This window comes from Bos indicus, chromosome 11, assembly GCF_029378745.1.
Source record: "Bos indicus isolate NIAB-ARS_2022 breed Sahiwal x Tharparkar chromosome 11, NIAB-ARS_B.indTharparkar_mat_pri_1.0, whole genome shotgun sequence".
NCBI lineage: Eukaryota > Metazoa > Chordata > Mammalia > Artiodactyla > Bovidae > Bos > Bos indicus.
Genome location: NC_091770.1, coordinates 85,585,585 through 85,657,673, shown reverse-complemented (window position 1 = coordinate 85,657,673; position 72,089 = coordinate 85,585,585). Strand labels below are relative to the sequence as shown.

General features: G+C 43.4%; 1 long non-coding RNA gene across 1 annotated transcript; it reads left to right on the top strand.

The window, feature by feature from the left end:
* Window positions 1-22,647: 22,647 nt before the first annotated feature.
* Window positions 22,648-66,418, top strand: LOC139185828 (uncharacterized). Its single transcript, XR_011569395.1, has 4 exons — window positions 22,648-22,949; window positions 26,049-26,219; window positions 56,565-56,942; window positions 57,256-66,418. It is a non-coding gene; the product is annotated as an uncharacterized lncRNA (long non-coding RNA).
* The last annotated feature ends 5,671 nt before the right edge of the window (window positions 66,419-72,089 follow it).

Here is a 72,089-nt window from a genome sequence, read left to right as displayed (position 1 = left end):
GTCTCTCTGGGGGGGATGTTTATAGATGGAAGAAAAACAACACAGGGTTTCGTGAGGAGATCTTTTTGGGAAACACTGTTGAACATAATGAAATGATTTTATTTACTGTGGGATCTTTAGTGCCTTCAACATGTTAATTTGCATTATGGCCCTCAGGAAAGACATGTAATATGTCCCTTCTTTTTTATTTTGTGCCTTTTTAGATCATGGGGCTATTTGTCTAAGAAATTTTGAAGAACATTCTTAGGAAAACACTTAGGGAAATGCTGTCTCAAAGTGTTAGGCTCTTTGGGTTTGAACAGAGAATCTGGAAACCAACAGTTTCCAAGGCCAGAATGAAGGGTTTCTAATGGTGGGAGTTCTGGCATCCGTGCGGGATGGTGAGGGTGGTATTTGAGACAGGAAAGCATTCAAAGCAGATGCCTTGGCAGCTACCTACTGGGAAGAACAGTTCCGAGAACCTACTTTTCTGTTTCTTTTGTCAACCATGGAAAGAAGCCATGGTGGAGAAGTGAAAAAAAGTGTGCCTCTACCCCAGGTGTCTGTTCCTCCTGTCGGAGTGGACAGTTGAGTGGATGTCGAGGGAGCCGCCCCCCAAGCAGGAACCCAAGATGCTTGTTTTCTAGAGTCTTGGCAGAAGCTCTCTGAGAGTTTTCTAGGCCTTGTCCATCTTTTGTTGTTCAGTCACTAAGTCATATCTGACTCTTTACAGCCACATGGACTGCAGCACATCAGGCTTTCCTGTTCTCCACTATCTCCTAGAGTTTGCTCAAACTCATGTCCATTGAGTCAGTGGTGATGTCAACACTGGATGATGTCATCCAACCATCTCGTACTCTGTTATCCCCTTCTTCCCCTACCCTCAATCTTTCCCAGCATCAGGATCTTTTCCAATGAGTTGACTCTTCACATCAGGTGGCTAAAGGAGCTTCAGGAGCTTCAACGTCAGCGTCAGTCCTTCCAATGAATATTCAGGATCGATTTCCTTTAGAATTGACTGGTTTGATCTCCTTGCTGTCCAAGGGACTCTTAAGAGTCTTCTCCAGCACCACAATTACGAAAGCATCAATTCTTCAGTGATCATTCCATCTTTTAAGATATTCAAATAACCCTGGGGGATCTAAGCCAGAGGTGGGGAGATTTCCAAAGGTAGTATGGAAGCGGAGAAGAATTGCATAGAAGATGCCAAGCACAGGATTGAACTCCAGAGAGAAACATAACATTGTGATTAAGGCATGGAGGCCAATTCAGCCTGCTTGTCTGCACCCAGAGTTCCGGCTGACATCAGAGGAGCTCGTGTGTGTGAGCTCAGGCAGGGACCCCCTTGCTTAGGCTGTTTTCAAGCTGCTGATGGTTCTGGAGAGGTTGCGAGCTGGAGTTCCAGCTCAGGTCTCTCGTCCTGAGTTCTGCACACAGTTCATTTGGTCCCCAGTGCTTTGCATGCGGCTATCATTCGGACCAGCTTTGTGAGGACGGTGGGGACAATCCCTGTGGTCCTATGTGAGATGATGATACCCCAGGAAAGTCTTGGTGACTGAGAGTAAGAAAAAGGAAAAGGAAGTGAATCTCTGGAGGAATGGTTCTCAAAGTACTGATGTTTTGTCAGGATCTTCTCAGGAAGGAAGAGAAGAATTTAAAGAGGAAAGGACTCCAGCTTCTAGGATGAATTCTTGACTAAATTCCAGAAAATATTATTCTTTTTTTTAAAGTTTTTTTTTTTTTTTTAATGTGGACCATTTAAAAGTCTTGTTGAATGAAGGAAACTATAAGCAAAGTGAAAAGACAGCCTTCAGAATGGGAGAAAATAATAGCAAAGGAAGCTACTGACAAAGAGTTAATCTCAAAAATATACAAGCAACTCCTGAAGCTCCATTCCAGAAAAATAAATGACCCAATCAAAAAACGGGCCAAAGAACTAAACAGACAGTTCTCCAAAGAAGACATACAGATGGCTAACAAACACATAAAAAGATGCTCAATGTCACTCATTATCAGAGAAATGCAAATCAAAACCACAATGAAGTACCATCTTACGCCCGGTCAGAATGGCTGCTATCCAAAAATCTACAAACAATAAATGCTGGAGAGGGTGTGGAGAAAAGGGAACCCTCTTATACTATTGGTGGGAATGCAAACTAGTACAGCCACTATGGAGAACAGTGTGGAGATTCCTTAAAAAACTGGAAATAGAACTGCCTTATGACCCAGCAATCCCACTGCTGGGCATACACACTGAGGAAACCAGAAGGGAAAGAGACACATGTACCCCAATGTTCATTGCAGCACTGTTTATAATAGCCAGGACATGGAAGCAACCTAGATGTCCATCAGCAGATGAATGGATAAGAAAGCTGTGGTACATATACACAATGGAATATTACTCAGCCATTGAAAAGAATACATTTGAATCAGTTCAAATGAGGTGGATGAAACTGGAGCCTATTATACAGAGTGAAGTAAGCCAGAAAGGAAAACACCAATACAGTATACTAACGCAATGGCACCCCACTCCAGTACTCTTGCCGGGAAAATCCATGGACGGAGGAGCCTGATGGGCTGCAGTCCTTGGGGTCACTAAGAGTCGGACATGACTGAGCGACTTCACTTTTACTTTTTACTTCATGCATTGAAGAAGGAAATGGCAACCCACTCCAGTGTTCTTGCCTGGAGAATCCCAGGAATGGGGAAGCCTGGTGGGCTGCCATCTATGGGGTCGCACAGAGTTGGACACGACTGAAGTGACTTAGTAGCAGCAGCAGCAGCAACGCATATATATGGAATTTAGACAGATGGTAACGATAACCCTGTATGCGAGACAGCAAAAGAGACACAGATGTATAGAACAGTCTTTTGTACTCTGTGGGAGAAGGCAAGGGTGGGATGATCTGAGAGAATAGCATTGAAACATGTGTATTATCACATGTGAAACAGATCGCCAGTTCAGGTTCAATGCATGAGACAGGGTGCACAGGGCTGGTGCACTGGGATGACCCAGAGGGATGGGATGGGGAGGGAGGGAGGAGGGGGGTTCAGGATGAGGAACACATGTAAACCCATGTGTTTATATCAATGTATGGCAAAAACCACTACAACATTGTAAAGTAATCCAGCCATGAAATTAAAAGATGCTTACTCCTTGGAAGGAAAGTTATGACCAACCTAGATAGCATATTCAAAAGCAGAGACATTACTTTGCCAACAAAGGTCCGTCTAGTCAAGGCTATGGTTTTTCCTGTGGTCATGTATGGATGTGAGAGTTGGACTGTGAAGAAGGCTGAGTGCCGAAGAATTGATGCCTTTGAACTGTGGTGTTGGAGAAGACTCTTGAGAGTCCCTTGGACTGCAAGGAGATCCAACCAGTCCATTCTGAAGGAGATCAGCCCTGGGCTTTCTTTGGAAGGAATGATGCTAAAGCTGAAACTCCAGTACTTTGGCCACCTCATGTGAAGAGTTGACTCATTGGAAAAGACTCTGATGCTGGGAGGGATTGGGGGCAGGAGGAGAAGGGGATAACAGAGGATGAGATAGCTGGATGGCATCACTGACTCGATGGATGTGAGTCTGAGTGAACTCCGGGAGTTGATGATGGACAGGGAGGCCTGGCGTGCTGCGATTCATGGGGTCACAAAGAGTCGGACACGACTGAGTGACTGAACTGAACTGAAAATAAATAAATTAAAAAGAAAAAAAAGTCTTGTTGAGTTTGTTACAATATTGTTTATGTTTTATGTCTTGGTTTTCTGGCCTTGAGGCATATGCCGTCTTAGCTCCCTGACCAGGAATTGAACCCATACCTGACCTCCCCTACATACGCACACATCAGAAGGCAAAGTCTTAACCATTGGACCACCAGGGGAGTCCAAGGAAACATCATTCTTACTACGAATTGTATATGTATTTTGGTAGGGCCCATGGGGGATACCCTCACCTCAGTAAATCTCAGAGTTGAGAGCAGGTCCAGGTGGACCTGTGGTGGCTCCACAGACTCCTCCTCGGCCTGGGAATCTAAACCTGAACTCCAGACTCTTCCCCAAGCTCATTTCTCAGCTCTGTGGGTCCATCTGCCCCTCTTCACCCATTGGCAGATCACCAGTTTTCACTTAATTGACAACTCCACATATGGAATTTTCCCTGCTCCACTTTCTGGCATGACCTCTCGCTTCTGTATGAACCCTGACTGATACAGGGCATTGCAGACTCAAGAGTTTCTATATTTTATTCTGTATACCCTCTTCATCCTTATTTCTGGGTATTTTTTCCCCTTTCTAGCCAAAGATACATTGTTTTACAATTGTTAGTGAGTGATCTTTCTTTTCGTCAGTGTTAGCATGGTGTAGCATGCCCTTGAGTTTTGCTCATTCTTGTCCTGGGGTTCCACTAGGAAGCCTGGGTGTTAGTAGGCCTTTTCTGCTCAGAACTGTTGATATCTCTGCAGCTTTTCTCATTACTGGCTTTCTGATCAAGAACAAAAACATGTCAAATGTGGGAATCACCTCTCTTGGTTTCTCTTCTTTTCAGGCTTATTAGCCCCTGAAATCCTTGGTCCCTTTGGTCTTCCAATATCTTCAGATATATACAAAATTTTTTTTTTTGTCTAGCTTTTTTTCTTGTCTTGGAAAGAGGATTGTTTTGCTGGAAGTGGAAATCTGGAAATGTTCAAGTAGGAAAAAAGTATCAGTCCCTTTAAGAAACTGGTTGACTTAAGCATCTAGTCCAAACAATAGACAGCAAGAAAGAAACATACATTATACAGACACAGCTCTCAAAGACCAAGGGAGGAGCACAGAGCTCAGGGAATGAAGAGATGTCGTGGTTATTAAGAGCTGACAAAGGATGAGAGAGTCAGATTCATTGAGTGGTCAATGCTATGGCGTTGGCTTGTTTGAACTGAGGTGAGGACATGGGAACTGGTCTTATTTCATGGGAAGGACACTAGGCTAATTGTCTTGCCACCACTGTGTCAAGGCCTGGAAAAACTTATGGGACACACAAGAATCAAGACACCAAGGCAAATATGAGAGAATCCCTGGTAAGGGAAACCTAATTAAATTTAGTCAATATTTAATTTAAAAAGTTTGTTTTTTTTTTTTTTTAACAAGATGGTTACTTGTATCTGTGTGGTTGTATCTCTTTGCATACTGTTCTTACTATGTTTTAAGTTTGTCATAATTTTAAGTTATTTTATTGCAGGGCCTGAAACATAGAAAACCTTGGGGGTGCTGAGGGAAGGGACCCCAGTGAACTTAACTGGTGGTTGGTGAGCTGTCTCCCCAGTTCAGTGCTTTAGGTATGAGAAAACTAGTCTGCTGGGTCTTTCGCCCTTTAGGAAGCATTCTATTTTATGGAAAGTGCTGGAAATGTGACATAACACTTCAGGATAGGTTAATCAGTTCTCTTGCCTTCCCTGGTGGCTCAGTGGTAAAGAGTCCACCTGCCAATGCAGGAGATGCAGGTTTGATCCCTGGGTCGGGAAGATCCCCTAGAGAAGGAAATGGCAATCCACTCCAGTATTCTTGCCTGGGAAATCCCATTGACAGAGGAGCCTGGCGGGCTACAGTCCATGGGGTTGCAAAAAACGGGCACAACTTAGGGACTAACCAGCAACAACAACAGTTAGCTCTCTGGATCTCGCCTTGTCCCTGATGACAAACCGCAAGGAGTGATGGACTCAGGGAACCTGGGTTAGAGCCCTGATTGGCCACCAGCCGGCTCTGAGACTTGGAAGGGTTATTGAATCCCTGCGTGCCTCAGTTTCCTTACCTTACTGCCTACCTTACAGGTCCACTACGAAGAATAGATGAGCCGATGTGTACAAAGCGCTCTTCACAGTCAACTCACACTCTGTATTTGGGCTGCACTGGGTCACTGCTGTAGTGCGTGGGCTTCTCTTGTCATAGTGCACAGTCTCAGTTGCCCCATGGCATGTGGGATCTTAGTTCCCTGATCAGGGATCAAACCCAAGTGCCCTACATTCGAAGTTGGATTCTTAACCACTGGACTACTAGGGAAGCCCCTGTAAACTCGTAATAAACTTAATTCTCCACCTTTGCCCCTTTCCCATGGAGAATGTAAGTCAGCAAAATCTGGTTGTTCAGGAGGTTCTGTTTTCCCAGTGATGAAGGCAGGGCTGACGCAGTCACATCTACAAAGTCTCTGAAAGGAGTCAGACCCAACTTCAAGTATAGCATGGTCACCCACCTGGGCAGAGCCAGCAAAAAACAAAGAACCACCCCCCCAAGCAGAGTCAGCTAAGAACAAAGGATGAGCGTAGAGGCCGTTCTGCTCCTGTGGCCTGATTAGGAATGGGACTGACCTTAGGAACAACCCGGAAGGGACCCCTTCTGTGTAGGTTCTTCTCTAATGCCTTCTGGCTCCTCTGCTGTCCCCAGCACCTCAAGGGGGCACCTAAGACATGGTACAGGGATGGGGGAAAAGGAGAAAGCGGTGATTCCCAAGGAACTTTCTGCCTCTCCTGTTTTTTATTTCATATGGTTGTATGATCATACTAATAGCTAAAGCTCCCCACTTTCTATGTGTCAGGCAGTGTTTTACATATATTAGCTGACTTTTGTCTTCAGTCACATGGCTTTTAAGTGTCAGAATGAAGATTCATCACCAGGCAGTCTGGTTCCAGCCTCCTCCTGTGCTCAGTTGCCTCTTTGTATGCAAATTTGCTTTGCTTTCCCCATTGTTCCACTTGAACTGCAGTGAATGCGCCCCACACGGAATTCATGCTCTAGCCTCCCAGACTGGCTTCTGTGACATTTAGGGGTGCAGGCTCTTTGCATTCATCCATGAGGGCTGGAAACCCAAGAGTTGTTCTTGGTCCCTGCTGGTCACCTCTGGCCTCACATTTAAACAGATGCTGATGTGTATCAATCCGATCTCTCCCGTCTGTCCCCAGTCCTCCACCCTGAAAACAGCGTCTTTCCTTTCTTTTTCACCCTCTGCCTGTGCCATTGGATTAGCTGGCAGCCTCCCAGGGGGCTTCCAGGCTCCAAATCTCCCAGCTTTGACATGTTCTCAGTTTACAGAAAAAACAGAGAAAATGCTGGTCTCTTCTTGTCCAGCCTCTGACGGCTCCCTGTGGCCCTAGGAAGGCCGGATAACCTGAAGAATGTTGGCTCCAGAGTTACCTGTCTGGGATGTGAATCTCAATGTCACCATGTAAGACATTTCTCAGGCTCTTGACTTTTTAGCTTTCCCATGATTTCCCATGGGTTTGAGGAGAACCAGAAAATCTGTTTCGTGGGTGTCATGAAGTTTAGTTCAGATAATGTGTGTGAGGCAGTTGGCACCAGGCAGGGTAAGAACTTGGCAATTGTTGCCCATTTTTATTATTATACTATGGGCTTCCCTTGTGGTTCAGCTGGTAAAGAATCTGCCTGCAATGAGGGGAACCTGGGTTCTATCCCTGGGTTGGGAAGATCCCCTGGAGAAGGGAAAGGCTACCCACTCCAGTGTTCTGGCCTGGAGAATTCCATGGACAGTGTAGTCCATGGGGTTACAAAGAGTCAGACAGGACTGAGCAGCTTTCACTTTCATAAAGTTCAAAGCCCTTAGCTTGCCTTATAGATTCCTCTAAATAGATGATATTTCAATCTAATCTCTAGCACGTACCTTATACATTTTCCATGCTTTAGTGACCCTAAACATCATTATTCTAGGATCATCAATATTTGGACTGTCTACTTTTTTTCAAATATTTATATATATATTTATTTAAGTATAGTTGATTTATAATATTGTGTTCATTTCATGTGTACAGTGCAGTGATTCAGTGATATACGTATGTGTGCATGTGTGTGTATATATATATATATATATGTGTGTATATGTATGCCCCTTTTCAGATTCCCTTGTAGGTTATTACAGTCTTTTAAAATGATTTTTCTTTTTTCCCATTTCATACTCTGGCAATAAACTGTATTGAAGGAAGCAAGGATGATAGATGAAGGATCCAGGTGTCCTGAGGGACTCTGAGGTGATTCAGCACTTTTTGAAAGTAGGGTAAGACTGGGGTTCATGGATGTATGTCCCTTTCCTTCATTCCTTTGTCTTTCCCCCTGAAAAATGGCCTGGAGGTGAGGAAGGGCTCAATATGGGTGTGGACTGATGGGAAATGGACACAGCTAGAAGTAGATGTATTTAATCAGAGACAAGAAGCTCTTCAGCTGTTCAGGAAAATACAGATGGCCAATGTTTATTGCTTATTATATGCCAGGCCCTGTGCTAAACACTTTACATATATTATTTGTCTTAATCTTCAAAACAAACTGGTGGCATATTACTATTATTATCTCTATTTTACACATGAGGAGAGTGAGATGCAGGGAGATGAAGTTACTTGCCAAGGTTTGAATGCACGCTATCCATTGCTGAAGCCTGTTATTTATTATCTTTGAAATATCAGCTCTTCAAAACTCTCCTGTACAAAGGGGATCCACCAGATGAGTTGTTTTTGAACTTCTTGACCTTAATCTGCAGTAAGAAGTACATTTTTATGTCATGGCAATGACACAGACCGTCACTCCTACCCTGCGCAGACACACACAGATGCACGCACAGATACACAGCACAACACGCACACACACAGATGTGCTCACACATATTTCTATACCCCATAGAAAAATTTAAAACAGACACAAAAGTTTCACAAAACTATAGTTGCTCTTTCTAATGTTTTTATTCAACTTATATTTTATTGTAAAACATATATGCTAATATAAAAGATATAAAAATGCTAATTTGTAACCCACCAGTTTTGTAGGTGGTGCCTTTCTCTTTGAAAAACCAGTGAATTATGACTTTTAGCTCTTTTGCAAGACATTGGATCCTTTTGTTTCTGCATTTCTTAGAAATTTTGTCTGATTAATAATCATTCCAAGAGATGCCTGCTAATCATGTGAGATTTAAACATTCAACATTACTTGGTTATAATATCTTAGGATTTTGTGTTGTAGATATTGTTAAAAATGTATTTTGTAAAGTTTTTTGTGTTTTGTAACAGGAGAATATGCTTTTATTTCTCTTATTTAGCAGAAGAAATTGCATTACAGCACAGTGATTATTTCCATATGTATTTTTAAAGTTGCTTGGCTGGGTTAAAAATTTATTCTTTAAGTTACAAGGGCATTGTATTCAAATGAAAGGAACAATCATAATAGTATTAACTGGAAGAGAAATAACGCTTTGGTTTCCATGCAAATGAGCATAATTGAAATAGAGTTGCATTTTTTGCAAATGGATTTTGAAACTTTGGTGGAGAAACTTGGAAGATAAACATTCTCAAAGCTAAAGCAAAATGCAATCTGTGTGTGTAAATGAGATCAATTAATTTTAGCAGGCAAATAAGAAAATCAATGATTTTCAAAATCTAGTAATTTGGTAACCATTAGTTTCATTAGTCTTTCTGTTTTAAACTTAATTATTCAAATATAGAACCAGATTGAGGTATAATTTATGGAGAACTCATCCTTAAGTTAATTACATGCAAGCCTTCCCTCCTACAACTGGAAGAACTGAGGATAAAATTGTAAATAATTAGCGCAGGGCATGGAATCCTTCAGTGGCAGCTTGTTTGGGTTCAGCTTGGGAGACCACGTGGCATAAGGGCACAACAGCTTTGACTCAGACCAGGGTTTGAATCTCAACTTTAACTCTGCCTAACTACAGGCTCTTAGGCAACTTAGCATCTGAAGAGCCTCAATTTTTTCATCTATTAAATTAGGAAACTATACCTACACTGCAGAGCAGTGCTGTGCTTAGTCGCTCAGTTGTGTCCTACTCTTTGTGACCCCATGGGCTGCAGCCCACGAGGCTCCTCTGTCCATGGGGATTCTCCAAGCAAGAATACTGGAGTGGGTTGCTATGCCCTCCTGCAAATGATCTTCCCAACCCAGGGATCGAACCCAGGACTCACGCATTACAGGCAGCTTCTTTACCAACTGAGCTACCAGGGAAGCCCAAGAATACTGGAGTGGGTTGCTGTGCCCTCTTCCAGGGGATCTTCCTGACCCAGGGATCAAAACAGGGTCTCCTGCATTGCAGATGGATTTTTTACCAGCTGAGCTAGGTGGTAAAGAATAAATGGGGAAATGTGTGTGTAAGTCTTTAGCACAGCTCCAGGCACAGGGAAAATGCTTATTGCAAGCAGCATCCCATCTCCCTTCCCTCCTCCCCTCCCTCTGGCATCCCCTCCCTCATCTTAAGTTTTTGGGCTTATGTTGAGAAAATGCTGTTTCTGGAATCGCTTTTAAAGAAGAGTGTGTGATCTGGCTGGTGTTTCCTCTTTAGTTGGTTGTCATTTAATTTGATCATGTTCTGTGGATCTCTTGCTGTATCACTTTGATCCAGAACCCAAGATGGGTTTTAGAAGCTCACACATTGGAAGTATTGAAAAAAACCAGAACAGCAGATGAAATAGGGAAGAGTTCATGCAGTTGGTTTTCTGTTTTTATTTCCTCATTGTGGTGACTGGTGCTTCTGATCCCTTGCATATCCTGCTCTTAGCAAAGGTTCTCATTACATACAGGAAAGTTCTCTCCTGCCTCCTTACTTGATGGCTCTGTGGAACAACTGGAGCATGTATTTTTGTCGACATTACCTTTGTTGCTGTTTAGTCACTAAGTCATGTCCGACTCTTTTCTGACCCCATGGACTGTAGTCCGCCAGGGTCCTCTGACCATGGGATTTCCCAAGCAAGAACACTGGAGTGGGTTGCCATTTCTTTCTCCAGGGGATCTTCCCAACCCAGGGACTGAACCCACATCTCCTGCATTGCAGGCGGATTCTTTACCACTCAGCCACCTGGGAAGCTCCTGTCGACATTACAGAGATGAGAGAATTTGAGGCTCAAAAAGACTGAGTGGACTGTGCAGTGTCACAGAACTAGAAAGAAATGGAGGTCCAAACCAAAGTTGGTCAGCTTCCAAGTTTTGAATTAAGGCTTCTTCTACCATGTGGGTGCAGCCCATGGTCCACAGGTGAACCTTGATGAAAAGTGTACATTTCACTGCAGACCCTACTTAACTGTGGGCAAGAGGCAAATGGGAATTGGTCTGATATGGATTGGAATTTGTTTCTCAAAATCTATCAGGCAGGTCAGCAAATGGAAGATCATGAAGCTGCAGAGAATCATCTGACCCAAAGGGGGAAAAATCACTGGGAGTGAGAGGAGTTAGGAATTGACGTATATTTCCCTACTTTCTACAGGAGGTCTTTCCTGGGATGCCCACCCTGACCTTTGCCTGTGTGTTTCCTGACAGTGAACTCTCTAGGCTCTCTTCCTTTCCTTCCCTGGCTCCTGCAACCTCTCCTTGGCTTGTGTTTCTCCACCTCCATTCTCCTTCCATCCTCCCATCATCTGGGCTGGACCTCTCTTAGGGTCATCTTTGACTTCTCCATCTTTTTGACAGACAACTGTCCCTGTCTCTCAACAATGCTCTTCCTGCCTCCATTGCCATGTGCACGTCAACATCCCCTGTTTCTCCATCCTGATTTCACTGTCCTGGTTCAGGCTGGGCTCTTACTCCAGTGTCTATAGACTTCTGCTTCCTGTCCCTGGCCTCTGCCTGCTGCAAGGCATTCAGCATATTTTGCCCCATTAGATATCCCAAGAAAAGACTCTGATCCTGGCACCCTTTTTGCAAAACTCTGAGCTGCCTCTTTTCTTATTGGTTACAGGATATTGCAATGATGCTAAGCTGTCTTTCTAAACCATTTTCTGTGGCTTCACAAACTCTGTATCTTATTCTGCCCTCTGAGGTTACACTCATGTAGGTATCAGTCTCTTCTAGGAACTCTGAGGACAAACCTATTCATCTCTATGTCTCTAGTGTACAACACAATGCCTGGAATGGAGCTGGTGATGAGAGAATGCTTGTTGTTAAGTCAATCACCAGTAGACCTGACCTTGCCATAACTACACCTCAGGATTTTCAGAGTTTAAAATCATTTTTCATTTTTTTGTGGAGCATTTTATTTTTGGATGAAATACATAATTTATAATAAAGAAAATAAAAAGTGTGTGTGAAGATTAGTTAGTGATAATAAATTGGAAACCATGTACCAGCTACCCAGATTAAGAGACAAGACATGACCCGGAGCTTAGAAATCCTCTGTCTGCCCTTCTGAGTTCTTCTGTTTACTTTCAGCTCTGCCACCTTGAAAGGAAATAGCAATCCTGAACCTTGTGTTAATCAGGCTCTTGTTTTTCTTAGATAAGAAATGGTTTTCCTGTTTTGCTGTTTTTGAACTTTAAATGATTTGATTGATTTTGTTTGCATTAGTCTGTGGCCTCCCTTTTTCATGCAACATTATTATTTAGATTTATAGCATGAATACAGATTAATTCATGTTGGTGTATGAGGCTATGGTTCATTCATTTTTCTCCTCTGTAATATCCCATTGCATTTTGTTTACTTATCCATGCTAATGTTCTAGTATTGATTTATACAATTCTAGTATAGCATTTGAGTTATTTCCAGTTTCTTGACAGAATGAGTAATGTTTCTATAAATATTTTTACAGAAACAAATGGGCAAGAGGTTCTCTAGAGTATATAACTTGGAATGAATTTCTGAGTTGCAGTTTATATCCGTGATTAACTGATTTAGGTTAGACCAAACTCTTTTCTAAAGTGGGAGGACCAACTTCGGCTTCTATCACTCGTGATGAGAATTTCCATGTCCCACTATGCCTATACTAGAAAAGTTTAAAATTAATGACATAGATTTATATATTAAGAACATAGTTAAAGGTACAGATTAAAACAAAAGTAAGTTGGAGGAAAGAAGTAATAAAGATTAGAGAAGAAATAAATAAAATAGATATCAGGAAACCCTAGAGAAAATTAATTCAGTCAAAAGTTGGTTATTTGAAAAGATGAACAAAATTGATAAACCCTGAGTAAGGCTAGTCGAGAAAAAAAGAACATGCATTATAAACATTAGGACTGAAAGAGAAGAAATCACTGCACATTTTAGGGAATACTAAAAAGAACTGTATGCCAATAAAGTGAATAACTTAGATTCTTTAGAAAATACAACTTACCAAATGAATTGAAGAAGAAACAAAATGAATAGTCATATCTATCTCCCGATCTATCTATCTCACAGGGAAAATCTTCCTACAGATACCAAAACCAAAAACATTGTAAGAAAAGAATCTACACACCAATCTCTCTCATCAATATAGCTGTAAAAATCTTCAACAAAATATCAGCAAACCACAAGCAGCCATGCGGTAAAAGGATTATACAACCAAGACCCTCATAAATATAGCCAACTGATCTTTGACAAAAGAGCAAGGGCAATACAATGGAGCCATGGTATATTTTTAATGAATGGTGCTGGAAAAGCTGGACGTCCACATATAAAAAAAGAATCTAGACACAGATCTCACACTTTTCACAAACATTAACTCAAAATGGGTCACAGACTTAAATGTAAAATGCGAAACAATCAAACTGCTAGAAGATGGCATAGAAATTTTATATGATCTAGGGTTTGGCAGTGACTTGTGTATAACACAAAAGCATGATCTGTGAAAGAATTGATAATCTGGTCTTCATTAAAATGAAAAGTGTCTTCTCTGTGAAAGACCCCATCAACAGAATAAAAGCACAAACCACAGACGGAGAGAAAATACTTGAGAAAGACATATCTGGTAAAGGACTATTACCTACGATATACAAAGAACTCAAAACTCAACAATAAGAAAACACACAACCTGGGCCAAAGATCTTAACAAAGATCTCCCCAGAGATGACACACAGGTGGCAAATTAGCCTATGAAGAATGTTCCACATCCTATATCTAGGGAAATGCAAATGAAAGCAACCACGATCTCACACTACACAAAATCAAACACCGATGACACCGCAGCTGATGAGGATGTGGAGAGACAGGAACTTTCGTTTGTTGCTGGTGGGATGCAAAATGGTACAGCTATTTTGGAAGACTGGTTGGCAGTTTCTCACAAAACTAAACACATTTTTATCACACAATCCAGCAACTATGCTCCTCAGTATTTACCAAAAGGAATTAAAAACTTATGTCAATACAAAGTCAAGCACTTGGATGTTTTTAGTAATGTTTTTTATAATTGCCAAAACCTGGAAGCAACCAAGATGGCCTTCTTTGGTGAATGGGTAAACTATGGTACACTCAGACAATGGAAGATTATTCAGAGCTGAAAAGAAATGAGCTATCAAGCTATGAAAATAACGTGAAGAGATCTTAAATGCATATTACTAAGAGAAAGAAGCCAATGTGAAAAGTTTACACATCGATACTATATGATTGACTGTATGACATTCCAGGAAAGGCAAAATCATGGAGACAGTAACAAGATCATTTGTGAATAAGGATTGAGTGCAGGGAAGCATGAGTAGGCAGAGCACAGAGGATGTTTAGGGCAGTGAGAATAATCTGTATGGTACTCTAATGGTTTATATCTGTCATTAGACCTCTGTTCAAACATAAGAATGTACAACACAGAGAGTGAACCTAATGTAAACCATGTACTTTCGGTGATTGCTTACTGTGAAATGCTTGTCAAAACTCTTCAAACTATGCACGTAAATTTGTGGAATTTGTTGTATGTAAATTATACTTTAAGAAGAGGATATTGTTTCCAATTAAAAATGGAAACAACATCTCAGGGAACACCATAATCAATAATGGTTTAATATCTAAAGATCAAAATGAGAAAGACAAACCAAACAGGGGAAAAAAAAATTGGACAAGAGACGGAGCAAGCATTTCAGAGAAAAGGAAATAGGAAATGACCCATAAACATATGCAAAGATGTTCTTTCTTGTGTGAAATCAGAGAAATGCAGATTAAAATGACAGATACCATTTCATCCCTACAAGATTGGCAGAATTTATATACTGAAGAAGGGTAGAGAAAACAGAACTTGACAGAGTGCTGGAGCGAGTGTGAGATGTGTGTGAACATGTTAGACAAATGGACATTATCTCTTTTCAGGTGAAGCGAGGCAATGCATCTGACTCAGTATTCCTCTAAGGTATAGAGACTGAATGCATTCCTGTTTGTGTACACCAGGAGAGTTGCAAAGATGTGTTCTAAGTGGTATTGCTTGGAACAGCAAAAAGCTGGAAACATCCTAGATATTTATCAAGAGGAGAATGCATGAATAAATTGTGGTCATTCCTCTGTTGGAACACTATACTTTGGCAAAATGAATTAACCATGGCGTCATGCATTAACCACAGTGAATCTTCAAAGAACTTGAAGTCGAATGATAAGTCAGTTTCTAAAGAACTTGAAGAGTGTGATACTATTCGTACAGAGTCCTCGAGAATACAAAACCTTACCAAGTTTAGAGAGTTATTATTTAGTTACACTTTTGTGAAAGCTACTTCCTTATGGCTCAGATAGTAAAGAATGCCTGCAGTGCGGGAGACCTGGGTTCGATCCCTGGGTCAGATAGATCCTCTGGAGAAGGGAATGGTTACCCAGTCCAGTATTCTTGCCTGGGAAATCCCACGGACAGAGGAGCCTGGGAGGTTACAGTTCATGGGATCACAAAGAGTTGAACATGACTGAGAAAATAAAACTTGTGAAAGCAAGGCACTAATAAACTCAAAATTCAATATTATGGGGCTTCCTTGGTGGCTCAGAAGGTAAAGAATCCACCTGCAATGCAGGAGACCTGGGTTTGATTCCTGGGTTGGGAAGATCCCCTGGAGAAGGGAACGACTATCCATTCCAGTATTCTTGCCTGGAGAAATCCATGTATAGAGGAGCCAGGCAGATGGCAGTCCATGGGGTCGCAAAGAGTTGGACACGACTGAGCAACCTTCACTTTCACTTAGGGAAAGGGAGAGAGGATCTAAAGGCAATTTTAAGGATCTATTTCTTCACTTGGATCCTGTATATATTTATTTTATAATCCTGTGTACTGTGTCAATGCATTTCCTGTGTTTTTGTGTATATGATATTTTCATGAGAAATAATTTAAAAGGACTTTTTAAAAGTCTTAGAAATATATACAGAGCACTTGACCTAGTATCCTTTGTGTGGCAGTGCAAACACATCACACGTTAAAGCCTGTGCTGAGCCAAGGTGGAGCCTCAACCACAGGCTAGAGCCCTTCATTTGTGATGCAGGCAGCCACGGGGGGTTTGGGCAGCAAGTGCTGGATCCAGGCAGCTGTAGTTGTGGCCTCTGGGTGGGCCCAGCAGAGGGTAAGGCTCTGCCAGGGGAATCTAGAAACCTAGGAGGGTCATAGAGCAACAGCCCTGGTTAGCAACCTGAACCAAGCCCAGGGCCTGCCTTTCTTTTCCCAGTTCTGGCACCACCCAGGGCAGAGGGACCACAGAAGATGACTACAGATGGCTTTCTGGCCAGCCTCAGCAAATGAGGGGCTTACATGGGACTGCAACTGATATTGAGAAAATGATGCTGTATTTCTTGCACCTTGGGGGTGCATGTGTGCATGCTTGCTCACTCAGTCCTGTCTGACCCCATGCACTGTAGCCCTCCAGGCTCCCCTTTCTATGGAATTTTCCAGGCAAGAGTACTGGAGTGAGTTGCCCTTTCCTACTCTAGGGACCTTGAGACCAATGGATTATTAATCCCTATCCAACACCAGGGAAGTGAATCCTCAGCAAGACAATGATTTTGTAATAAGACATGCATGACAGTATTATTTATAATGTCAAAAGTGAGGATGTTTATATCTAAACTTAGAAATCTAAGTATATGTAATATACTTACATGAGATATATATACCTGTATATCTTATATGGGCTTTCCTGGTGGCTCAGATCAGAGAAGGCAATGGCACCTGCCTGCAGTGCTGGAGACCTGGGTTCAATCCCTGGGTCAGGAAGATCCCCTGGAGAAGGGAATGGCTACCCACTACAGTATTCTTGCCTGGAGAATTCCATGGACAGAGGAGCCTGGCATGTTACATATAGTCCATGGGGTCGCAAAGAGTCAGACATGACTGAGTGACTAACACATGCATATACTTTATATATCATACATACTTGTACATTATAGAAAAAAACATTATCATGTATATAATATATAAATACAAAATGTATAATATACAAATATATGCTTATATATTTAATATAATATAATAAAATTATATAACTATTATACTAGAATATATATAAATATATTCATAAATATTTAAATTCCAATCCACTTTTTGATATTATAAATATTTTTCTTATGAATGTCCTCTTAAATGTTTTGATAATTTATAAATAAAATTACACACATATAAAATTTATATATATAATTAAATATATATAATTATATATAAAATTATATATAAAAATTTTATAAATATAAAAATTTTTATATAAAAATGCTTACTGATGCTATATATTAAAAAAATGCTTACTGATGTTACTGGTGGTTGTGAGATTATAGGTTTTTTTTTTTACCTTGTATGGTCTGACTTTTCCACAGGGTTTACAAAAATGCATATTGCTTATTAAAAATTAAATTTAGTACCTGGTGATTGATTTCAGGAAAGATTCATAATTCATAATGAGATAGACACCTGCTTCTCTGTGCATCTGAGAGCTTCTGGTCTGCAGGGCTTTGCTGGGTGGGGACCTGCTGTGGTCTGGTCTGCGGTTTCCACTGAGGGAGGCTTGCTCCAAGGCTATGTAGTTTCTGGTCCTGGATTGTTTTCCCAGCTTTCAGAGCCCTTTCCCCAAGCTTCAGTGACTAATCTTATAAATGACTCCCCCATAGTTCTTGTCATTTAGACAGAAACAGCATAAATCAAAAGTTGTGGGTAAGAAAGATTTCAGACCGAGTTTCCAAGGATCCGTATCTGAAGGCTGAGTGGTGGGAGCTCACACATGGTGAATAGCAGTGGTGACCACACATTGAAAGTGCCGTGTTGCCAGGAGGTGCCAGTCTGTGGGATGGAGGGAACCTTTGGTGAAAGACTGTCGGACTTTCTTTCCTTTTGATCTGGTGGCTGGAAAGTGAAAGTGAAGTCGCTCAGTTGTGTCCAACTCTTTGGGACCCCGTGGGCTGTAGACTGCCAGGCTTCTCCGCCCATGGGATTTTCCAGGCAAGAATACTGGAGTGGTTTGCCATTTCCTTCTCCAGGGGACCTTCCCAACCCAGGAATCGAACCTGTGTTTCCCACACTGCAGGCAGACTCTTTACCATCTGAGCCACCAGGGAAGCTGGTGGCTGGGGTCACTCTGAAGTGCAAAAGAAGAAGAGGTTGTTTTTCAGGGATGTCTTCTTCTCCCATTTCACTAGTTAGGTCTTTGTTCCCCAAGAGTGAGTCTTAGCTCATGAAAGATACATGGCCTGACTGTGGACTGACGCCATGGAGGGAAATGAAAGAGAGGGGAGAAGAGGACTGCCTGTGGGAGGGATACAGACGGGTGGGAGCAGAGCACAGAAGCAAAGCCATTGAAGATAAGAAGGCCAGAGAAAGGTCTGGTGGACAAATATGAATGACACTGGCTGTGGGATTTCTCAATAAAGAAAACAATTCAAGGTCTCTGTGTTATTGAATACTTACTTTATACTAGGCAGTTGCTAGGGTGCTTCCTATAAGGACTTCATTTAGTCCTTTCCCCTGAGTTATTTGAGATAGGTGCTGGTGTCACCCTTAACAGCAGGATAGGTGACTTTCTACCCCTTCTCAAGGGTGGCACTTAGGTGAGATTTGAGCTCAGGTCATCTGATTCTCCCACCAAGGCACATCCTCTGTCGTCATCCATTCCCTGTGCTCTCTACCAACAGCGAGCATCCTTCTTGCTACACGGTAGGTTTTTGCTAAAACTGCTTAACACCTGGACAGAAGCAGATGCAAATATGATTTATTTAGAGCTTCTAATTTCCAACGGGACAGACTATTTTTTCATCAGTATCTCAATCACTGGAAAAAAAAAACCCAAAATATTTTACACCAAGGATGTGAAAAGGGGAAGTGAAACTGCACAATACCACCCACCAGCAGGACCAGTGTACTTCTGGGGTTGCTGTTTCTGTTGGCCCGTGTGCGCAGCAGGGTATGTATTGAATACATACAGCTGAAATCCCACTACTGATGGAATTTTCTAATGAACTTGAATACTGACCCAATCAAAAGCCACAAGATTAAAAAAAAAAAAAAAAAAGACATGACAACTGTCTTGTAAATCGAGCAAACCAATAGCAAAGTTAATACTGATGGAGAAGTTTAAGTTTAGAAGGGCCAAGAACGACACAATTCTTTATCATAAGCTAAAATCATGTCAGTAAATAAATAACATCATTTTCTAGCATGTAATTAAAATTCCATTTCCCTCTAGGTAATTTTCACCTAAATGAGATTGGAAGTGAAACTCTTGACCACATGCCACATATTTCTTTGCTGGGGGAAGAGGTGAACCCAGGTCATATGACACTGCTCACCAGCTGTGGGACCCTATTGGGTATTGAATTCCTCTGAGCCTGAATTTTCTCATTGATAGAATGAGGATTGTCATCTTTATCTCACGGGACTGTTAGGACTGTTAAGGAGAAAGCACACACACCAATGGCTGGGAACTGCAGAGACGCACCCTTGTGAGCTGGGTAAGAAAGACAGTCTCCCCCCATGGGTGGGACCTCTCTGAGCACTTGGTTTATTTGATCACGTGGGCCAACTTCCATCTAAGGCCTGAGTGGGCTGGTCTCAGGACAGCTGTCTTTTGACTTATAAAGAGATCTAGGGTTGGAATTCTGAGCAAAGATACTTGTCAAGTTTTTTGCAAAGAGGAAGCCAGCCACTTGGATAAAGATATTAAGAATAGCACTAGCTCATGAGTTTGACAGCCCTGGTTTCAAATTCTTATGATCTTGAGTTAGTTACTTAACCTTTCTGAGCATCAATTTCAACATCCTTAATATGATCATTTAACCAAAATTGATTAAGCACTTGTGTGTGTATCAGCCCTGGAGATAGAGCTGTGAGCAAGACAGACAAGGTCCCCAGCTCCTTGGGGAAGATGAACAAGTAACTGTGATGCTGTGATGATGTAAAAGCCAGGACAAAGATCCTGATTTGGGGTCAATGCCAGGTCATTCAATCGCACAATATGACATACCATTATGTGACTTCCCTGGTGGCTCAGACGGTAAAAGCATCTGCCTACAATGTGGGAGACCCGGGTTTGATCCCCGGGTCAGTAAGATCCCCTGGAGAAGGAAATGGCAACCCACTCCAGTACTCTTGCCTGGAAAATCCTACGGACGGAGAAGCCTGGTAGGCTACCATCCATGGGGTCACAGAGTTGGACACGACTGAGCGACTTCACTTTTACTTACGTGTAAATATACAGTGTCAGCTGGTAACTGATAGTGATCCAGGTGCATTACGAAGATCAGAAGAACAGCTTGACAAGCTGCAGAACTAAAACAACCCTTTCTAGATCATCTGGTCCTCTCTAGCTTTCTAATCGGATGACTGGTACAAGGCTGGTTGCCTCAGGTGCTGGAGAACTTGTTAAAAGCACACATTCCTGGGTTTCATACTCTGAGGAAGCCAATTCAATAGGGGAAATGAATCTACATTTTAAAAGCATTTTCTAGGTGATTCTAATCTGGCCTAATCCCATTCAGAAATGAAGAGACTGAGATTCAGGAAAAGTGAGTTGCCAGGCCAGGCAGCAAGTAGATCTCCTGAAGGGATTAGGAGAATGAGGTTGGGGGAGAGGGCAGACAGAGGGTGTCCTGGGGGCACAACTCTTTAGGGGTGTTCAGCATATGCACTCCATCATTTCCAGCTTCTGCATTTCTTCTAAGCCTCTTAAATGTTGGCAGCCAAGGAACTAATGGGGAACCATATCCTGCTTTTTTTTTTTTTTTTTTTTTTTGAGGCAGGAACCTGGACTTGGGTGGGGTGTGGGAGGCTGGGCTGCCAGAATGACTGTGGGGCTTGCTCTGCCTTGGCTAACAGAAATTGAAAAGCCAGAATGGGAAATTACTATGAGAGCTCTTCCTCTAATTCAATTCTGCACTGATATCCGGGATGTCAAATCACCGTGAAGATGGGATGACAACATGGCCATTGAGCCTGTGTCACAGTCTGTTATTTTCAAATGTGTGTGAAGATCCTTAATTGTGTTGACACCCATTAGGTCTCCCTCCCCAGGCAGCTCCATGAGCTGCTTGGACATGCTGTAATGAAGTTTCCTCATTCTGTCCTTGTGCCTGTAGTCCCAAGGTTGTAAGCGTCAGGCACTGCGCAGAACTTGACTGTGATGGTCGCATTTCTGCAGTGTCCACTCAACAGGACAGGCATTCCTTTTCCCTTTTTCTGCTTCTGCTCATATTTGGCCCTGATAGTGTGAGGGGAGAATGGGCTGATTAATTTACAGTGACAAAATCTTTTGGACCCGAGCCATGATTGACTGAGAGGATACCAGCACTGTCTCCAGGATTCCTTGCACAGATTGTACAAATAACACCCATTGGACCGTGGGTAGCTTATGCAGCCGGTTCCGTCTTGCATGTTGAAGTAGTCGAGTGGTACAGGGCAAGCTGGGAAGAGTTTCAACTGCTCCTTGTCCACCAGCTTGGGAATAAAGGATTTAATGATGAAAATTATTATTATTAAATTTAATATATGCAACACAGTTATATCCTTCATTCTGATGCTTAGCCACATTAAACACAGCATCCAGTTCCATTGTGTTCATTTCTAATGGATCATCTATACATTTTCCTTACAAAAGTGAATTTGAAATTTCTATAATTACTTGAAATGAAGGTGATAGGCTAGGGTACAGATTTTCTTTTAAAGTAGGAATTTTAAAAATATATTTTCATGTTATAAACAGCCAGAATTTTGTTGATGTTTCAGTCAACTATATATATTTATTTTTCTACAGTTGCCACACCTAATATCAATGGAGGAAAAAACAGAGATGTGATATTTAGGATATATTTTTGTGATGGGAGGGAAAAGTGATTCTGGTGATATCCATTCTCATTGTAGTGCTGTATTTATTAACTCTTTGCTTTATGACTGTCCTGAGTGTGTAACTCAGCTTATATAGGTTCATCTTTTGATGAAGGTGTATGGTAGATAGTCTATCCAATTTACAAAGGAGGAGAATGAAGGTCAGTAGGTTAAATACCTTTCCCAAGATCAGAGGTCCAAAAAGTATCAGAATTGGTGCAAAATTCAGGCTCATCTGTCTTCAAGTTCATGTTCTTTAAGGAAAATGATAATAAAGCTATTGTGGGGATGTTTTAGTTTTCAAAATATTCTCCCTTTTCCCCAATAGTTGAAGCAAATTTTTTCCTATTTATTTTTCCTTCATACCTCATTTCCTTGATTCTAAAATACACTGTCAATTCAATAATGCCATTTTTTTTTCCAGGGAAAAATAAACTTGTACTCCATTGTTGGTACATATTAAGTATTAGAAAGTCTAATTTCAAAAATACTAGATTGCTGTTGTAATATAATGCTTGTTATTTTGTTATTTATGGTGCATTTTCAGATTAAAGAAGTGTGGTAAGTGGGGCGTATGTCAAGGGTGAACGACCTTGTTTCTCGTTGTCCCCAAGGGTGATGCAAAACAGTAAAGGTTTTTGCTGAGAGACCGAATCGCTCCGATTTGTGATGTAGAGCATTACTCTGGCAGTACAAGATGGCTCAGTTAGGGGATGGAGGCCAGAGAGAGGGAGGCCGAGGGAGGCCTGTTAGGAGATGTCCACAGCCTAGGTGGCGCTGCCCAGGTGGCACTAGTGGTAAAGAATCCACCTGCCAATGCAGGAGAGGCAAGAGATGCAGGTTCTATCCCTCGGTCAGGAAGATCCCCTGGAGTAGGAAGTGGCACCCCATCTGGTATCCTTGCCTGGAGAATTGCATGCAAGAGGAGCCTGGCAGGCTACAGTCCATGGGGCTGCAAAGAGTCAGACACAACTAAGCATCACACACAGCTCAGTTGAGAGGTAAGCCCTGGCCATGGTCCTGAGCTGGAGAGGAGGTGATGGATTGGCTGTGATAAGGAGGTGGACTGGGCTGGATGGGGTGATGAGTGGAGTATTCTGGTACAGGAGAGGGAGTGTTGGGGTGATTGTTCTGTCTCTTGCTGGAAGACTGTGAATGGGGTGCCCTGGGAGGACTGATGTGGGACAGGAGAAGGAAGAGAAAGAGGAAGCCTGGGGACTTCTTCAAGGTGAAGTCAGACTTCTAGCCACACCTCTGGCCCACTGTTCATTCTGCCACCCGCAAAGGAGGAATGAGGTCTCAGGGGCCTTCAGATTCATTTAGATTTGACGAGATATGCAATAGGGAGCAAGCTTCGAGGAGCAATTTTGTGCAGGCGAACCTTGATTTGATAAGGAATAGGAGATGGTCAATTGCATTTTCTTTGCTATCCCTTTCTCTCCCCAGTTCATTCTGATTTTATGATCCTGTAATTAATCAGATAATTAAACAAATGTAAATAGCCATTTCATAATGCAGCACCATGCTTCGGTGCTACCTTTATGTTGAATTCTCATTAACAGCCTGAGTTATTTCTCATTTACATGCAAGAAAGTACAGGAACCTGGTGCTCACAGAGAGCTGCAAAAAGTAGTTTAATTTTTTACAGAGGTAGAGGGATGAAACCATACCTTAAAACTGTGTGTGTGTGTGTGGCAATATTCTTTTGTTAAAAACACCTTCCTGTGCTTAAGACTGACCCTTTTGCATCCATTTTATGAGTTTTTGTTAAGGATCATGGCCTGCTATTTTATTAAAATTATCTTATTCCTGGGTTTTCCTGGTGACTCAGATGGTAAAGAATCTGCCTGCAATGCAGGAGGCCTAAGTTCAATCCCTGGGTCAGGAAGATCCCCAAGGAGAAGGAAATGGCAACTCACTCCAGTATTCTTGCCTGGAGAATTCCATGGACAGAGGAGCCTGGCGGGCCACAGGTTGCAAAGAGTTATACTAACGTCATTTTCCTTTTCACCATTATTTTTCTATGGGATGAGGCAAGGGAAAGAAAAAGGGAAAACCCATCATACCCAAGGTGTTGGATCCAAAAATTTTGAAAGTAACGTTCCCCACTCTCCCATTTTGAGGTTGAAATGACTCCTTAGGGGCCAACTGTGGTGGAAGTGGAAATACACCTTAAGTGTTAAGTACCCTGGAGAGAGCTGAGACTTGGCAATTCTTGGTAGCAGCACAGCCCCCTGGAAAACACATCCACTTGAGAGCTGAAAGCTGTGGGGCTAGGTCTCAACTTTGGCTCTCCGATCTCAGCCAGCTTCTTATTTCTTTATTGGCTTATCTGGAAATCAAAGGAGAATTTTACCTTCTTTATTGGGGGATGTGAATACAAATGAGATGCTTCCTGCAAAAGTATCTTGTAAAATGCAGAGTACTCTAAAATGTTCATTCCTTTTGCACTTGTTACATTTTTATCAAACGATTTTCTGACACTCACCTCTCACTTTAGTCTGCGTTCATTTTCCCTCCTCTGTGATCCACACCACCCCAGTGGCACCTCCAGCCTTCCTTTGCTCACTCCATCAAGTATGAGCATCCATTGGGCACCAGACACCATGTTAAACACTGCCCCCTGCACTGAACTTACCCAAACATTTTTGGAGAGATTATTTGCTTCTTGAAGGCAAGTTGTGTTTTTCTCATTCTTGAAGGAAAGGAGCAGCTATTTGTTTCTTGAAGCTAAGGAAATTGATACTCTTTCTCTTCACAAAGTACCTAACATACAGTAAATGTTTTTTTTAAAAAATTATGATTATTGTTGTTCAGTTGCTCAGTCGTGTCAGACTCTTTATGACCTCATGGACTGCAGCATGCCAGGCTTCCCTGTCCTTCACCATCTCCCGGAGCTTGCTCAAACTCATCTCCGTTGAGTCAGTGATGCCATCCAACTATTTCATCCTCTGTCCTCCCCTTCTCCTCCTGCCTTCAATCTTTCCCAGCATCAGAGTGTTTTCCAACCAGTTGGCTCTTCTCATTAGGTGGCCAAAATACTGAAGCTTCAGCCTCAGCATTAGTCCCTCCAATGAATATTTAGAATTGATATCCTTTAGGATTGACTGGTTTGATCTCCTTGTAGTCCAAGGGACTGTCATGTTATTTCACATTTTTTATTAATATAAAAATTTAAAGGTTACACTCCATTTACATTTATCACACAATATTGGCTATATTCCCTGTGTTCAATATGTCCCTGTACAATACACCCAACAGTTTGTATCTCTGATTTGCCCACTCCTTTTTTGCTGCTCCCCCCCCATTGGTAACCACTAGTTTGTTCTCTATATCTGTGAGTTTGCTTACTTTTTGTTATATTGTATTTATTGTATTTTTAAGATTTCTCAATAACTGATATCATACAGTAGTTATCTTCCTCTGTCTGACTTATTTCACTTAGCATAATGCTTTTCAAGACCATCCATGTTGCTGAAAATGGCAAAATTTCACACTTTTTATGGCTGAGTAATATTCCACTGTATATATGTACCAAATCTTTTTCCATTCATCTGTTGATGGATTACTTTCAGGATGCTTCCATATCTTGGCAATTGTGAATGATGCTGCAATGAACATTGGGGTGCATATATCTCTTCGAATTGGTGGTTTTGGGGTTTTTTTTTGGATATCTACTCAGGAGTGGAAATGCCGGGTCATATGGTAGTTCTATTTTTGGGTTTTTGAGAAACCTCTATACTGTTTTCCACAGTGGCTGTACCACTTTACATTCCTGCAATCAGTATACCTTTTCTCCACATCATCCTCACCAACATTTATATACAGTAGTGTTGACTGAACTGAGCCCTGTGTGTCTCACGGGCCTCCATCTGGTCTAATCACCTTATACGGCAGGAAAGCAAGAGGACAGGAAGTTAAGAATCCAAATGGTCATTCTCTTCCTAGATATGCTTATATAATTAATAGTAATAACAATATTTGAATACTTCAATTTTTAATGAACAAATTCCTCAATCTTAGCAGAATTAGCATCATGACCTACTTGGACCTCTTGGCTCTCTAATCCTTGCTCATCCTCCAATTTTGTGTTTTCCCAGCTTCAGACACAAGCAATTTATTTTCCTTCATCTTGAAGCTTGCCTACCTACTCTGGGGCAGTGCCCTCATGGACACACCACTTGGAATAAACTTGTTGGAGAGGACTGTAGGACCTCACAGCCTGTGTGCTTACCTGTACCTGTGGTTGTTCAGGACACACTTCGAAAGAGGTAGGTTACCCAGACAGAGGCATAAAATGCCCCCTCACCAATGCAACTTCTTTATAAGCTTTAAAGTTGGTCTGCATATATATGCATGACTGAAAAATTCCCCAGACTTTGTCTACAGATACATATTGAGTCTTGGTGTGTGTCAGTCCCTGTCTACATGGAATGAAGGATAAAAAGAAGGATGTGAGACTTGAAATATGCCTTTAAGACTTGTGATCCTTTTGGAGGGATGAGACATGAATTCAAGAATGTCTATCAGGCTTTTTCCATAAAGAGATGATTGTGAGTTGATGGGAAGAGCATGGACTAAGAAAGAGACCCAAGCTCTTGCCTGGGTTTATCATCAACTCTCTTGTTTAGGAAACTCAAGTCCTTTCAGATCTTAGTTCAGTTTTTATCTGATTTTGTATAGTGAGTTTTCTGATAATTTCATTTGAACAAAGGTTTCTTTTTTTAAATATAAATTTATTTATTTTAATTGGAGGCTAATTCCTTTACAATATTTTATTGGTTTTGCTATACATTGACATGAATCTGCCATGAGTGTACATGTGTTCCCCATCCTGAACCCCCCTCCCACCTCCCTCCCCATCCCATCCCTCTGGGTCATCCCAGTGCACCAGCCCTGAGCACCCTGTATCATGCATCAAACCTGGACTGGCGATTCATTTCATATATGATAATATACATGTTTCAATGCCATTCTCCCAAATCATCCCACCCTCGCCATTTCTGCTTCTGCTGAAAAACAAGGTTAAAATCACTCCATTGTTAAGGTCCCTTTAGTTTGAATGACCCCTCTCTTCTAAGAGAAGTCAGAAGAGAACAGGATGCAGTCAGTGTTGTTTTGACCACGACAGTGAGATGTCGTAAAGTCCTTAGGACATGGGCAAGCACTTACTAAGCGTTAACGATCAGTAGCTTTTTCCTTTCCTCTCTTTTTTCTTCCTGTTACATTTTGCTTTTTCTCCTTGTTTCTTCATGGCTAGTGTGGCAAAGCTTGTCCAGCTCTTTTGTTCTCAACTTAAAATTCAATAACTTCCACCCTTGAACTGTAGTTAGTTGCTTTAGGCAAAGACAAATAAGATTAACCGTGACACCTTAAGTTTGGTCAAGTCACATTCTTTGGCTCTCCCAGAATTTAGGACGCTTCTGTCTTTACTTGTAGCTGAAGGTTTCAGGGCAGGGCATCTTGGGATAAACTCTCTCTTGGGTATTTTGGCTTTTGTGGTGGGTGGTCCTGAGTCCCCTGCCCCACCTCCCCCCTGCAACTTCCCCACCACCACACCCTTCTCCACTCCCAGCCAGGAACAGCATCCTTATTCTGCTGTTTAAGAACTCTCTTCCGGACTGTCTGGGCTCTTTGGACTGGAGTGACTGCTCCAATTTCTCCCCATAGATGTGGCTTGCTGTTATGAGCTGGTTATTCAGCCCTTGGAATACTGAACAAATGTTTTCCATCAGTTATTGCAGTGAAATCCTGGCCATTGGGAAGGTAATAAAATCTCTGACCCAAGGAAAGAATGTTTCACACATACCTAGCAACCAGAGAGAACTCATAAAAAGTTCATTACAAAGCAGCCCTGTCCATTCTTGTGCATCTCCCCATGACCATTGCTACAAAACTTCGCTCTAGAGCACATGTCCCTACAGCTTCATAGGGACAAAAGTTCCCAAACTGTGTGATTAAAATACATTTGGGTTAAAGATTCTCTCCTCTTTTAAACTATCATTTGTCCTTCCATTTTCCTACCTCTCACTTAACCCTCTATTGAACTTTCTTCCTCCCCTTTTATTTCCTCTTCATTCTAATCAAGTTGCAAAGAAGAAAAGTTAAAAAGAAACCAGTTAGGTCAAGCAGAGCCCAAAGCAGAAGGAGCTGAACTAGCCAGTGGACCGAGATCACGTGATATTTGAGAAGCTGTGAGTTGAATAACTCGAATATTTAAGGAGTATTTGAAGCTTTGAAATGTGATGTGCTGGACATGGTAAAAATAAACTGAGGTCAGAAATGAGGGAAGAAAAAAATCATTTATGAGGTGCATACCCCCCTTTTAAGTCTTCTCTTACAACTTGGAAGAAAACACAGCAAAGTGTACATCTTTTCCCAATTTACTGTGAAACTTAAAGGAGACTGCTTCCCCTTAGCAGGAATGATATCAAGGATGTTCATCATGTATAACATTCATCCTGAATGAGAGATAGCCTGTTGACCAGGTTTAGAAAAGTCTCTTCAAAGGAAATGCCTTGACAGAGAAATACTGTGGCGGTATTTTAAATTGATGTCCAACAGGAGGAGTTTCAGAGAGGAAGGTTTCCAGGAGGAAATAATACTTGAAAATGTCATTATAAAAATGTAATGATTAATTTTGTTTCTCCTCTACATGGCTTTCTAATTTTTGCCTTTTTTTGAGAAAATGGGTGAGTTGCTGCAGACCGCACAAGAGAAAGGGTCGCATCTGATGATGGTTCTAGAATGAGTGTATAGTTCTAGTCATTATTCAACCCAAGGTAAATATCTGGCTGTCTGTATCAAGAGTATATAACCAAGGAATATATGACAATGAGCAGAAAGGCACTGGCATCTACTCATTTAAATCTCTGTAAACATCCCTTTTCTTTAATAAAATGATGCCAAAGAAAACTCTTTAGAGCAAAAGTTTTCATTTTGGTGACTCTAATTGTCAAGTTTTTCTTTTACAGACTGTGTTCTTGGTGTATGGTGTTTATTCCAAAGGCTTTATAATTTTTGTTTTTTATATTTAAGTTAATATGTTTTAAGCTATGGTTTTTCTGGTAGTCATGTATGGATGTGAGAGTTGGACCATAAAGAAAGCTGAGTGCCAAAGAACTGATGCTTTTGAACTGTGAAGTTGGAGAATACTCTTGAGAGTCCCTTGGACTACAAGATCAAACCTGTCAATCCTAAAAGAAATCAGTCCTGAATATTCATTGGAAGAACTGATGCCGAAGCTGAAGCTCTAATACTTGGGCCACCTGATATGAAGAACTGACTCACTGGATAAGACCCTGATGCTGGGAAAGATTGAAGGCAGGAGGAGAAGGGGACAACAGAGGATGAGGTGGTTGCACGGCATTACCGACTCGATGGACATCCGGGAGTTGGTGATGGACAGGGAATCCTGGTGTGCTGCAGTCCGTGGGGTCGCAAAGAGTTGGTCAGAACTCAGTGACTGAACTAATATGTTTCAGTTAACTTTTGCATAAGGCATGCATAAATTTTTTTTGCATATGGATTATCCAATTGTTCTAAAACTATCTGTTGAAAAGACTACTCTTTCTCCATTGAGTTGTTTTCATACCTCTATCTAAAATTCAATGGACATATTTATGGGTCGCTCTATCCCAAGATCTCTGTGTCTATTCCTTCACCAATATACATCACACTACTCTGATTATTATAGCTTTGTAATGTCTTAATATTAATTAGTATAATTTTTCTAACTTAATTTTTTTTTCCCAAAATGATTTTGGCTTTTATAGCTTCTTAGCCTTTCTGTATGAACTTTAGAATTAGCTTGTCCATATCTACCAAGAAAGTCCTGGGATTTTGATTGATGTTACATTAAGTTTATAGATCAATTGGTCATCTTTACTATATTGAGTCTTTTAATCTATGAATAGGACTTCCCTAGTAGCTCATTTGGTAAAGAATCTGCCTGCAGTGCAGGAGACCCAGGTTCAATCCTTGGGTTGGGAAGATCCCTTGGAAAAAGAAATGATAACTCACTCCAGTATTCTTGCCTGGAAAATTCCATGGACAGAGGAACCTGGTGGGCTACAGTTCATGGGATTGTAAAGAGTTGGACACGATTGTGCGACTAACTTTCACTTTCACTTTTCAATCTATGAATTCACTGTGTCTCCCCATTTTTTTTTTTTTTTTAGTTTTTTATGTCTTTCATTAGGATTTTGTAGGGATCTGTAAAGTATGACCTGTGAGCCAAATCTGGCTTATGGCTTATTTTGTAAGACTAGTGAGCTAAGAAGGGTTTTTACATTTTTGTTGTTCAGTCGCTCAGTTGTGTCTGACTTGTTGCAACCGCATGGACTGCAGTGCTCCAGGCCTCCTTGTCCTTCACCATCTCCCCAAGTTTGCTCAAACTCATGTCCATTGAGTCAATGATGCCATCCAATAATCTCATCCTCTGTCACCCCCTTCTCCTTTTGCCCTCAATGTTTTCTAGCATCAAGGTCTTTCACAGTGAGTTGGCTCTTTGTATCAGGTGGCCAAAGTATTGGAGCTTCAGTTTCAGCATCAGTTCTTCCAATGAATATTCAGGGTTGATTTCCTTTAGGGTTGACTAGTTTGATCTCCTTGCCGTCCAAGAGATTCTCAAGAGTCTTCTCTAGCACCACAGTTCAAAGACATCAATTCTTCAGCCATCAGCCTTCTTTACAATCCAACTCTAATATCTGTACACGACTACTGGGAAAACCATACCTTTGACTATATGGACCTTTATTGGCAAAGTGATGTCTCTGCTTTTTAATATGCTGTCTATAATGGGTTATAAAACAAAAAATAAAAGCAAAGCAAGACAAGAAAAAACAAAGAGGAATATGTAGCCAACACTCTAATAGCTCTTAAAGCCTAAAATCTCTCTGGCCCTTTGTATCAAATTTTCTGGCTTCTGATGGAGATGACTTGTTAGCTTATACCTCCCCGTGCTTCATTTTGTGGGGAGCTATTGCAAATTTTTGTTTGTCTCTAGTTGTTCACTGGTAGTATGTAGAAATCTGATTGGTTTTTGTGCACTGACTTTAGCTTACATGGAACTGAAAACACATTTATTTTTTATTTAAAAATTCTTTTAAAAAGATGTTTTTGATGTGGAGCATTTTTTAGAAAAAATATTTACTTTTATTTCTTACTGCACTGGGTCTTTGTTGCTTTATGTGGGCTTTCTCTAGTTGAGTTGACTGGGGACTACTCTTTGTTGCATTATGCAGGCTTCTCATTGCAGTGACTTCTCTTGTTGCAGGCAAGTGGACTTAGTACTTGCAGTTTTCAGGCTCTGGAGCCTGGTAGTTTTGACACATGGGCTAAGTTCCTCTGTGGCATATGGGAGTTTAGTGGACCAGGGATTGAACTGGTGTCCCCTGCATTGCAAGGTGGATTCTTAACCACTGGACCACCAAAATCGTTTAGTTTTTAAATCATTCACAGTGCTAACCTTCTGTGGCTATGAAATCAATGAAATCCTTTCCCTCTACTTACTGTCTGATGGTGATGGAAGCAGTGCTGGGAGACAATGGATACAATTCACTGTGAGTTATAGAGTGATGCAGATGGCATAGGATGTTTATGGTTGTTACGGAGCACAGACAGGGGCTTCCTAGGTGGTGCTAGTGCAGGAAACTTAAGAGATCATCTGCCAATGCGGGAGACTTAAATGACTCAGGTTTGATTCCTGGGTCAGGAAGATCCCCTGAAGGAGGACACGGCAAGCCCCTCCAGTATTCTTGCATGGAGAATCCCAAGGACAGAAGAGCCTGCTGGGCTACAGTCCATAGGGTTGCAAAGAGTCAGACATGACTGAAGCGACTCAGCATGAATGCATGCAGAGGGAAGAATGACATTATACCATGCAGGCAAAGAAGGGAAGCTGGCCTGGGGAGGCCCATGGGTAGCTGACCTGAGTATTGAATAAATAAGATTTAAGGAAAAGAGCAGGAAGACTTTAAAGGCAGAAATAGAAAGTCATGAAACAGCAGGTTTGTTTCTAGAACTACAGGCAACTCAGTGTTTCTGGGACCAAGTGTGTATATGTAGAAGGAATGAGAGATGCTGCCACAGGGGCCAGACATGTGGGTTGTGTGTGTCAAATTAAGACATTTCAAACTTTATGTTGAAAGCTTTTGGAAGATACTAAAATTTTGTGAGCAGACAATACCAAATTCTCTGTACTGAGTATGACTTTGGCACACAATGTGTGACGTTTTGTCCCAGAAGAGTAACTGCCTCTATTTAGAGGGATGTGACCAAAAAAAAAGTCTTTGTAGAACTTCTGCCTCTCCCAAAATAGTTACTCTCATGTGAAAAATCTAGCTGGCCATCTGGACTCAAATTGTACCTTCAGACATTTCTGCTCATCACCTCTCTATCCAACTTTTAGCAGCTTCCAATGTCCTGCCAAGGACTTTTCTGCATATTTCTCTCTTGCTCTGCTTTTCTCATTCCATCTCTGAAAAAATTCCAGTTCAAGATTCTTATGGGCATGAGTGTGCAAAGCAACAAAGCAAACATTTGACAAGAAATATACTTGGAAGTCAGTGGAGGGACTTCCGGGAAGCCTGACGCCCATTGCACTTGGGTGAGGATGACTCAGCACTCCTGGTGGATCCCAGGACAATACAGCCTGGTGATCCTCTGTAGCAAATCCTTTTCATGTAGTGTGTCATTAAGTGGCTGTATACACTGAAAACAACCTTAGAAAACATGTATAAAGTATGATTTACTAGTTAAGACTAGAGTTGATTTGCCGTTATTTAACCTTTCTAAGTTTGTTTCCTCATCCTTAAATGAGGCCAACAATGGTACCTACCTCTTTGGGTCCTTGTGGAGATACAGTGAGAAGAGGTCTGTAAAGATCTTAGCAGGTACCTACCCAGGATAACAGCTGCCCTTAGTGCTGCTGTTCCCTGTATGGTTGTGTTAGCTTCATAAGCCTATGTTTGTGCTCTTTAGAGCATTTTGGAGGAACTAAAAGTGAGTTGGGAAGGAAAATGGGAGTCATCCTTTGCTCTTCATTATCAGATATAAGGATCTGCACATTTTCCCCCTTGAGATGAACTAAAAATACATCTCGGTAGAATTTCTACTCATTGGTTCTAATTCTCCTCCTTTTGACCCCTTAGAACACATGTGGGATTTTTCTCTCCCATTGTGAGCACTTTGAACATTTTTGGAAAGTAGTTCTGCTCCTTATTACATCCTCTTTACTTAAAGAAAGACTTTGCCTTTCCCAGTGTAATGAGATTATATCAGGATTTGTTTCTAGGCTCATAGGTTCTGTCTGTTTTTAGGCTGCGACATCCATATCATTTCAGTCACTTGGTCGTGTCCAACTCTTTGTGACCCCATGGACGGCAGAATGCCAGGCTTCCCCATCCTTCACACCATCTCCTGGAGATTGCTCAAACTCATATTCATTGAGTTGGTGATACCATCCAACTATCTCATCCTCTGTTGTCCTCTTCTCCTCCCACCTTCATTCTTTCCCAGCATCAGGGTCTTGAGTCAGTTCTTCACATCAGGTGGCCAAAGTATTGGAGCTTCAGCTTCAGCATCAGTCCTTCCAGTGAATATTTAGGACTGATTTCCTTTAGGACATGCAGATCAGCAGCCCCCAAATTCCTTATAGAAAGGGAGAGCCAGAGCCACAAGTCAGTCTGCATAAATGTATTGAGTGTCATCATACATAAGGCAACTGGAGAAGAGAGATGTCACGTGCTTCATAACATCAAGTCCTTTGGGGTTGACAGTGGAGGGTGAATCTATGCCTGCCTGTGACAGTGGGTGGAGGTGCTCAGGGTTGGAGGGTGAGGCCAGCCCTTGGTGTTCACACCACTGGTGGGAAGATACACTTTCCCCTTGGAAAGTATTAGTCACTCAGTCATGTCCAACTGTTTGCGACCCCATGGACTGTAGTCTGCAAGGCTTTTCTGTCTATGGAATTCTCCAGGCAAGAATGCTGGAGTGGGTAGCCATTCCCTTCTCCAGGGGATCTTCCAGACTCAGGGGTTGAACTTGCATCTTCTGCATTGCAGGGAGATCCTTTTCTGTCTGAGCCACTCAACCAGTGGCTAATCCCGATTGCTAAAGCTTCAAGGCTGCCTCGAGGCTGCTGCTTACTCTTTACTCATTGTTATGAATAGAATGTTTGTCTTCCTTGAAAATTCGTATGTTGAAATTTACTCCCTTCACCCCCATGAGAAGGTATTAGGAGGTGAGGCTGTAGGAGGTAATTAGGATTAGATGGGATTACCAGGACAGGGAAATCTATATGCAGGTCAAGAAGCAACAGTTAGAACTGGACATGGAAGAACAGACTGGTTCCAAATAGGAAAAGGAGTGCATCAAGGATGTATATTGTCACCCTGCTTATTTAACTTATATGCAGAGTACATCATGAGAAACGCTGGGCTGGAAGAAGCACAGCTGGAATCAAGATTGCTGGGAGAAATATCAATCACCTCAGATATGCAGATGACACCACCCTTCTGGCAGAAAGTGAAGAAGAACTAAAGAGCCTCTTGATGAAAGTGAAAGTGGAGAGTAAAAAAGTTGGCTTAAAGCTCAACATTCAGGAAACTAAGATCATGGCATCTGGTCCCATCCCTTCATGGCAAATAGATGGGGAAACAGTGGAAACAGTGGCTGACTTTATTTTTTGGGGCTCCAAAATCACTGCAGATGGTGATTGCAGCCATGAAATTAAAAGATGCTTACTCCTTGGAAGGAAAGTTATGACCAACCTAGACAGCATATTCAAAAGCAGAGAATTTACTTTGTCAACAAAGGTCCGTCTAGTCAAGACAATGGTTTTTCCAGTGGTCATGTATGGATGTGAGAGTTCGACTATAAAACAGCTGAGTGCCAAAGAATCGATGCTTTTGAACTATAGTGTTGGAGAAGACTCTTGGGAATCCCTTGGACAGCAAGGAGATCCAACCAGTCCATCCTAAAGGAAATCAGTCCTGGAGTGTTCTTTGGAAGGACTGATGTTGAAGCTGAAGCTCCCATACTTTGGCCACCTGATGCAAAGAACTGACTCATTTGAAAAGACTCTGATGCTGGGAAAGATTGAAGGCAGGAGGAGAAGGGGACGATAGAGGATGAGATGGTTGGATGGCATCACCGACTCAATGCCCATGAGTTTGAGTAGACTCTGGGAGTTGGTGGTGGACAGGGAGGCCTGGTGTGCTGCAGTCCATGGGGTCACAAAGAGTGGCACACAACTGAGTGACTGAACTGAACCGAACTGAACCAGGGCAGGGCCCTTGTGAATGGGATTAATGCCTTTATGAGTCACAAGAGAGCTTGTGCTCTCTTCTGTCTTTCATGGGAGCATCATAAGTCAACAGTCTGGGACTCTAAAGAGGGCTCTCATGAGAACCTGACCATGCTGGCCCCGTGATCTCAGATTCCAAACTCCAGAACCGTGAGAAATGACTTTCTGTTGCTTATAAGCCACTCAGTCTATGGTCTTTGTTATAGAAACCTGAACGTACTTAGACATTTCTGCTGCTCTGGGTGGTTACAAACCCTCCCCATTTTTTTCAGAGCACAGGTGAATGCTGGAATAAAATTAGGGAGTTACAGAGTAGCTCACAAATAGGTACCATGCCTGCTTTCTCAGCAAACAGACCCTGGCCCATCCACATGGATTTTTCCAGGCTGTTTTTGTCTGTCTGGCTGGCTCTGGATAATTGGATGTAGCAGCAACCACTGTTTCACTTCCCATCAGGAGCACCCTGCATATATCTATCTCCTCAGAGTATTGACCCAAGGAGAAACCCCAGGAGTGAGAAGAAATTCCATCCTCCCATTTTCTGCACCCCTATTTCCTGCTATATGATCTACATCATCTCAGGATGGTGGGAATTTTCTCTTCTATTAGGAGATTCTCTGTCTTTTACCCACAGGGATGTGGCCTCTTCCTATACTCTGAAAGTGAAAGTTGCTCAGTTGTGTCTGACTCTTTGCAACCCCCTGGACTATACAGTCCATGGAATTCTCCAGGCCAGAATACTGGAGTGGGTAGCCATTCCCTTCTCCAGGGCATCTTCCCAACCCAGGGATTGAACCCAGGTCTCCCACACTGAAGGTGGATTCTTTACCAGCTGAGCCATAAGGGAAGCCCAAGAATACTGCAGTGGGTAGCCTATCCCTTCTCCAGTGGATCTTCCTGGCCCAGGAATCAAACTGGGGTCTCCTGCATTGCAGGCAGATTCTTTACCAGCTGAGCTATGAGGGAAGCCAATCTTCCTATACTCTGAGCCAGTGCAAAACACCAGAGCACAACAGCATATCTGTCTTACAAGGACTTACAAAGGGCACCTTTAGGCTGCTTTTGGATGTATGCCTCATTTCTGTGCCAGTCTCTGTGGCTATAGGACTCGGGTCCTATGGCTAGTTCAGCTTGAGTCACATGCCCAGTCTCATGGTAAAGAGATAGGATTTACTGTTTGCGGAAGGAATCAAGAAATGACCATGATCTGTGATTCACCCATTCCCCCCCTTCCTTTACATTTCCTGCTGTTTCTTTTGATATATTTCCTGATCTGGAGCCCAAGTGTATTCTGACCAGTACATAAAATCCTCATCAAAATTTCTCCAACCTCTGTTATGTTCCAAATGCTATACAAAATCTACGACATTTACTATTTCTAGAAAATCTATGGATAAATATTGTAGATACAACTGAGATTGCTTTCAGAAAGCTAAGTTATAAAATCAACCCCAGGAGATCAGAACAGGGCAATGCAAAACTACTTTCAGCAGAAAAATGTTCCTTGGGTCTAAGGGATTTGAAGAAACTCAACTGAGCATGTGAGTATTTCTAAGGGAAAAAATGAGGCCATCTCAAAGGACCCCAGGAAGCAGAAGGTGTGGAGGTAAACTTCACCAGTGCCTATACAGGCACTCTCCTGGGAGAGGGGCTGTGAATATTTTGGTTTCAGTGTCCTGATGCTTCGAAACAGGCGTTTCATCTAATTCTTGTTCTGACTCCATTTTCACCAGTCAACTCGTGATTATAATGTGGCTTCCCCTCTGCTTTCCAGTAGGGGGAAAGTGTTAGTCATGCTGATGTGACCTTGAGGTTTTTATCATAATTCTAATCCTCCTTACCATTTTCAAAGTTGGTTTTCTGTTTTTTCATCACTATAGTGAGCTTGGTCCGTGTGACTCCATCTTGAGAGATGGGTGGACATTTGGTGGGCTGAAAAAAATCATGTCATTATTGTCACAAAACTGATTGCCAGATGTTAGATTATAGTAAATTTCCGAGGTACCTACATTTGCCATTCTTTCCTTTGGACACATTTTTCACATTGTATGCTTGGGCTAGGACCAGCCCTTTTCCTTTGGAAGGTTTTCCTTCTAAACCTGTCTAGATTTCAATAACCTCATTTTTCAGATATAGAAATTAAGTGATTCCTTAGAGATCACAATGTTAAGATGGTAGGTTTAGAATCCAGGTCTGTCTGATTTCAAAGCTCATGCTATTTCTCCTTGACCAGATACTTCCATCTCCTTGTTTGGACCCAGTAGTTCTCTTCTACAGCCCAACATTGCATGTTTAGTAGGGAGGTTGGTTTAGTTGCTAACTCGTGTCCGGCTCTTGCGACCCCATGGACTGTAGCCTCCAGGCTCCTTTGTCCATAGGATTTTCCAGGCAAGCATAGTGGAGTGGGTTGCCATTTCCTTCTCAAGCTTAGTAGGGAGAGGGCTGTCTTGTATGTATCTGTGATGGACCCAACTCTTCATCTACAAATGAATACTTCCCTAGAGAAAAAGTCAGCTGCCATCTTTGTGAACAAATGTAAGATGGCACCACCAAACAGAAGGAAATGAGGTGCAGAGTCTCATATATAAAGACGTTTTCAGATAAGTATGTAAAGGGCCGGGCTTGGAGTACGGTAGATCCCCTGTCACTGGTGGCTCTTTTCCCTAATGGGACAGAGAAGTTGCAAGACAAAACAGTGTAAGCCAAGGATTCCCTTGGGGTGAAAACCACAGGAGCCAGTTGCTGCATAAAATGTTTGGACAATTCTTTGTAATCACCCACCTCTGGTAGATTGTCTGCCCCCTTGGGTGGGAAACCCCCTCCCAGACAGAGAGGAAGGCAGTAATCCATGGGAACCGTCTGTCAGCGCTGACGGGACTTTGGCGGGGAGGCAAGCTGGGATCCATTCTTGCTGCTGCTGCTGCTGCTGCTAAGTCGCTTCAGTTGTGTCCAACTCTGTGCGACCCCATAGACAGCTGCCCACCAGGCTTCCCTGTCCCTGGGATTCTCCAGGCAAAATACTGGAGTGGGTTGCCATTTCCTTCTCCAAGAATCCATTCCTACTGATCTGTAAATCCAGCTTTAAAAACTGCTCCCCATGGGAGGCCTGAGGATGTCTTAGAATACTTTGTGGGTCAATTTCTGACAGAGGGTATGTGAAAGAGCAGGAGGAAATGTCATCTGGATCCATTTAAGAGGATATTTTTCAGGCCCCAGTTCAGATGACACCTCTGTAGGAAGGCTCTTGCCCCTGAATTGTATTTCTCTATTTATGTATGCCATAGATCAACCATTTGAATCCTATTTATTTATTTACTACCCTCTCTCAACTAGGATGTAATCTTCATGAGGGTAGAGGCCTCATCTCCCTTTTGTCAGAATATTGCAAATGCCTGAAAGAGAGTCTGGTACGTGGTAGGTACTTGATAAATATTTGTTGATGGATTGAGTCAAAGAATGAAGCAATAAATAACTAAATTAATGAATGGGTCCAGAAGATGGTGAGAAACAGTAAGAAACTATGGTGAGTGGAAGGAACCCAGCATTTGGAGATAGATGGACTTGATCCCAACCTTGATCCTAAACTAGTTGGATATATGACCTTAATTTTTCTGAGTTTTATTTTGGGTCTGTAAAACTCTGTTTCATAAAATTATTATAAAGATTAAATCATAGTCCATTACCATCGGCAAAGTGTCTGGCATCGTGGCTGACATCATGAGCCACGATGCCAGTCACTTTGAGAACTCGTGTTTATTAGTGTCACTGTCTTCCTTCTAAATACATAAGCATAAGCACAACCATGCATCTACCTTGTGATAAATAAGCTTCAAATCGATATATATTTCTTGTACAAACTGCTAGGCACTTGGGACTGTTAGATAAATAAAGTTCATATTCTACCCCCAGAAAGTTCCTAGCACCCTTTGTGAGTGTGCTCAGTCACTTCAGTCATATCTGACTCTTCGTGACCCTATGGACTATACCCTGCCAGGCTCCTCTGTCCATGGGATTCTCCGGGAAAGAATACTGGAGTGGGTTGCTGTGTCCTCCTCCAGAGGATCGTCTCAACCCATGGATCGAATCTGACTCTCCTGTATCTCCTGCATTGGGAGGCGGATCCTTAACCACTGAGCCACCAGGGAAGCCCTCCTAGTACCCTTTACGTAGAAACAAAAAAAAGTTTGTTTGGAGTCAGGAATATGAGGTGGCATTTTCATTTCTTAATCATACAAGCACCTACTTTCTGTCTTACACAAGTACTGAATTGAATTTTATCTTTAAACCAAGCCTAAGAGATAGGTGCTATTTTAATTTTGCAGATAAAGAAATTGAGACTCAGAGAGTGAAGTAATACTTTCAAGATCACACTGTTAACGGGCCACAGACTAGCAGCTCAGTACCAGTTCTGTAAGACGTGAACTTCTGCATTCTTCTCACTATTTCACGCCTGAGTGTTTCTAACAACTCTGTTGGTGACTCTAGAGGAAGTCTCTGTTCTTTTTTCACCTATTTGCATAGGCAATGTTTATTCTCTCCTTATTTGAATTGAATCTTTCTTCTTGGAGTCCTCTAAGGCTTTGGTATATGCCTGCCTTTATGTGAGCTGTTGGCTGCTACTGCTCAGTTTATTTCATTTATTATAAAGGATATGCACATTTTATGTATTCTGCTCCGGGGCAACTTAGTGAATCATCTTGTGATTCAAAAATACCAGACCAGTGGTTTTTTTGAACCGCAGCCATCATTTGGTGTGATCACAGAAGTTTAGCCATTTGGAAATTTTGTTCTGAGAGCCATTTTGTTTCAAGGTGACAACTCACAAACTGAATGAAAAAAAAAAGATGTATTGAGAATAAACTACACTTACATATAAGAATATTTCATAAACTACATGCTGAGTAAAAGATGCCAAACTCGAAAGATTACATGCTGTATGGTTCCATTTAGTAGAGTTTAAAAAGAGCAATACTTATTTATGGTGAGAGGAGTCTAGGTGTTGGTTACCCTGGAGTTGGGGAGGAGAAGTGGCAGCTCGATGGGGGAATGAGGAAGACTTCTTTGGCTCATCCAGCATGGAAAAGGGAGCAAGATTCTCTCAAATAATTCTGATGATCTTTCCCTTACACTGTTCTGCCTCTTTCCAAGTAGTAGTTTACTCTGTAGAAGGCAGACTCTTCTGTTTTTGAGCCATTCCAGTTGACTAAATGCCCATTACACAGAGAGCTTTCTTCTGCAACTTCCAGCCATTGGTTCTACTTATGTCTTTAATTGTCTCCTAGAAGAACAAGAGTAATAACTACTGAATTTAGATGAGACCAGTCATGTGCCAGGCACTTTACTGATTTTCTCTTTTAATTTTCATTAGCATCCTTCAAGTTAGGTACTTGAGGATCAGAAAGGTTAAAGTTAGGTCCTATTTTTTCCATTTTAATATTTAAGTAAATTAAGCATCAGAGAGGTTAATAGCTTACCTAAGGTCATACAGCAACAAGATGGTCAATTTCAAACTCAGGTCTAAGTTCAAAGTCTGTGGTTTTTCCATCACTCCACTTTACCCCCTTTCCTTTGGTACAGTCTGTTAAATGCTTGAATGCCAGTCATCATACCCCAACTGTTTTGTTTTATTCTATACGTGACCATGATATTGAGGTCACATTTACTTTGAAAAACACAGTGTAATTTGATCTTGATGATGATCGATCGTGATGTGTTGCTGGTGACAGTGATGGTAATGGTGGTGATGGTGGTGGTGGCGATGATGGTGGTGGTGGTAGTGGTGATGGTGGTGGTGGTGACGGTGGTGGTGATGGTGGTGGTGATGGTGGTGGTGGTGGTGGTGGTGATGGTGGTGGTGGTGACGGTGGTGGTGATGGTGGTGGTGGTGATGGTGGTGATGGTGGTGGTGGTGATGGTGGTGGTGGCGATGATGGTGGTGGTGGTGATGGTGGTGGTGATGATGGTGCTGATGATGGTGGTGGTGATGATGGTGGTGGTGATGGTGGTGATGATGGTGGTGGTGATGGCGGTGGTGGTGGTGGTGGTGGTGATGGTGGTGATGATGATGGTGGTGATGATGATGGTGGTGGTGATGATGATGGTGGTGGTGATGGTGGTGGTGGTGGTGATGATGGTGGTATGATGGTATGATGGTGGTGGTGCTGCTGGTGATGATGGTGCTGCTGATGGTGGTGGTGGTGATGATGGTTCTGCTGATGGTGGTGGTGATGATGGTGGTGGTGATGGTGGTGGTGGTGATGGTGGTGGTGATGGTGGTGGTGGTGGTGATGATGGTGGTATGATGGTATGGTGGTGGTGGTGCTGATGGTGCTGATGGTGATGATGGTGCTGCTGATGGTGGTGGTGGTGATGATGGTGCTGCTGATGGTGGTGGTGATGATGATGGTGCTGCTGATGGTGGTGGTGGTGGTGATGGTGGTAGTATGATGGTATGATGGTGGTGGTGCTGATGGTGCTGATGGTGCTGATGGTGCTGCTGACGGTGGTGGTGATGATGGTGGTGGTGATGGTGGTGGTGGTGGTGATGGTGGTGATGATGGTGGTGGTGATGATGATGGTGGTGGTAATGGTGGTGGTGGTGGTGATGATGGTGGTATGATGGTATGATGGTGGTGGTGCTGATGGTGCTGATGGTGATGATGGTGCTGCTGATGGTGGTGGTGGTGATGATGGTGGTGGTGATGGTGGTGGTGGTGGTGATGGTGGTGGTGACGGTGGTGGTGGTGGTGATGATGGTGGTATGGTGGTATGGTGGTATGATGATATGATGGCGGTGGTGCTGATGGTGCTGATGGTGATGATGGTGCTGCTGATGGTGGTGGTGGTGATGATGGTTCTGCTGATGGTGGTGGTGATGGTGGTGGTGGTGATGGTGGTGGTGATGGTGGTGGTGGTGATGATGGTGGTGGTAATGGTGGTGGTGGTGGTGATGATGGTGGTATGATGGTATGATGGTGGTGGTGCTGATGGTGCTGATGGTGATGATGGTGCTGCTGATGGTGGTGGTGGTGATGATGGTGGTGATGATGGTGGTGGTGGTGATGGTGGTGGTGATGGTGGTGGTGATGGTGGTGGTGGTGGTGATGGTGGTGGTGATGGTGGTGGTGGTGATGATGGTGGTGGTAATGGTGGTGGTGGTGGTGATGATGGTGGTATGATGGTATGATGGTGGTGGTGCTGATGGTGCTGATGGTGCTGCTGGTGCTGCTGATGGTGGTGGTGGTGATGATGGTGGTGATGATGGTGGTGGTGATGATGGTGGTGGTGATGGTGGTGGTGGTGGTGATGATGGTGGTATGATGGTATGATGGTGGTGCTGCTGATGGTGCTGATGGTGATGATGGTGCTGCTGATGGTGGTGGTGGTGATGATGGTGCTGCTGATGGTGGTGGTGATGGTGGTGGTGATGGTGGTGGTGGTGGTGATGATGGTGGTATGGTGGTATGATGATATGATGGTGGTGGTGCTGATGGTGATGATGGTGCTGCTGATGGTGGTGGTGGTGATGATGGTTCTGCTGATGGTGGTGGTGATGGTGGTGGTGGTGGTGATGGTGGTGGTGATGGTGGTGGTGGTGATGATGGTGGTGGTAATGGTGGTGGTGGTGGTGATGATGGTGGTATGATGGTATGATGGTGGTGGTGCTGATGGTGCTGATGGTGATGATGGTGCTGCTGATGGTGGTGGTGGTGATGATGGTGGTGATGATGGTGGTGGTGATGGTGGTGGTGGTGGTGATGGTGGTGGTGACGGTGGTGGTGGTGGTGATGATGGTGGTATGATGGTATGATGGTGGTGGTGCTGATGGTGCTGATGGTGCTGCTGGTGCTGCTGATGGTGGTGGTGGTGATGATGGTTCTGCTGATGGTGGTGGTGATGATGGTGGTGCTGCTGATGGTGGTGGTGGTGGTGATGGTGATGGTATGATGGTATGATGGTGGTGGTGATGATGGTGCTGATGGTGGTGGTGGTGATGATGGTGATGGAAGTTACACAGTGGTAGCAGTTCATAGTAGCTGCAAACATTTTTAGTAGAAGCTGAGAGCTATTTGTGAACAACAGGCCTATTTTCATCTTATGGGCACCTACGGGAAGATCCCCTGGAGAAGGAAATGGCAACCCACTCCAGCACTCTTGCCTGGAAAATCCCATGGACGGAGGAACCTGTTAGGCTACAGTCCATGGGGTCACAAAGAGTCGGACACGACTGAGCGACTTCACTTTTTCACTTCAATCCTGTCACTGCTCAGGTTTCTCTCTTTGCCGTGGCTGCTAGAGAACGCAGAACAAAAACTGTAGCTTACCTCTTGTCCAGGATCATACAGAATGCAGTTATATGGACTGACCTTTCCCTACATTTTCTCTTTCCTTCTTGTTCATGGTTTCCCTTCTTATTTTTCTTGCTGCATCATGTCTTTTGGTGGATGCTGATTATTATTTGTGGTGTGGAATCAGGTGTGGGGGAAAAACATTGTCCAATGCAATTGTCACAACAAGTTATGGCATAGGTATTATTACTCTCATTTTATACATAAAAAATGAGTTTCAGAGAGGTAAGATGCCTTTCCAAAGTTGCACAGCTTGTATGTGGGAGACCTTGGTTTCAAAAACAAAATGATGCTACTTTAGAGCCCACCCAGGACACCCTATTTCCTCCTTGCAGGTGCCTTTTAGTCTTTTCTGTTTTTAATTGTACAGCTACTTTGTTTTTATTAATTTTCTGTTTTTGAGTTGCTCAGTCATGTCCAACTCTTTGTGACCCCATGGACTTCAGCACACCAGGGTTCCCTGTCCATTTCCATCTCCTGGAGCTTGCTCAAACTCATGTCCACTGAGTCACTGATGCTGTCTAAACATCTCATCCTCTGTCATCCCCTTCTCTTCCTGCCCTAAATCTTTCCCAGCATCAGGGTCTTTTCCAAGGAGTCAGATCTTCACATCAGGTGGCCAAAGTATGGGAGATTCAGCTTCAGCATCAGTCCTTCCAATGAATATTCAGGACTGATGTTTTTTAGGATTGGTTTGATCTCCTTGCAGTCCAAGGGACTCTCAGGAGTTTTCTCCAATACCACAGCTCAAAACATCAATTCTGCAGTGTTCAGCCTTCTTTCTGGTCCAACTCTCTCATCCATGCATGACTACTGGAAAAATCATAGTTTTGACTGTACAGACCTTTGCTGGCAAAGCAATGTTTCTGCTTTTTGATACGCTATGTAGGTTGATCATAGCTTTTCTTCCAAAGAGCAAGCGTCTTTTAATTTCATGGCTGCAGTCATCATCTGCAGTGATTTTGGAGCCCAAGAAAATAAAATCTGTCATTCGTTTCCATTGTTTCCCCATCTATTTGCCATGAAGTGATTTTTTAAATTAATTCATTAGTTTATTTTTGGCCACGCTGGGTCTTTGCTTTGTTACATGGGCTCTTTGTTGCTGCTCTAGGGCTTTTCTCTCATTGTGGTGAGTGGGGGCTACTCTCTAGCTGTGGTATGCGGGCTTCTCATTGCAGTGGCTTCTCTTGTTGCAGAGCATGGGCTCCAGGGCTCATGGGCTTTCACAGTTGTAGCACAGCCTCAGTGGTTCTGGAGCATCGGCTTAGTTGCCCTGCAGCATATGGAATCTTCCTGGACCAGGTATCAGACCCATGTCCCCTGCTTGGCAGGTGGATTCTTAACCACTGGACCATCAGGGAAATCCAAGCCTCCCAGTCTTGAGAGTCTAGTATTCTTGTTCCACCGTCTGAGGATAGGCGGGTGTGTGGTGGTAGCAGAGGGGACCCCAGGATCTCTATCCTGAGTGCTGATCACCACTGGACCTCCTCACCATGCAACCCATTCAAACTCTACCTCCCACCTCCTCTCCTTTCACATAGGGATCCCCGGGGCTTGTGTGTCTCTTCCATCAGCCACCCCAATTCTCTGTGGGCTAAAAAAGTGTGGTAGTCACGTGGCTGCAGGTTTGGTCAGTAGCTGACCTCACCCACAGCTTTTGTTGTTGTTCAGCTGCTTTCTTTCATCTAATCCTCACAGTAACATGATGATGTAGGTCCTTTTTTGATCTCCATTTTAGAGATGGAAATACTCACAGAAGGGTTAGATAAACACCTTGCATCCATTCACTCAGCAAAGAATGAGCAAACCAGAATTTCAATGCTGATGTGCTTGCTGCAGAACCCATGATCTTCACTGCTGTGCACACAATCGTATTATTCCCCACTGACTCCTGTCCTGTGTCCCAGGATGGGGTTCAGGGACCTGAGCTGAGGACTAGGTAGCATTTACAATGACCCGTCTTACCTCTCAGCCCTCCTTCCTGAGTCTGGATAGATTGGATTCAACTCTGAGAGCCTCTTAGTGCTCCAATTATATTGTAGGTTTATACTGGTTTGGTTTCAGATTGTGAGGCAGGAGACAGGAGTCTCAAACCCATCCCATCTCTTTTCCTGCCCAGTTAACCTCTGCTCACAAGAGCTGTGCCTTTAGTGGGACGCCCAAGCCTGGAAGAACCTCCAGCTGAAGCCAGCCAAGTCTCATTCAGCCTTCAAAGGCCCACCTCAAGGAAATGCCAGATCCCAGTATCAGATCCTGGTCCAACTCATGCAAACCACACAAGTCTAGGGCGATTGAGGCCATGGAATTCTGAGTCGAGATCAAGTGGCTTAATACTAAAGGAAAACATTTCCAAAGTTTTCTTAGAGAGAAAGTAAAACAGTGATGGTATTGAATTCTCCAGCTTGCTAATTCATTCCTATTTGATCAGTTCTTGATAGGATGTCATGTCTGAGTGTCCCAGCCCACAAATTTATAGTCAAATAAGTCAGTGTTTTTACATGGATCAAGCAGACGCCAGAGACAGACTTGGACCCGCCCAGCACCAAGTGAGGAAATTTTCCATACCAGATCCTGGGGTAGTTGATTTTGCATAGATTCTCTTATTAATCTCACAAATGCTTTGTATGGTCCAATATTTTTGGCCACACTTTATAGATTTGGGCATGAAGTTTATAGAAGAAGGAAGAGAAATAACATTTTATGGATCCTAGAAAGTGGTAAGTCCAGTGCTTTGCAATCATGCTCTCAGGTTCAAATACATCCTCTGCTTCTACTTCCAAGTGAACCCACCATCACAACAGGGCTCCTCGCTGGGCAGAAGCACTGTGTCAAGAGAGGAGGGCATTTCCTTGTGGAGATACTGGGGGTGCTGTTTGACACAGTACTACTGCACTCTACATGGTACTGGAAAGTGCACAAAAGCACATCCACTTGTACGAGTGTGACAAAGCACGCTGGACATGTGAACCAACATACAGGATAGGACATAGCAACACATATTTGCATCTTTGACAGTTTGCAACTTGAAGATTCCTTCAAGTAGGGGACTTACTGTATATCCTTCAGTCTTGGTGAGGGTGCTGGAGGGGATAGCCCAATGTTCATTACCTAAGCCATTTGCAATCCTGGCTCATAAAAACCTTGCACATATAATCATCACCTTGTTTACCTTCTGTATGGAAAGAATTGAACGACCTAGGAAAGGGCAGAGCCACAAGATGAGGAGTTTGGGGTCCCCGAATGACTGGTGGAGCAGAATTCTCCAGACAGAAATGAGCAATGAACAGACCCTCGCTGGGTTAAGCCAGAGAGATCAGGATGGATTTGTAACTTACAGCAGTTGGCTTACCTTAATACTGGTGGGAAGACGAGGAGATTGAGGGGAACCCTGGGAAGATTCGGGGTCTGCAGAGCTTCAGTGTAATCTCAGAGAGAGGGGAGACATATAACCACAGCCTTAGGAAGCAGAATGTGGATTCTTCTGCTGATCCTCCTCTGTACACAGACGTCCCTGGTAAGGATCACTAAGGGCTCTGGAGAGTGGAGGAACTGAAGGCAAAAGCTCCAGGGTTGGGTTGCTCAGCTTTGCAACTCAGCCCCAAGCTGTCCTGGGGGCTCTGCTTTGCCCAGCACTGGCTCATCCAGGTAGGATCAAAGCCCTGGAATCTTGGTTGTTGGGGATAAACATCTGGGGGTGTGTGCATCATAGACACCCCTAGAGATAAAGGGGGAGCTAAGCTGGCTAGAGAAAGGTGGTGTGTATGTGTGATTGTCACTGAGGCATGCAGCCCCATGGACTGTAGCCCACCAGGCCCCTCTGTCCATGGGATTTTCCAGGCAAGAATACTGCGGTGGGTTGCCACTCCCTTCTCCAGAGGGTCTTCCCAACCCAGAGATGGAACCTGGGTCTCCGTATTTCAGGTCTATTCTTTACCATCTGAGCCCCCAGGGAAGCCAAATGAAAGGTTACCTAAGCTTTTTCCTTCTCAGTTTTCTGAGTCCCAGATTCCAAACACAGACAAGTAGGAGGAAGGAATCTAAATTTCTACAAAACAGCTTGGCATCCCTTGTTCCTGCAGCACTGGGTGCTTAGTGCAGGCTGGTGGGAGGCGAGGCAGGACCAGGCAGACCTCAGAGGTTTCTCAGGGCCATGCTGATGGGTTCAGTCTTCACTGGGTAGGCAAAGGGGAGACAGTCAAAGCAGCAAGCAGAGCTGCTCCATGTCTCTGATGTCTCCAATGACCCAGATCCGGAAAGGTGGTGGTGGGGTGGCATGTGAGTTTCTATAGGGCACTGGTCCAGAGTGGACATGATGAGGGCAGCAGCAAAGGGAAGTGCTGATTGGCAAGTGGGATGCCGCAGGTGAGGGAGGCTCAGGGATTAGTAGCTGTTTCAAGAGTTGGGAGGAGGTGCAGAGAAGACTAAGCAGCGGTGACCCAGGGTGAGCCCAGGGTAATTAGGGTAGGAAATTAGGAAAATTCTGTAGTTTCCTCATTGCACCCTCAGGACAGAGGCTGTGCTTTTCTCAGCTCTGCACTGGCAGTGCCTGGCAGAGCACGTGTGGGCTGAATTGAATCCATTGCTTCTCTGAGCCATCTTCTCTTCGACTTCAGCAAACCAGTTCTTTTGCTCTGCCTGAGGTTCCTAGAACTCTGGCAAGGACCTGGAATGCCAGAGACTATGTGGCTTCTATCCAAGGACAGGTCTCAGTGACCTGGACAGAGGCTGTGATGTCACAAGCAAAGGACACTGTCCAGAGCTACCAGTTGCAGACCCAGACCAGGTTGAGGGTTGCCGGATTTAGCAAATAAAAATACAGTGCGGCCAGTTAAAATTTGAAGTTAAGATAATAAAATAAATACATTTTTAGTATCATTATGTGTCAAAGGGCTTCCCAGGGGGCACAGTGGTAAAGAATACCCCTGCCATGCAGGACATGCAAGAGATGTAGGTTCAATTGCCGGGTTGGGAAGACCCTCTGGAGAAAGAAATGGCAACCCATTCCAGCATTCTTGCCTGGAAAATTTCATAGACAGAGGAACCTGGTGGGTATAGTCCATGGAGTCACAAAGAACCGGACACAGCTGAGCGACAGAGCACACATGGAGATGTGTCAAATATTGCTTGGGACATACTGATTTGTTGTTTATCTATGATTCAAAATTAGCTGGGTGTCTTATATTTTCTTGGCAAGCCTGTCCGGGTCCCTCATTAGCAAAGTCACAGAATGACTTTGCTAATGAAATTGCCTCCTCCCAGTAGCTAGAAACATCTCTTGTGTTGTTCAGTGTCTAAGTCGTGTCCAACTCTTTGTGACCCCATGTACTACAGTATGACTGTCTCCTCCGTCCTCCACTATCTCCTGGAGTTTACTCAAATTCATGCCCATTGAGTCAGGGATTCTACCTAACCATCTCATCCTCTGTCGCCCCCTTCTCCTCCTGCCCTCAATCTTTCCCCGCATCAGAGTCTTTTCCAGTGAGTCACCTCTTTGCATCAGGTGGCCAGAGGACTGGAGCTTCAACTTCAGCATCAGTCCTTCCAACGAATATTCAGGGTTGATTTCCTTTAGGGTTGACTGGTTTGATCTCCTTGCTGTCCAAGGAACTCTCAAGAGTCTTCTCCAACACTACAGTTCAAAAGCATCAATTCTTTGGCACTCAGCTTTTTTATAGTCCAACTCTCACATCCATACATGACCACTGGAAAAACCATTGTCTTGACTAGACAGACCTTTGTTGGCAAAGTGATGTCTCTGCTTTTTAATACACTGTCTAGGTTTGTTGTGGCTTGCTGACTCTAAAAAGGGGAGCCTCAGACCCCACTCTGGCCAAGCCCAGGTTCCTCCCACTAACAATTCCCTCACACTTTCTTTCATTCAAAACACTCAGCCCAAGGAGATGATGGCACATGGGGAGGCAGCTGGGTGTCATCCATCAAGGCCACTCCCGAGGCAGGCTGAAGAACTGCTGTGGTTCCAGACAGAAATGATCATTAGGGTCCTAATGAAGATTTGTGGTGCTGCTGGGAGAGGCTTCAGCCCCTTGTGGTCCCAGGAGATGGTGGGGGAGTGTCCTGAGGGGAGGCTTATGGGAAGGGAGATTCTGGGCATGGGAAGACCGGGGAAGGATGAGCAGAAAGGAAGAGGGAAGAACGTGTGAGCAGAAGGGGTGTCTGAGCTGAGGGCAGAGCTGAAGGGTGGGAAGGAGGATGCGTGCAGGAGTAGGAGGGTCTGAGGCCATCAAGAGCAGAGTCAGGGAAGAGCTGTGAAGACAGTGACAAGCTCGCAGTTAAGGGGCTGTTGGCTTCCTTGGGCTGCTGTAACATGTTAGCACAAAACAACAGAAATGTGTTCTCATATTTCTGGAGTCTAGAGTCTGAAATCATGTTCACTGAGCTGAACTGAAGTCGAAGTGTAGACAGGGCTCTGCTCTGTTTGGAGGTTCTGGGGAGAAGCCAGTCCTTATATCTTCCAGCTTCTGGTGGCCCCAGGCATTTCTTGGCTTATGGTCTCATCACTGTATTCTCTGCCTCCGTGATCAAATGGCCATCCCCACGTTGTTCTCAAAATTCCCTGTTTCTCTCTTATAATATAAGGAGTTATGTGATAGCATGGGGGACCCATTGTGATGATCCAAAGGGAGCTTTTGCTCTCATGATCCTGAGCTTAATCCCTTCCTTTGCCATATGAAGTGATGTTCTCTCTTTAGCCATAGAAAGTGTTACTTAGTGGTCCCGGGATTAGAGTGTGGACATGTTATTTTGGGAGGCACCATTCAGCCCACTCTTTAGTGTGAGGAGGGACTGAGCATCATGTCAGGGTGGGGAAGGTTTCTTCCGGGGTCAACAGGAACCCTGCCCCAGCTTTCATTCCTTCCCTGCATTTTGATGCCTCAAAGTCCAGGCAGAGGAATTCACACGCTCCATAGAAAGAGGTGTGTGCTCCTGGTAGTGAGCACTGGGCTTGGAGTCCCAGTTCTCTCTGTCTTTGACACCCCCCCACCCCGCCCCAGGTGACCTAGGGGGCTAGTCATGCCCCTCTTTGGGACTATCTCACCCACTGCAAATATGGATGTAGGATTGCGTGTTTTAGTCACTCACTCATGTTTAACTCTTTACAGTCCCATGGATTGCAGCCCATCAGGCTCCACTGCCCACAGGATTTCTCAGGCAAGAATACCAGAGTGGGTTGCATGGTCTCTAAGGCTTCCCAGGCGGTGCTGGTGATAAAGAACCCCCACCTGCTAATGCATGGGACATAAAAGACGTGGATTCAATCCCTGGGTCAGGAAGATCCACTGGAGGGGAGCACAGCAACCCACTCTAGTATTCTTGGCTGGAGAATCCCATGGACAGAGGAATCTGGTGGTCTATAGTCCATACAGTCTTAAAGAGTTGGACATGACTGAAGTGACTTAGCATGCATGAGCCCCTTTGACCCAGAAACCAGTTGGTGATGTCCAGTGTCATTTCATGTGGGGAATCTCAGGTCCCTGGAAGTTGACCTCTGTGTGTTTCAGATTCACTGGGGTGCAGAACCCAATGTTGGCAGTGGTCCAGGCTCAGCTTTTGGACTCACGGTTGATCTTAGCTCTACTGAGTTCTCACTGACAGCATGTCCTGACTTAGCAGTGCAGCACAAACCCAGATCAGTAGCGGGGCCGCTGGAACACAGGGAAGATGGATAAGACTGGCTGTCTGTGACCTTGGGCATGCTGCTGAACTGTCCTCATTTAAAAACAGGATATTTTAAGGGTGGTCGATGGATGAGAATTAGAAGTCAATAATTGCAGAGGGTCCACTAGAACGTTTGCTCTGCTGTGGGTCTCAGCCAGTGGTAACCCTGGCCCTGAGTAACCCCACAAAGGTGGCTCCTGTTTTGTCTTCAATAACACTCCCCCAGCCCAGAGCAACCTTCTCCCAGACACACAAGGCTCACCCCTCACTTCCTCCAGGTGTTCACGACCTTCTTAGAGAAGCCTCGCTGACACCCTGTGTAAACTCTCTACCATTACCCAACCCGCCCTGCTTTATTTTTCTCCCTGAATTTATCACAAGGTAACTTACCAGACATTTCACATGTTTTTCTGGTTATTCATACTTGCCTGTTTCCCTATTAAAATGTTGGCTTTTAGAGACCAGGGATGGAATCCTGTTTTATTTCTCCTGGATTCTCACTGAAAACAGTGCCTGAAACACAGTGTGCCTACATGCTTAGTCATATCTGACTCTTGGAGACTCCATGAACTGTAGCTCACCAGGTCCCTCTGTCCATGGGATTCCCCTGGCAGGAATACTGGAGTGGGTTGCCGTGCCCTCCTCCAGGGGATCTTCCCGGATCCTCCAGGGATCTGCCCTGCCCTCCAGGGAATTGGACCTGCGCCTCCAGCATCTCCCACACTGCAGACCCACTGAGTCACCTGGGAAGCCCATCTCGTAATAAGCGCTCAAATATTTGTGGAAAGACAGAATGAGTTAGAGAGTGAAGGGGATGCTCTTACAGCTGCTGTGTTGAGGATGGGACATTAAGATTGAGGGATAGGAGCTGAAGGAGGAATTAAGAGATGACAAGAGACAGGCAGGAGCTGCTGGAGGCTTGGGGCAGTGGAAGCATTGGGGTGCGGGGGGTGTAGGGACAGGATATACAGCAGGATCAGATGGAGCGTGTGGCAGAAAGAGGACTTCAGGTTTTTTGAAGCATGTAGATGAGTGGAGCTTCTCTTTACTGTGCTGGGATCTCTGGGGAAGAGCAGTGTTGTGATGCCCACATCCAGGAGCATCCAGGAGCCTTTTGAACTAGGCAGATGCAGGTGAGGATGAACTGTACCAACCTTGGAGGGCTGAGATTCTCCTTCCACTTTCTTTTTTTTTTCCCTTCCACTTTCAAGAGGAGTTCGCTGGGGAGTTTTCAGCCATGCTGCTGCTGCTGCTAAGTCACTTCAGTTGTGTCCAACTCTGTGCGACCCCATAGACAGCAGCCCACCAGGCTCCTCTGTCCATGGGATTCTCCAGGCAAGAATACCGGGGTAGGCTGCCATTTTCTTCTCCAATGCATGCATGCTAAGTCTCTTCAGTCATGTCCAACTCTGTGCGACCCTATGGACAGCAGCCCACCAGGCTCCTCTGTCCACAGGATTCTCTAGGCAAGAATACAGGAGTGGGTTACTATTTCCTTCTCCATTTTCAGCCATAATGTGAGTGAAAGTGAAGTCACGGAGTCGTGTCCAACTCTTTGTGACCACATGGACTGTAACCCACCAGGCTCCTCCATCCATGGAATTTTCCAGGCAAGAGTACTGGAGTGGGTTGGCATTTCCTTCTGCAGGGGATCTTCCTGACCCAGGGATCGTACCTGGGTCCCCCGCATTGCAGGCAGATGCTTTACTGTCTGAGCCACGAGGGAAGTCCCTAACATGAGGAAATGGGTGAATTAGACCCATGTGAGGTCTTTGGACGGAGAAGGTGATGGCACCCCACTCCAGTACTCTTGCCTGGGAAATCCCATGGACAAAGGAGCCTGGTAGGCTGCAGTCCATGGAGTTGCAAAGAGTTGGATACAATTGAGCGACTTCATTTTCACTTTTCACTTTCATGCATTGGAGAAGGAAATGGCAACCCACTCCAGTGTTCTTGCCTGGAGAATCCCAGGGACGGGGAAGCCTGGTGGGCTGCCGTCTATGGGATCACACAGAGTTGGACATGGCTGAAGTGACTTAGCAGCAGCAGCAGCAGAGGTCCTTGAAAAGGCAGTGGGCAACAGTGAAAAAGGCTAGACTTCGGAGTTAGAAACATGTGGGCTCTGATCTGATTCTTGTCATTTTCTCATTGGATTCCTTATCTCTCAAATGAAATGGTAACCCTGACCTCACAAGGTGTAGCAGGAGAGAAAGGGGCAGGGCACAACTTTTGAAAGAATGACATAGCCCAAGAATATAACATGAACTGATTAGAATCAAATGGGACCAAGATGACAGACAAAGACGAGACCTTGATCCTCAATCAGCAAATGAAATGACTCACTCAGAGGTGCCATGACAGTTCCAAGGCACTGTTAAAAGACCAAGGAGTGGGTGGTGGCCCAAATCCTGGAAATCTCTGCCCCCTTCCAAAAAAAAGTTGGAATAATCCTCCCACTCATTAGCATATCAAATTAGCCAGCCTATAAAAACTAACCATGCCACATTTCATGGCTTTCGCCCTCTGTGATGGCCCATACTCTGTCTGTGGAGTGTGCTTCTCTCTGAATCTGAATAAATCCATTTCTTACTTATCACTTTGTCTCTCACTGAATTCCTTCTGTGATGAGACATCTAGAACCTGAATTTCGTTAGGTCCTGAAATCAGGTAACATGGGTTTTGGCTGGGTTTGAGTCCCAGCTAATCTGGAACCAGTCTGTTGTTCCATGTCTGGTTCTAACTGTTGCTTCTTGACCTGCATACAGATTTCTCAGGAGGCAGGTAAGGTGGTCTGGTATTCCCATCTCCTGAAGAATTTTCCACAGTTTATTGTGATCTATACAGTCAAAGGCTTTGGCGTAATCAATAAACCAGGAGTAGGTGTTTTTCTGGAGGAGGCAATGGCAACCCACTCCAATACTCTTGCCTGGAAAATCCCGTGGACGGAGGAGCCTGGTAGGCTGCAGTCCATGGGGTTGCTGAGTTGGATATGACTGAGCGACTTCACTTTCACGCATTGGAGAAGGAAATGGCAACCCACTCCAGTGCTCTCGCCTGGAGAATCCCAGGGATGGGGAAGCCTGGTGGGCTGCCGTCTATGGGGTCGCACAGAGTCGGACACAACTGATGTGACTTAGCAGCAGCTGCAACAGCAGGTGTTTTTCTAGAATTCTCTTGCATTTTTGATGATCCGAAGGATGTTGGCAATTTGATCTCTGGTTCCTCTGCCTTTTCTAAATCCAATTTGAACATCTGGAAGTTCATGGTTCACCTACTGTTGAAGCCTGGCTTGGAGAATTTTGAGCATTACTTTGCTAGCATGTGAAATGAGTGCAATTGTGCGGTAGTTTGAGCATTCTTTGGCATTGCCCATCTTTGGGACTGAAATGAAAATTGACCTTTTCCAGTCCTGTGGCCACTGCTGAGTTTTCCAAATTTGTTGGCATATTGAGTGCAGCACTTTCACAGCATCATCTTTTAGAATTTGAAATAGCTCAGCTGGAATTCCATCACCTCCACTAGCTTTATTCATAGTGATGTTTCCTGAGGCTCACTTGACTTCACATGCCAGGATGTCTGGCTCTAGGTGAGTGATCATACCCTCATAGTTATCTGGGTCATGAAGATCTTTTTTTGTATAGTTCTTCTGTGTATTCTTGCCACCTCTTCTTAATATCTTCTGCTTCTGTTAGGTCCATACCATTTCTGTCCTTTATTGTGCCCATCTTTGCATGAAATGTTCCCCTGGTATCTCTAATTTTCTTGAAGAGATTTCTAGTCTTTCCCATACTATTGTTTTCCTCTATTTCTTTGCATTAATCACTGAGGAAGGCTTTCTTATCTCTCCTTGCTATTCTTTGGAACTCAGCATTCAAATGGGTATATCTTTCCTTTCCTCCTTTATATCAACGTACATCAAAGCTGTATATTGTCACCCTGCTTATTTAACTTATGTGAGGAGTACATCATGCAAAATGCCAGGCTGGATGAAGCACAGGCTGAAATAAAAATTGAAGGGAGAAATATCAATAACCTCAGATACACAGATGACATCACCCTTATGGCAGAAAATTGGAGAGGAACTGAAGAGCCTCTTGATGAAAGTGAAAGAGCAGAGTGAAAAAGCTGGCTTAAAATTCAACATTCAAAAAACTAAGATCATGGCATCCAGTCCCATCACTTCATGGCAAATAGATGGGGAAACAATGGAAATAGTGACAGACTTTATTTTGGGGGGCTCCAAAATCATTGCAGATGGTGATTGAAGCCATGAAATTAAAAGATGCTTGCTCCTTGGAAGAAAAGCTATGACCAACCTAGACAGCATATTAAAAAGCAGAGACATTACTTTGCTGACAAAGGTCTGTCTATTTAAAGCTATGGTTTTTCCAGTAGTCATGTGCACATATAAGAGTTGGACTATAAAGAAAGCTGAGTGCCAAAGCATTGATGCTTTTAAACTGTGGTGTTGGAGAAGACTCTTGGGAGTCCCTTGGACTACAAAGAGATCCAACCAGTCCATTGTAAAGGAAATCAGTCCTGAAAATTCATTGGAAGGACTGATGCTGAAGCTGAAACTCCCATACTTTGGCCACCTGATGTAAATATCTGACTCCTTGGAAAAGACCTTGATTCTGAGAAAGATTGAGGGCAGGAGAAGGGGACGACAGAGGATGAGATGGTTGGACGGCATCACTGGCTCAAATGACATCAGTTTGAGCAGGCTGTGGGACTTGGTGATGGACAGGGAGGCCTGGTGTGCTGCAGTCCATGGAGTTGCAAAGAGTCAGACATGACTGAGTGACTGAACTGAACTGACTGAGTGCCAACCATAGTGGATTCAAGTCCCAGACTGGATTTTGGCTGGGTTTGAGTCCAGCACGTGGGTTCAATTCCCAATCTGTGGTAAACGGTTTCAAAGGTACCGTGAAGTTCAAGTGACACATCTCTAAGACCCAAACACTGTGGCAGGCACAGAATATAGAGTCAGTAATTACTGATTTTCTCTCTGACCTCACTGTGACTTCACAGTCTCTCTACAGACAGAGTTGCATGATGGTAGGGGGTTTTTAATGTTCTTTACTTATGCGCATTTGAGAAAACATTTCAGTGCAAATATGCCCCACAGATTGTTATGAAAGGCCATTTAATATGTACCAAATAAAAATGTTAAAAGGAAGATCTATTGCTTTGCTCAGTGTCACTTGATTGTATTATACAGAAAGAATTAGAATTAGTCTCTTTCTCTGCCATCACCTTTCTGTTCGATTTTCTCACACCAGGTGTTCACATTCCAGAGAGAAAACTTCCTCTCCTCAGTCTGACATTTTCCAACGTGTTGATACATACCCAATGGAGTGATTCTACAGAAGAGGGTGCCACTCACAGCTCTGACCTGAATGAAGTGGCTCCCCGAATTGTATTAATGTCCTAATGAATATACTCAAGTTAACGGTGTCAGAGTCTTGCTACGCACACCTGCAGCTGAGAGGACAGTATGGGTCTGGAGTGAGTCTGAATTTTCCTTCCACAAAAATAATTTTGGCAGATGGTGATCAATATCTTCCTCCCATATGTTTTAAATTCTCTATAAAGGATAATTGAAGACACCCATCTCAGCAGTGCTGTTCGATGTGAATGCCTTCAGCAATTCTAAAAAGGTAATTTGGAAAAGGAAGGAGACTGACACTTGGCTCATGTCTACTATGATCAAGTCTGTGTTATGCACCTTTGCATATGTTATCTCATGTAATCTGCACAACAGCTTGGTGGGGAAGCTAATGTCGGGCTTGCTTTTGCTGCACGGGAGACTGAGGCTCAGAGAGGTTAAGTTACTTGCTTAAGATCACATAGTCATTATTAGTGCATCTGGGTTCTGAAGCCTGTGTCGTCTGACTGCAAAGCTTGCTCTCTTGAGTCTCGTCTTATACTCTGCTCACTTCATCTCTAATTTTCCACCTCTCCCACCTCCAGGCTCGTTTTCATTGAGAACTTGGGCTAAATCAGTGGAGAAACCCGAAACTCTGAGACCAGATTTGGAAAGAACCTTCATGGCCCAAACTTATACTTGGACCACCTCCATTTCATCTTCAGTTAAACTGCGTCAGTGTCCTTATTTCCTTGTGTGTAAACGGAAGCCAAGTTGGACAGAGGTGTCTGTGACCTTGGACCTGGGGAGATTTTGCCTCTATTCTAGGAAATGTGTCTCCTTCTCGGGAGGTGAGAGGGAGGTAGTTCCTGCCAGGGGAGATGGATTCTTTCCATTGCTGACTGATCATCTGGGCAGCCTCCCAGCTGAGCTCTCAGGGCGGCTCCTCCGTGCTCTGCTGCTTGGTTCCTGTTGGGGTTAGATTTGGCTCTGGGTTTCCCTCTGCCCATTAATCTTCATTTTAGTTTGTCACTATAAAGATACATCTTGAAACATTCAAGAAGTGAAGGAGGAGTTCATCCGTGTCATAGACAGCATGCTTCAAGGGTTACTATTCCATCAACCTGGCCAACTTGGACGTCAAAGCATATACCCCGGGAGGAAGTGGCCTTGGAGGTTTTCCTTGCTTTTCACCATGTCTTCAACTCCAAATTTGTCCAGAGCAGCAATAACCCATTTTATTATTGAGTCTATGACCAAGAGGACAGGAATGCCTTCTATGGCCCTGAGAGCGTCTCTGATCCCAGGGTATTCCCAACTATCACGGTCCCCAGACCATATGCCTTCAGCACTTCACTGTGTGAAGTCCTCTGCCTGGAGCCAGTGGATCTCTTCCAGACCCTGCAGACCCACTGGCAGTTCCCTTGATGTCCATGTCATTATTATGAGTCAGTCTCCTTGGTCTCAGGACTGCTTCTGCCTCTCGCACATTTGTTAAACTCATAAGTGCTGCTAATCACTAACTGTACACTGATATGACCTATATTTCTTTAGGGGGAATTCCAGATAAGGGAGAAGTTCTGACAATTGGTAACTTTGGATTGAATGAATATGCCTTCCTTAGAAAGTGGAGCACTTTTGATGTAGAGGAATGAGAGTCTTTGGAGAGTGTGTTCCCTAATTTCAGCTTCCAGAAAAATGCCTTCATGGGGCCGGAAGCAAAGGGGATTAACACTAACTGAGTTCCTGCAGTCGAGTTCATATGTTCGTGGCCTTTGCTATCTACTTTATTTACATTGGGGCTTCCCTGGTGACTCAGAAGGTAAAGAGTCTGCCTTCAGTGCAAGGAGAGGGTTCAATTCCTGGGTTGGGAAGATTCCCTGAAGAAGGAAATGGCTACCCACTCCAGTATTCTTGCCTGGAGAATTCCATGGACAGAGGAGCCTGGTGGGCTACTGTCCATGGGGTCACAAAGAATCAGACGTGACACACTGTCTGATTTAATTTGTGGCGAGCATAGCCTTACTTTGCAGAAAGGAAAACTCAGGCTCAAGGAAAGTAAGTGGGTGAGCATGCAAATGGGATTGTGCCTGGAAAGACTGAATGGAAGCTATCGTCAGGCTGCTGAGATGTTTCACAAGGTGATTAGTGTTGAGGCACAATTTTTATGGCTTAAGGTATAACCTTTAGCTTTCTGGTTGAATCAATTCACCAAGATTATGCACCATCTCTTGGGGCAGACTCACATTAACCAAACTTATAAAGGCTTATGTAAAACACCATGGTGTCAATGTATTAAGTGAGAATGGGAGTCACACCTCACACAACGGCCAAAATACTTGCAGTGACCCAAATGGCACCTTCTCTTCTTGTTGTCAAGTTACACTGGAGAATAAATTATAATTGGAAGGTTCCTTGATGAAAATACAGAGTATGATTAGGTAGTTATGCAATGCAAGTGTCCCATGGTCTTGGACTCTAGTGGCCTCTGGCCCCCATTTGCATAAAGGGGCTAACTTTTGGCACAGAGGTTGGACAGACTGACCCTTAGACCTGGATTCCATCTCCCCTGGTCATTACTACCCTGTGACTCTCCACTTCCAGGAATGACCGAGTGCTCCTCTGCTTAACTTGAGTTATATTAATGTCACCAGTTATTAATACCTTGGCTTATAAACCATTCTATTTTTTCCCAGTTATCTTTCAACATCCCAGCTCTGACCTGGTATTTGCAGTGCTATTACTAACTCTGCTATTTATTCTCTAATTTCCAAATTGTTGGCAACCCCTATAGCTTTCCCTTGTAGAGATCATTTCTATGCTGTAGGATTTGAGGAATGGTTAAGTGAGAGACAATATATGGTAAGAGAGCCCAGAGTGAGGCAGCTGATTCTTCTGTTCTTTTCTTTCCAGAGGGTTCAGTTCAGTTCAGTTCAGTTCAGTCGCTCAGTCATGTCCGACTCTTTGCGACCCCATGAATCACAGCACGCCAGGCCTCCCTGTCCATCACCAGCTCCTGGAGTTTACCCAAACTCATGTCCATCGAGTTGGTGATGCCATCCAGCCATCTCATCCTCTGTCGTCCCCTTCCCCTCCTGCCCTCAATCCCTCCCAGCATCAGAGTCTTTTCCAATGAGTCAACTCTTTGCATGAGGTGGACAAAGTATTGGAGTTTCAGCTTCAGCATCAGTCCTTCCAATGAACACCCAGGACTGATCTCCAGAAGGTTAAAACTATATAAAAATGCCCTACCTAGATCACTATCTCACTGATGTCAGAAGGCAGAGTTAAATTATGATTTCTTCCTCATATCACAAACTGTGGAGCAGGGAAAAGTTTTTCCCTCACTTAAAAAGAGACTATTTACTAGCAATGATGGTCTCTCTTTCCACATATGTGACTTTGATTACATTTTATAGAATCTCCATGTTGGAGACCATTTTTCTCAAACCTACTGCCTGTCAGTGGAGCTGGTCCAATGTCGTCAGAACAGAAGCAGCATCACTAGCCAAGGAGGACTTGACGTTTCCTTCTGCTCATACTTAGCTTTAAGAAAGCTTTTACTGCCGTAGAACTTCAATGTCCACGGTGATACCTTGAGTTTGGGCTTCAAAGAGGGGAAAGAGCAAGAAAGATGGCACCTAACTACCCATACGAGGTGTCATGGTGTTGACCAAGGTAGACATCCAAGTTCTATGCCTTCCAGACTTTGTATTTCTCCATTTAAAGAGTGAGGCGGTAATCTCCTGATAATATCAATTAATATTATCATTAATAAACAACACTTTGAAGTGTTTCATACTTGATTATCACATTTGATCCCTGATGAGGGTTTTTTAAATTTTAATCCCATTTTATAAATTAAAAAATGGACAGCAGATGCATCATATAGCCATTCAATTAGCAGAGACATATCTCTGTTGACTCCACATTCAGGACTCTTTTCAGGATTCCATGTTTTTTCCTCATTTCTGGGTTCAAGTTCACCTCTGGCCCTTAGAATGAGTTTAGTATGAGGACTAGGAAATACATAACATGGGTCACTGTCCAGGTTAATTTTATTTTATGTGTCAACTTGCCTAGACCACAATACTTGGGTATTTGGTTAGATGTTATTTCAGATCATCCTGTGAAAATATTTTTTAGATGAGGTTAACACTTACATCTCGGAGAAGGCAATGGCAACCCACTCCAGTACTCTTGCCTGGAAAATCCCATGGGCGGAGGAGCCTGGTAGGCTGCAGTCCATGGAGTTGCAAAGAGTTGGACATGACTGAGTGACTTCTCTTTCACGCATTGGAGAAGGAAATGGCAACCCATTCCAGTGTTCTTGCCTGGAGAATCCCAGGGACGGGGGAGCCTGGTGGGCTGCCATCTATGGGGTCACACAGAGTCGGACATGACTGAAGCGATTTAGCAGCAGCAGCAACACTTACATCTGGAAATGCAGGAGACCCCGGTTGAATTCCTGGGTCTGGAAGATCCTCTGCAGAAGAAATAGGCTACCCACTCTGGTATTCTTGGGTTTCCCTGGTGGCTCAGATGGTAAAGAATCTGCCTGCAATGTGGGAGACCTGGGTTGAGTCCCTGGGTTGGGAAGATCCACTTGAGGAGGGCATGGCAACCCACTTCAGTATTCTTGCCTGGAGAATTCCATGGATGGAGGATTCTGGCGGGTTACAGTCCATGGGGTCTATATTCAGATGAGATTTTGAACTTAGAGTTGGTGCTGGAATGGATTAAGAATTTAGAGGCTGTTAGGATGAGGTGAGTGTATTTTATATGTGAGAAGAACATACATCTTGTGGGACCAGAGGATGGAGTGTTATGGGTTGGATAGTGTCTGCCCAAATTCGCAGGTTGAAGTCCTAATTGCCCAGGACCTCAGAATATGGCTGCATGGGGAGACAGGGCCTTTAAAAAGTTAACTATGGTGAAATGAGGCTCTACAGTGGGCCTTATCCAGTAAGACTAGCGTCCTTCTGAGAAGAGGAGATTAAACACGGACACATAGACTGAGGGGTGACCATGCGCAGACACAGTGAGACCATCTGTCAAATCAAGAAGAGAGGCCTCGGGAGAAACCAAACCTGCCAGTATCTTGAGCTTGGACTTGAAGCCTCCAGTTCAGTTCAGTTCAGTTCAGTTCAATTGCCCAGTCATGTGTCCAACTCTTTGCTACTCCTTGGACTGCAGCATACCAGGCTTCCCTGTCCATCACCAACTCCTGGAGCTTGCTCAAACTCATGTCCATCGAGTTGGTGATGCCATCCAACCCTCTCATGCAGATGAGAAGCCTCCAGACCTGTGAGAAAACAAGTTTCTGTTGTTTAAGCCACCCAGCCTTTGGTATTTAGTTATGGCAGCCGAGCAAGCTAATAGGTTACCAACATCAATTAAATAATTTAGTGGGAAGGGGAGTTAGCCACAGTGTTTTATTGGCATGAAGATGACAAATCTTGGTTATTTGATCAATTTTGTTATTTCAAACTTGGTACTGCCTAGACCCAACTTTAATTATATGTTCCTTTATCTCTGGGGTTTTTTTTTTTTTCCATATAAAATCATTTTCTCTCAAGTTTATTGCCTTTATAGCCTGGGGAATATTTGCTTCTGAGGATCGTATATCAAATCTGTTTCATTTTGGAATATCTCTCTTTCTTTGTAAACAAAATTATACTCTGATTTTAAGTGCAGAACCTTTTGGAAGGAAAAGCCTTCTTTGAATTCTAATGAAGTTTTCTCTTATTACATTTCATCGCTGTTACATTATTCAAGACTTCTACTTGGAGGTTTGTTTGCAGACACTATGTGGAACCAAAGTGTCCAAAATTAGCTGTTTTCCACCAAAAGGGATTGTAGGACTAAGGAACCTTCCCTTTGGAGAAATTCTTGAAATCTTTCATTTCTCTCCGTGAACTTTTTAAAGAACCCTACCTGGTACAGGGATCTTTCCCGCCCCTTCCCAATTCTGAGTTTTAAATGCCCAAGTTCCAACATTTAAGCACAAATACATATGAAAAAAATGACCAAAAGTTATTCCTAACAGACATCTCATTTTCTGGCTGTAGTTAGCTCTGAATATGAGAAATAAGTGAAAGGCTGAAAGAGAACCCTGTCAATATTTGTCAATAGACTCAAGGATAATCTCATGACACTTTAGTTCATGAAAAACATCATTTCTCATTAATTCACTTTTTTGATTAACCAGAAAATATTTCTGGTTTCACCTTTAAAAAATTATAAATATTAAAAAAAATATTGTGACCAAATTCACAAAATAATGAAACACTATGTTGAAGAAAATCAATTTTTGTTTTGTGATAATTAACTTTATTGGAACCACTGAAGATTATCCAGAAAAGTGTAGGAGATCAGATCAAACTGTAGGAGTTTGCATAATACTCAGAGGATATTTGTTCACATCTTCTATCTTTAAAGTAAGTGCTCTCCAAAGCTCCCCTCACCCCCCAAAACCAAATAAACAAAAACAGACCACTTCAGATCCTGATTAGTTGGATTCCAGGAGGATTTGGCCTCACAGGTATTTGGTGGGTGGTTATAGTTCTGTTGATGGGGCTTCCCAGGTGGTGCTGGTGGTAAAGAATCTGCCTGCAATGCAAGAGATGTGGGTTCAATCCCTGGGTCAGGAAGATCCCCTGGAGCAGGAAATGGCAGCCCACTCCAATATTCTTGCCTGGAAAATTTCAAAGGCAGAGGAGCCTGGTCGGCTACAGCCCATGGGGTCACCAAGAGTCAGACACAACTGAGCAACTGAGCACATTATAGTTCTATTGATGGTGTATTTGATGCGCACAATTCAGGAAAAGGAAGAATCCCAGTTCTGTCACTTTCCCATTATATGTCCTTGGCCAAGTCATTCAAATTCTGAGCCTTGATGGGAGAATAATAATATCTGCCTCACAAATTCTCATGTGCATCAAATGAGATAATGGATGTGGATTTGCTCTTTAAGCCATAACTGGGCTATGCAGATGTTAATCATTATTTTCAAACAGCATCTGCGACCTAGTTTTGATTGTGGTTTACTTTTGGAGAGAAGAGAATTATAAATGCCTCTTGGCTCATCTGGGAAAAACCTAATCCAGTGATTTTAACTACCAATGATCACGTTAAAGGCAAAGACCCTGCTACAACAGAAGACTGACTCCAAGGACTGTTCTTATTTTCTAATTTCTTATTTGCTAATTAATTATAAGTAGCATTTCCATCAGCACACTACATTTTGAAAAATCCATGTAAATAAAAATCATACCCTTCTACAGACCACCTCCTCTAGATTCTCCTGCTTTGTTCAGCTTGGAAAAGGAAAATATATCTTGGAACTTTTCCATATTCAAATATTTCCATCATTTGTAAGGAACTTGCTTTTGTCACTTGTATGTTGTTTCTAGAACAATTTTTTTGGATAATTCTTCTGTTATGTGTATTTTCCATTTAGATGGTTTTGTATAAGGAACTTTTTTTTTTTTTTTATTGTTCATTTGCCATATGGGAGAGATTAATTGTTAAAAATCCCCAGGAAATTAACCTCTGGTTCACAATATTGCATATCAGATGGAATTCTTCAGGATGACCTCATTTTTTCCATCCCAAACTGTCCATTCAGACATCTTATCAGGGAATCATTATAATGATTTTCTGGTTCAGGCAATATTTTGATAGAATTCAGAGAAAGGAACTGCACAGAAGACCCCCGCCAAGCTTGCCCACCTAGTTGACTTTGGATTTTTGTGCATAGTTAAATTCATACACTTTTTTATCTGTCATCAGTATCTCTGTCTTTATGTTTTAGATCTGACATTGGATTATTTACAAATTTTTGCTCTCACTTCATTTTTGCTGCCCTCTTATAATAGTGTTCTCCAGGTTATGAGCCCCTTTTCTTCTTGTGTTCTGGGGAAACCTCTGGTAGTCGGTCCATCCCAGTGCATAGTTCTCTGAGTTTGAGCTTCTGCGGTGTAGGAGGAAGGGTAGAGGGGGTGGGTTTCAGGACCTAATTTCTGGTTCTGCCATTAATGAAGTCCAGAGTGTTGCCAATGTCTCTAACCCTCTCTGGGCCTCCAAATAAAGTGTGTGGAGCAGCTATTCTCCAAGATTGTTTCCAAGTTTAGATTTTTCATGGTTGTCATGTACATAGTACATGGGAAGATATGGGTTTCAAAGCCCAGCAGACCTGGGCTTTATGGTGTTGGGAAAGGTGACTAAAATTCTTTAAGCCTCGTTATTCTCTGTCTGTAAAAAGGGATGTTTCTGTTCACCTCAAAAGGATGAGGATTGAACACGTTTATGTGTACAATGGGCTTTCCAGGTGACTTGGTGGTAAAGAATCCACCAGCAGTGCAAGAGATATGGGTTCGATCCCTGGGTCAGGAAGTTCCCCTGGAGGAGGAAACGGCAACCCACTCCAGTATTCTTGCCTGGGGAATTCCATGGACAGAGGAACCTGGTGGGCTACAGTCCATGGGGTTGCAAAGAGTCGGACACAACTGAGCAATTGAGCAGCAATAACAACAAATGTATACAAAACTCTGTGATACAGAAAAGAGATAGTAAATGTGGTTTCCCATCTCCTCTTCCCATCCCATTCCCACCCCTTTGGGAAAAAAAATAGAAATAGAATAACAAGGCATATTTTGCAGTGGAAAAGGAAATCTGTCAGCTTGGTCCCTTTTACCTGGCAAACTCTTGGAGAAGGAAGAGCTGGAAGGCAGTTCGCCTAGATCTCTAGTTCACTTCTAGCTCTAGGTCTCACTGGCTCTTTAAAGGACTTTTCAAGGGACATCATTCAAGTCTTCTCTAATAAGATTTTCAGAGAAAATTGGGGATGAATAATCTGACAAAAGACACAGGGAATGTTTATGAGGAAAGATGATCTAGGAGAGGCAGCAAATACAGAAAAAAATACTGTGATTTCTAGCACATTTTAATGATTTTACAGACAATGAAGCAGACAGAATATGAGACATTGGGGCCGCTCCAGATATGCGAGGTATAGTCATTGTGCCTTGCTGGCTTTCTTCCCTACAACAGAAGTGATGTGGATACGGACTACACTCCAGAGTAACGTGGCAAATTCAGAAATGACAGCTGCTTTTGGAATGCTTGTCTCACCAAAATTCCCAGTTTTACTCTCTCCCAAATTTCCTGATTGTACAGTGCAGAATCTCAGTACTCCGCATTCTTCACCAAGGAAAGGACCGACACTATGATAGGGTTCAGTGGTGGTGGCTGGGAGCGTGAATTGAGAGCGAGGAACAAAATGTAGTAGTGGAAATGCAAATGTCTGTGTTTGAGGAAAATGAAAAATTAGTCCTTTGTAACCATGCAGCTTGGCAGGCATGGGACTCAGCAAAAAGTAGCTACTGAAATCAGTGTTTCAGTGGTTTGAGAGGACTGTGCACTTCCTAGAAACCAGCTATGGGTCATGGCTACCAGGAAAATCAATTCAAAAGGGAAATGCATTATTTGAAGTACTGTGTGTGTGTGTGTCTGTGTGTGTGTTAGTCACTTAGTTGTGTCCAACTCTGTGCTACCCCATGGACTGTAGCCCACCAGGCCCCTCTGTCCATGGAATTCTCCAGGCAAATATACTGGAGTGAGTAGCCATTCCTTTCTCCGGGGGATCCTTCCGACCTATGGATCGAACTCAGGTCTCCTGCATCTTAGGCGGATTCTTAACTATCTGAGCCACGAGGGAAGTCCATTAGAAGCATTATGACTTTTTAAAAGAAATGTTGTTTTTCTTGTGATGTGCACGGCCAAGGCTCTAAGTAGAGAGTTGTGTTCACCTGTGGGGCTACTGGTAGAAAGGAAATGGGTCATGTTAGCCCAGAGGGATCACTGGGAGTTTGCCCCTGCTGGTCACTCTGGAATTAGTTTCTCTATATGTTGCTTGGGGAAGCTCTGCCTATCCCTCAAGACCCTTAAGAACATCTGCACACTTTGTATGTTGTGTTACAGCACATACTGTCCTTTAATCTAATAGTCATTATTGACAGTGTCTTTGTAAGCCATGGATTCCTTGGGAGGACAAACTATTTCTTACTTAACTTTCATCCCTGTTGCTTATACAAGAACATTATTATGTCCTCTATACCTGTTTGCCGAACAGTCAACGAAGAAAGGAGAAGGTTTTCAGATGCACTGAGTTATTCATCTGTTTGTTTGACAAATATTTACTGTGCTTCTGCTACACTCAGGAAGCCTTTATGTGACTGCACCAGTGGATCATGCATAGACCCTGCATGTGGGCGTTCTCAATCTCACCCAGATCTCTCAAATGAAGTGTGGCTCAAGAAGCTGGGTGCACAGGTTGTACAAAGAGCTTGGCATTATTTTCCAATGTTTGAAGAGCTGCATTAGGGAGTTTATTCAGCCTTTGCAACCTCAGGGGATAAACTTTGATTGGATTCTTTGAGAGAAAGTGTTCTAATAACAGTCCCAGGATGGAATGGTTTGTCTTGAAAAATGAGTTAAGTATTGCTCGGTATTCTAGGAAAGAATCTTCCTTCCAAGCAGGAGGTGCGGGTTTGATCCCTGGGTTGGGAAGATCCCCTGGAGAAGGAAATGGCTACCCTCTCCAGTATTCTTGCCTGGAGAATCCCATAGACAGAGGAGCCTGGTGGGCTATAGTCCACAAAGTTGCAGAGAGTTGGACAGGACTTAGCAACTAAACAACAGCAAATGCCAGAGGGGCAGTGTTTGTGGCTGATGCCTGTGATTCCCAGCTGACCGGAGGGGCCAGAAAATGGAAGGCCAGGCTCTGAGGTCTCCTTTGGTCCTAAAGCTGTTTTCCCTGAAAAAATGGTTTTGCAGAATAGGTATTTGGTCCCAGGCTCTTATCTTCTCTTGCAAAAATAAAACCTAAAAGAAAAGTAGAATACAAGGTCTATGTTGAGAAAAATTTCTAGGGACTGCTCAAGTAAGATCCAAGAAAATGTTTAGTCACTGGCTTGGGATACGGTCAGGGAGTCACCTCATTTATTTTTGCTTCTCGAAAGATGTAAATCTATTGGGTTTGAAATTTCATGTGCGGGCACAGCAACCTCAGTAGGACACTCTCCAGCCATTACTTAGAGTCTTATTGATACATTGGCACTTGGTTTTAGCAGAGAATATGATGCTAGAATGAATTCTCCCAAAATATAGCTGTTAACCTCTGTAGGGAGAAGATGTAAGAAAGATATTACACACCAAATTGTATTCCATGAGAACAATGGATGGGAAAAGAAATCTTTAAGTATTTCTTCTCTCAGTGGTTGAGTCCTAACTGCCCGGTACAGTAGAGAGGTCCTACTAGGAGGGGAGGGAGGCCAAGATGGCACATCCCACTGGGACCAGCCTGCTGTGTGAGCTAGAGTGAGCTGGTCACCTCTCTGGTTTTTGATGAAATGATCCTCTGGGGCCCTTCTAGCTCTTATACACCAAGATTTTTGTTTGATTCCAATCATCTTCTCAGATTTCCATGGTGGTCCAGTGGTTAACACTCGGCGCTTCCAATGCAGGGCACATGGGTTCAATCCCTGGGGTGGGAAGTTCTACATGCATCCTGGTGAATCCAGGAAAAAAAGAGAGAGAGAGAGAGATGCCAAAACATCTTCTCTGCTGACAGGTAAGCCACTGATTGAGTCACTAATGCACTTATTTGTATATTCACAAAGAGAGATGCAATTCTTTGCTCGCACCTTTGAGTTGCATCCCTGACATAACTAAATAAGAGTTTTGATGGCTATTTAAACTGGTGCTTGAAGAATGATGAAGAATTTTACATTTGCTGGAAGGTAGAAAGGTTGTTATTTACTCTTTCTCACCAACCAGATCTATGAACATTTTTTACTCCCTGGGTTGGTTTCCTGGCATTTCTTAGCACCTGGAAACACATAAAATATGTCATATTTGAAAAATTTACTGGGCATGTTTCAAAAGCTGGGTGGAAACAATGTAGGAAAAAAGATATCTTTGTTTACTTGGAAAAAAGCAGTGGAACTTGGAAAAGTATAAGTTGTTTTGAATTTAAGGGTTTGAATGACATTTCTGTGCTAGAAATTAGCGATTCTTTTCTACTTAAATTTTTTTTTTCTTTTGGCAAAGGTTAGGCTTTTGAGCATGTAAATTTTGAATACAAAAGTAATCTCTTATTTTTGCCTCAGTTCAAATTATTGACTCTGAGAGGCCGGGCAAAGATGGAACTGGTAAAAATAGCAAAGTGCTGTTGTTTTTACATCTCAGAAAAACAACGTCTACGACTTCTGACAAGTATTTCCTAGAAGGAGTGGGATCGTCCTGGTGCAAATTGTGATACAAACCCTATCAGGCTCACCAGTGAGCACTTGCAGGCTTTGCAATAGAAAGTGCCCTATAGAATCCTGCAGTACTTTAATACTGGGGATGCACCCACCATTTTCTGTTCATTGTGAAAGTGGCGCCCATTAATTGCATCAAATTTGGAAAATAGATTTAACATAAGGGCTGCCGTAAGTCTACAGAGCAGGGACTTTGGGAAAGACATCTATGTCAGACTGCTTTATGATTGGCTTTTGAAGGTTTTGAGATCAGACTGAGCCCTGGTAGGTAGGGAAGGGTTTGCCATTGAGTGAATGCCCAGTTTCTCATTATCTCCAGAAGATGTATATCTTAAAGCAAGAAAGGAGAACTCAAGAGATGGGCCTTACTCATGTTTTAGAAGTTTGCCTTCTTGTAGAACAAACTCCTCGAGGTCAGTGATCAGTCTCTGAGGCAGAGAGCAGCGTGATGTGATGTAGTGGCAGGTGACCTGCCATGGTCTGTGGGGTCAGAGTGCAAGTCAGGCACCTGGGATCTGGCCTTGGAAGAGATGCTCAGGTGACCCTTGACCTGAGACAGTATTAGAAACAATTCTATCCATACCATTTCCCCTCCATTGTCCCAGAATGCTCTATATCTTCTTGCATGTTGCTGTCTGGGTGGTGGTCGCAGTAGATATGGCGGCAATGATGGTAGTGGTATTGATATTGACAATAATAATAATACACTGACATAGTGCTCCTTATATTCCGGGTACTGTTCCGAATGGTGGTGGTTGAGGTTTAGTCGCTAAGTCGTGTCCGACTCTTGTGACCCCATGGACTGTAGCCTGCCAGGCTCCTCTGTCCATGGGATTCTGCAGGCAAGAACACTGGAGTGGGTTGCCATTTCCTTCTCCAAGGAATATTCCCAATCCAGGAATCGAACCCAGGTCTCCTGCATTGCAGGCAGATTCTTTACTGACTGAGCTACAAGGGAAGCCCACTGTTCTGAATACTAGATGGAAACTCATTTGGTCCTCTCAGCAACATCATGAGTTAGGTACTCATATTTTCCCAATTTTGTAGGTTAGGGAACTAAAGTCCAGAGGGGGTAAGCAACTCGCCAAGGGCCCCACAGCTGGTAGGTGTTGGAGCTGAGATTTGCCTGCAGGTTTGTAGAGACACCTGTGCCTCAGGTATTGTGTGGCAGGCCCGGGGAAGTAAGGCAGAAGCAGTTCCAGGTAGGAGAGGCCACACGTGCCTGGGAGCGTGGGCTGTCACAGAGTGAGCTAACACAGAGGCCTCCTGACTAGGATTTGGGAGAAGAGAATTTATTCCAGAGCACAGTCAAGGCAGCCTCCAGAAGCAAGTGAGGACCACTTCAGGGAGGCTAAATTCTCACTAACAAGTTGGAAGCAGGACCTTATGGTGGAGGTAACATACACAAATGCATAAAACAGAGTTTAAAAAAAAGCACTCAGTTATTACCAAAAGGTGAGTACATTGTATATTTTTGTACATATGCATGTTTGTGTGGACTTGTACGTAAAATGTGTTTTTCCTTGGTTTTATAGGTTAGAAACTTTCAAACATACAGAAAAGTTGAAATAATTGTGAGGTGGACACCCATCTAGTCACATCCAGATTTTCTCATTGTCATTTTGCTATATTTGTTGTAGCTCATGTTTCCATTAATACCTATCCACTGAGCCATTCCTCAGTCTATTATCATATACATTCCCTAGTTAGTTGCAGACACCAGTACACTTCATTTCCAGCACTTCAGATCTGCAGTTGCTTACAACACACACACATATGCAGGCATGTGTGATGTCTTTTCATGTGACAGTTTTTAGGAGCTAAGGAATATTTGACTGGTGGGCTTTATCACAAATTATGACAGCGACATGAAGAAACGAAAACGTCCCCAGCTGTGTCTTCTACTTTCACCCACCCCAGGACCCCTGTACCCACGTGCCCTCCCCCTTTTCTGTTACCAGGGAAGAACTGCCTGGAATAGTTTTGCACCAAGTACCTGCACAATAATTATTTATTGAATAGATTAATTTAACCATGCCCATTTGGGGAACAGTCACTGCTTCCAATATTGTCTATCATCTATGCAAACACCACAAAAACATTGCTTTGCATTTATTTACTTTTTATACCTATTTATTTACTTGGCTGCCTCAGGTCTTAGTTGCATCACATGGGATCCTTCAGTGCCGGGCACGGAATCTCTAGTTGTGGCACGTGGGCTCAGTAGTTACAGCACATGGGCTTAATTGCTTCTCCACCCATGGGATCTTAGTTCCCTGGCCAGGGATCAAACCCAAGTCCCCTGCATTGGAAAGGGGATCTTATATCCTGGACCACCAGGGAAATCCCTTATTTGCATTTATAAAATGTTTTATAAGAATGGACTTTAAAAGAAGTGCAATTACTAAATCAAAGTTGATGAGCATTTTAAAGCCTTTCCCTCATTTCCCCAAACTGTTGTCTGGAATGCCATTGGGGAAGTAGCGCTTCTTCATGTGTTTGCATGGTTGGTTTTTACAAGCTTGGTGGCCCTTGTTAATTTAGTTCACTGTATTGTTTGAGATGATAGATAAGGACTCAGCTGAAAACAAAAGGAGAGTGCAGGCTATGTGTTGGGAGTGAATGCAGAGATTTTACTGGATTTTGAAATTCAAGTTATGGGATTTCTTGAGTGATTTTTCTCTCACCTCCATGGAAAATCAGTTTAAAAAACATACACTACCTCTCCTACGCGTGCATTCTTGGGCTGGGCTAACATGGGATGTAGGGATGTACAGAGTCTGATCTTGAATTCCAAGGGACTGATCCAATGTCTTTGAATCCTCTATTTAACCTTTTTGAATCTTCCACTTGGCTGGGTACAGAATGCCTGCCATTCCATCTCAGCAAAGAATGAACACTATTGCACATCAAACTCCTTGCTAATGAAAGAGCATAAATATATAGAGTAAGCAGTTCGGTGGTAATGGCTAGGATGAATAAGAGTTCTGATATGATTTTGAGAAGCATTCTCAATGCCTCAGCATACAAATGAACTTTAATCACCCCAAAGATCAGAACACTTCTTAACTGTAACGATCCATTCTCAACTACCTATTAGTTGGAAGCCTGGA